The sequence below is a fragment of the Bos taurus genome, chromosome 4 (genome assembly GCF_002263795.3).
Source record: "Bos taurus isolate L1 Dominette 01449 registration number 42190680 breed Hereford chromosome 4, ARS-UCD2.0, whole genome shotgun sequence".
Classification (NCBI taxonomy): domain Eukaryota; kingdom Metazoa; phylum Chordata; class Mammalia; order Artiodactyla; family Bovidae; genus Bos; species Bos taurus.
In genome coordinates, this window is record NC_037331.1 from 54,550,660 (window position 1) to 54,622,748 (window position 72,089).

Genomic DNA, 72,089 nt, shown 5'->3' on the forward strand with positions numbered 1-72,089 from the left:
AGAAGTGATTTTGGTTGTCTTTCCACATCCACACATAAATTGGTACTTTATCCTTTTTAATGACTGTAAAATATTCTATTGAATGGGTGTAACATTATTTGTCAATTTCCCTGTTGATGGATATTTAGATAGCTTCTAAAATAATCAGTCCTATTATGAACATATATTTACATTCATCTTTGCAGACTTATCCCTTACTGATAGGGCAAATTTGTAGCTGGAGCATTTTCTAGGTCAAAGCATATGTATGTTTACATTTTTATAGGTATTTCCCAATTGTTATCTACAAAATAGATTTTACATTAATACAAAAATATGAGAGTCTAAACAGGCTGCTCACACTCTAAAATTCACATAGAACCCCAACATGTCATGGTATTAACTTCTGCTTTGTGAGCATAAAATGGCATCTTGCCAAACATTTTATTCAACATAAATATTTTATTCCTGGACCAGGTTTATCACTGCCTACTTATATTTCAAGTCATTAACATATTACTTGTTTATATTTTTCTGTGACTTAATTAAAAGAAACTTGCTAATGTTTGAAACAACAGATTTGACTAATTGTTTGTCTTACACCTTAACTTACACTATTTCTTCCACCTGGAAAATCTACCTCATTCTAACCCTACATGTCTATGTCCTACCTACCCTTCATGATTTCTTTCAAATGATACCTTCTCCATCTAAATCTTGTTTCTTTCCTCAGAACTCCCAGCATCTTATTTAACCATTTAGAGTTACATTATACATAAGTCCATGATCAATGGTGGCTATCATTATTATTAAATACTGGATCTTTCGAATTCTATAAATGCTCTTATTCTCTCCTGCCTTCCTTTGCCTTCTTCAATGGATGGATCGAACTCAAACTACATATTTAGTATTGTGATACTATTTTTATTCTCTTTTAAAATAAATGGTTCAATTTTTAATTTTTAATATCAACAGGTTAAAGTAATATTTTATTCTAAAGTTTCAGATTTTTGAACACAGCAGAAAATGATTTAAGATGTCTCTTTAGAACTCATAAACACACTCAATTTTAAAAATTAAGAGTTAAATCTGAAACATGCTGCCGAGAGTTAATGTGGATGCTATCATATTAAAGGCCTTTGGAGGCAAGCAAGCATAGTTTACACGCCATCAGACCTATTTATAGAGCTGACTCCTTTTTGCAATGTCAACTGTAACCTTATACTTATTTTAAGCCTCAGTGTCTCAAATATCAGCCTCTACTAGTTATACAGTTCTCCCTTATTTGATATCAGAGAGCCTAATGGAGCCTTCTGAAGAACCTAGTCAGATTAGCAAAGATAACTTTTTAGAAGTTCCTAGTTTATCTGATTCTCTTTCTGAAGATGAAGAAGTTAAAGCTACCTTCAGACCTGGATTCTCCCCACAACCTAGCAGACGAGGTTCTGAATCATCTGAAGACCTTTACCTGGACTCTCCACCATCAGGTGCAAGAAGAGTTTCATTTGCTGATACCTTTGGACTCAATCTTGTGTCTGTTAAAGAATTTGATTCCTGGGAATTACCGAGTGGTTCAGCTGATTTTGACTTAAGGCAGGACGTTTTCCACACAGAAGAATATGTTTTATCTCCACAATTTGGCTTGCCTTCTTCAAAAGAAGATCTTATGCAACAACTTCAAGTACAGAAAGCAATACTGGAATCAACCGAGTATCCTCCTGGATCTACAAGTATGAAGGGCATTATTCGAGTTTTGAATGTTTCTTTTGAGAAGTTAGTATATGTGAGAATGTCCTTAGATGACTGGCAGTCATATTATGATATATTAGCAGAATATATTCCAAATTCATGTGATGGTGAAACTGACCAGTTCTCCTTTAAGATATCATTGGTTCCTCCTTACCAAAAAGATGGCAGTAAAGTTGAGTTTTGTATACGTTATGAAACTTCTGTTGGTACATTTTGGTCAAATAATAATGGCACAAATTATGTATTGATTTGTCAAAAGAAAGAACAAGAGCCGGAGCCTGAAAAACTACAGGAAGATGTTCCTAATAGACAAATAAAAGGCTGCTTAAAGGTAAAATCAAGGTGAGGCTATATCTTACATCATTACTTTTCATAATTTTAAAGTTTTTAAAAGTCATTCTTTATTTCACTACCAAGAAATAGCCATACTGTTTAAAAATATAGTCTTGTTATGTATAAAGCAATGGTGCTGGGCTTTAACAAGGTCAGTGATGTTTGGATAATAGTACTGTGTCATCTCTCCTCCAGATATAAGGAAAATATGGGTATAATGTAACAGATAGCACGGGGAGTGCAATATGTATATTTCCTACCTAATGAGCTATAAATTGCTTAAATTCAAACAATGGAATCTAGATTCTTAACATGTAAAACTGTTTATTTGCCATTTAAAGTATATTTATGTTTAATATTTTAAATACTATTGCCGTACTTAAAAACATTTCTGATGAGCATAAAACTGTGTTTCAATATGTACCTAGTGCTCAGAAATTCATAGACTTCCCCTCAAACTTTTCAATGACATTTAGTTGTATAGGGATGTCTGGAGTAACACATATTTAGTTACATTTTAAGAGCTATGATGACTTTAGTGATAAGCTAAGAGAAAGTAGTATATGAGTGGTATATGAATTATCCATAAAAATTTATAATTATAACCAAATGTAACATTATAGAACACAAAGTAGTATAATTTAGTAAAAGTAAATGGAGCAGAATAAAAAAAAATGACCCAAGTAGAAATAAGGATATTAGCTTTATAGATTAGAGATTTGGGATATGACCCTTCATTAGTAACCTTGCTCTCCTGTTAATGTAATAAAATAAAATAAAAATAAATGGGTATTCAGTTCGTTCTCTCTATTGTAGAGTTGGCTCATTTCCATGACAGTAGGTGAGTAGATAAAACATCCAGGAGGAGATGGATGTCTCCTGCTCCTCAGAGTGTCCCAAAGGAAAATCACATTGCTCTACCAGCCACAGGCAAAAGCTTGATTATTTTCTGGATGGTCCATCCTAACTGTCATTAGACCCAAAGATTCTAGTAACTGCACCAGAAATAGTGTAATATGATGAAAAGGGAACTGTTTTAGGAATCAAGACATCCAGATTCTAAGTGGAAATAAATAAAAACATAAAGAATTACACTGGAAAATTTTTAATCTTTCATGCTCTAATGCCTTGATCTATTATATGATAATAAATAATAACCACTAAATGTGCTATTCTAATGCATTAATGAACTAAATATAATGTAAGTGAAACAATTCAATCATATAAAATATTTCTGTTTTCATTATCCTTTAAAGTAATTTAAAGATTGGTTTACCTGACTTTGTGAGTTGTGCTGTCTTTCTCAGTCCAAATAAACTTTCTTAGGTTTTAACTGATGCTATTGAGAAATAATAAAATCATAATCTGTGTGCTAAAATAATTTATGTTTATGAGATCACTCAGCAACATGTTAGCTATGTAGACAAAATATGTTCAACACTATTTAATAAACTAATTTGTATACATAAACATACACATATTAAATACAAATAAAATCATCATCAGTGAATAATGTACAGGCTGCAACTTGGTCTATATATTAGAGAAAAGCAAAATTTAAAAAAGGCACAGCCGTATTGTCAAAGCTCTCATAAAAGAAGGAGTGTTTAACTCTGGATTTTTCTGCAAGTTAGAAATGCAGTTTAAAATTATAAGCATTACAAGCTGAACTATGGTAAAGATAGAGGATTCCTTTGATAGACCAAATTTGACTTGAAAATAAGGACAAAAATGGATAACTGCTAGGCCTAATCTACCCCAGTCTTGATATTATTGAAACTTCTCCTAGTCTAAGATATGTATAACTGGATATATATCCATACCCACATTTATATTCAGAACAGTAATTGTTAGGTTCATAGCGGACACCATTCAAGTTTTAATATTGCTTTGGGGAAAAACTTGAGAAGAACTAAACCACAAAATGGTCTAAAGGCCTGTAAAGTTTCCTAATGAGTTATAAAAATGGAAAAAATCTCTCTCCTTCAAAACCACAAATACATTTTCTGCACTTCTATAACTTAAAAATGACCAACATAATTCAAACCACATTTTGAAAAAAAAAAAATGCATTTGCCTCTGGAGAAGGCCTTTTGTGCTAAGTTTCAGTCCAACATGAATTTTTACATCTGATTTATATACCACTCAAAATGGAGTGTATAAAGGAAATCCTGACAGATCCTTAGAACAGCATGTGCCATAATAGAATATTTATACAGCTTTTCCATGATATAATTTATATGCAATGGGGTTTCAAATATTCCTAAAACTCACACAAGAGAGCATTATCGAATTTCTAAATGAATATTGCAGTTGGATTTCATTGTGAAGAATTTGGTTAAGGAAAAATAGCACATCTTATTAGTGTTTCTTTACGAAATGTGTACTCGGCTAAAGCAAAAATTCACTAACACTTATTTGATCAAAAAAGTTACAGCTTCTAAAATATCTTCCTCCCTTCAAAAGTTACAGAATTTTGTAATTTAATTTGTAATTTAATTTAGCGGTCAGTTGTTTGAGAAGACAAATGCAGAAGAGAAATATATGTCAATTTTTACTTCATATATGCAGGTAGATTAATAATAGTATGTAATATAAGTCAGAGTTAGACTGAAAATAAGTCTGTCTTAACGTAGAGAGTAGCAACTAAAGTGAATTCCTCTTGATCCCAAAGTTAATTTGCTTTCAGGATCTCAGAGATTGTATCTTCTAAAAGCATCAAGAATCTCTTCTAAACAGTACAGAATGAACTGTGGGAACACATTTAGTGAGGTAGGATTTCTGTTATGTCAGTCACCCTAGGCATGATGTCTTCTCTATGGAAGATTTTTTCAGGTCAGAGTTTGCAAACCTCCACATTGATGTGGTTGTCTGATTTTTTTGTTTTTGGTTTTTCTTTATTCTTATTAATCTATCCCCTTTGGATCAAAAGAAATATCTAGTGGGGGAGGAAAAGAGAATTTGTAACTCATAGGCATGTGACCGAGAGTGACCCAGAGGTATTTAATTGCACTGAAAGGCATGCATCATGAGATACTTGATAAGTGTCACCACATATGTAGTACTGGAGTATGTGTTAGCAAACAAACTAAGCACACTGCTGATCTATGTCCCATGAACATTATTTCAAAATAAGTGACCAAAAGAATTAAATAAAATTGACATAAGTAATATTAGATATATTAGATAAATAAACTAAAAATAACATGCAGAAGCAATATACCTCCAAAGTTAAAATTTGGGTTTCAGAGATAAACATATCTGGGTTTGAGTCTAAGCTGCACTGCATGCTAGCTGTGTGACCTTCTGCAAGTTAAACTCAATATCCCTTCTGTTAATTGTGAATAACAATTAGAATCTAATAGAGATTGTTAGAGATGTCCGTAAAATAATACATACAAAGTTTTGGCCTAGTGTATGGCACATAGTAAGTTATCAGAAAATAATAACTCCTGTAAAAAGCCAAGGCTAACTCTAGCTTTAGGTGGATCTAAAAAACCCTAGGGAGGCCCAAACTATCCAAAAGTTTCTCTTTTCTTTCTTTTCAAAGTTTCTGAAATTTCTGTTTTGGAGAGCAGTTTTCTTTGTTTTTTTTTCAGGATTTTAATCAACAAGGGAAACCCACTGAATTGTCAGTTTTCTTGAGATGTATGTTACCTGATATCTGGAATATCTTAAAGTTGGAAAAGATCTTAATGACTATTAAAATTTTCATGCTTAATAAATTAAAAAAATAAGGACTAGATCAAAAGGGTTAAAAAAGGCTTAATTGAGGCATTGAACAAATGTTATTTATCCCAGTTCATATTTATAATATTCATAATACATAATACATATTTATAATATTCATAATACATATTTATCCCAGTTAATATTCACTTAATAACTATGTGGCTATGGACATATTATTTTACTTCTTAAAGCCGCTATTTATTCATATGTAAAATAGGGGCAATGGTGCTTGTCCAGTCTTGTGATGATTAAGTTAACATAAAATGAGATTATATTTTTAAAGCTTCTAGTAAAGTGTTGGGCATATATATAGCTATCAAAACTCAAATATAATTGCCATCATTATTATCAAATTGTGTTCAGCTAATTTCTTGGTTCTTGGACTTGTGTTATTTCTTCTGACATCATAGTCTTCTTGTTAGGGTTTCAAAATTCATTCCCTAAGTGTTTATTAAGGGCCTGTGTTTCAGGTACTGTGTTGTTAGGCACAAGGTTGGAAACATGACTCAGTGAAGACCAGAGGCCCCAAGGAAACAGTCCTCACAGGGGCTGAGAGCAGAGGGGGTGAGGGGAGAGAACATTAAAGCCAAGCTCAGATTCTTCAGGTAAACAAGGGAAGCCACAGATGAAAAATAAGAACCACTTACATTACATTTTGAGTTTTCTCAAATCTGTGATCAATAACTGGTCTTGAGTACTGGCCAGGGGACTGACCTTTTCAGCATATCCTTTTCCCTACCAACAGCTGCTAAATGTTCCCAACTGTTGGGTACACAGACTGACTTCATATGGTCTTGTATTTTATTAAGTGAAACCAATTTATTATTTTAAGTAATGAAATGGCATGATATAGGTGTTGGATGGTATTTATAACTTGGCCAGGTGAATGCAAATAAATTCCTGAAAGATTTCAAGGCCAAAGGAAAAAAAAAGATCACTCTTCAGTACCTGAAGAATAATAGAAACAGGCACATTCAAGAATAGGAATGAGAGAGAGGCTTTCTAAAGTATGACTTGAAGATTACAGAGAGTTTATCTTTCAGGGTGGTAAACTGTTAAAATGAGGCCAAGAAAAACACTGGAAAATGGTGCCTAATATATGCTCACATTGCATGTTCCAGTCAGAGCTATAGCATTGTGAGACTTCCTTAATTTACACTTACAGTATAATCTGGAGTCCTGGAAATAGTCCAAAGAAGTGTAAATAGCCCCATGAAGCCTTTAGGACTTAATATATTCCATAACCAACCTGTTTTGAGTCCTAACTAATTGTGGAACCCTGGTCTGTTTAAGGGAGGGACCTCTGGCAAGGCCACATGGAAACATAAAACACAGCTGCACAGGACCCGTCAAGAGGACTGTTTGGAAACTGCCGGCTGGTTGACAACAAGGAGCCAACTAGCTTAGAGTTTCCTTGGAGATCTACCAGGGCTTTGTGGCTTCCTGGTCTTATGGGAAATCCATACTCCTATAAGCCTTGACTTTCCCTAGAGTAGTTTTGAACCTTTTCTGAGAGAAGAAGAGGGTCTCATCACTCAAGAGTTTCTCTCAAGCCCTAGCTAAAGGGGATCACTATAGATGCCAGGCCTCAAATGGATCCTCTGGGATCTCTACGAGCCTAATTTCCCACCTGAAGCCCATCTGCAGCCTGTAAAAATGGAGCGGGGGCCAAGAACACGGGGCCAATAAAGCTCCAGGCAAAAGATGATTGTGAAGTGGGACACAAGTTTTTCACCTTCTTCCAATTCTGCTGACCATGACTCCTGTCCTTGTTCCAAGGTTTCACCCCAACAGGCCAACAGGAATAGTGTAAGGGCAGTTACCTTAAGGGCAGACACCTGAAGAGGGCCTGACTGCCCACTGTGTTGTCAGACTTAAAAGATCATACAGATATAGGTATGTGTGTGTTTATATGCGTATGCACACATTTACATGATACACACACACAAAACTCCTCTTCTTGAATACAGACACCTCCAGGACAGAAGGGACTATACCTACCTTATACCCAATTAAAGTCAACTGCACAAATGGGCTTTGAGTTTGGATTGAGACAATGGAAATGGATAATTTTAGAGAAGAGAGCACTATGGGCAGAGTTGAGTACAGAGTTCTGGTAAGAGCTCCACAGAAGCAGGAGGGCCCAGGGGGTCTGGAGTATGTGTGTATATTTGGGAGGGAAGGAGGATTCCAAAAGCAATAAGGCATATTGGAAACAGTGTAAGCAGTAAAGTAGGGCATATTTGGGCTTTCATTCTTACTAATTAGTAGCTGTATGAACTTGGATAAATTACACTTTGTATCCATTTTATTCAGATGTAAAAAAGGGATATAATTTCTACTTGGCAGAGCTGCTATGAGAAATTCATTAGCTAACATATATAAACATCTATCCCAGTTGCTGACACTTTGTAGATACTCAAAATGGCATTGGTGATAAATTCCATATTTTAAAATCTTGTATATGGCTAGTCCTTTGACCAAAATTAATGGAGAAATGTTTTTTTTTCCCCTCAATATCATTCCTGCTACCTAGACCCAGGTTAGTATAAATCCATAGTTTTGTAGCTCAGTTGGTAAAGAATCTGCCTGCAATGCAGGAGACTCAGGTTCAATCCCTGGGTGGGAAAGTTCCCCTGGAGAAGGAAATGGCCACCCACTCCGGTAATCTTGCCAGGAGAACCTCATCGACAGAGGAGCCTGGTGGGCTACAGTTCATGAGGTCACAAAGAGTCAGGCACGACAGAGTGACTAACACACACACACGTTTTAGAATTATGGATTTTTCAACAAGTTTGGGGGCACTAACTAGGGAAACTATATTCTATAGTATTGCTACTATGGGGGAAAAATGATTCCCAAATTCCAGAAACTTCTGGGCTACAAAAAATTTTTGGAACATCAGTCAGAAACTAGGTATTTTTTTTAATGAACTACAACATGTTTTTTCCTTAAGGTAGTTCTTAAGATGGTTCTTTTGGACTAAAAACTGAGTTGGCTATACAGTTTCATTTTATCATCTCTGTATATAAACATGAATAGAGAGTGAAATTTAATTTGATATAGTTTTTTCCTCTAAGAAGATATATTATACACCTTTGAATTTTAATCATTTCTCTGCTTTTAAAGCATTTTCTGTACACCACCACTGTATAAAAAGAAAAGGGTCCTCAGGACATAGCTCTCAAATCTTTTCAGGTTTTTATTCTGCTTCTCTAATAACTTTTCTTGGGTAACTGGCACGGTAGTATTATTATCTATTATATAAATAATGCTGCAATTTCCTGTTAGTATAGTGGTGAGTATCCCCACCTGTCAATCTGGAGACCAGGGTTCGATTCCCCAGTGGGAAAACACTGGAAACCTTTGGGCTTCCCTGGTGGCTCAGACACTTAAGAACCTGCCTGCAATTGGGAGACTCAGGTTCAGTCCCTGGGTTGGGAAGATCCCGTGGAGAAGGACATGGCAACCCACTCCCAGTATTATTCCCCGGAGAATTCCATGAATGGAGGGGTCTGGAGGGCTATGGTTCATGGGGTCGCAAAGAGTCAGACACGACTGAGCAACTAACACTTTCACTCTCATATAAATAGTAACTGGTTTGGAAACCTTAATCAGACCATCCTGCTGTTTAAAGATTTTATGATAAATAGAAATAAATTGCCACATTGGACTGTTACACAGCACTGTTTAGTAACAGAGACCAACTGTTCATTAAAAAAACCTGTCTTAGGAAATTTCATTGTTCCCTCCCCTTATAGTTAACCCTGAAAACAGTCTGTCTGTATTGCATACCAGTGCTATTCAAATTACAACTAGAAATGGGATTCAAACATCGTAAGACAATGATTTGCCCTGTGTGCAGCTGTGGATTTGAATTTCATTCACTCCTTTTGAAATTTGCAAAGTAAAAAAGATCAAAATATCCCCAAGGTTTAAATCTATAAAGCATGCCAAACTGTAGATGCTTTTACTAATTATGTGAAACAGATTTTATAGCCCATTTAACACTGATGGTACTTTGCTTATTTTACAGAATTAAACCATAATACAAAGCTAACCTATTGATGATGAAATTATAAGAAAAATCCCAAACTGGTTTCACTTTTAAAAATTATTATAGATGTCTTCACACAATTACAGATTACATAGAACTGCTTGGGTAACTTTCAGCTTCATAAGCCATATAGGAAATAAAACAGTATTTTTTCATTTTAATAAGATCTTCTCCTGGTGATTAATCTTAAAATAATATATTGTAACTACTTAAATATCTTGAATATTTTACCAATTGAAAAATCTCACCAAATTTTAAAATTACATTCAGGTACAAGCAGAAAAAAAAAATATGATCCTCAGATGTAATCTTGAGTATGTATATAAGACTATTGTGTTTTAGTGTAAATGAAATTATAATCATTTTTACCAATGCTAATACAGCACTTGATCTGAACAGTCTTCCTTGAATTGTATTGTAGGAGAGGCCATCTAATTCTATCCTTTTCTTTCAGGCAAAATTATTCTGAAAACTACCCAAACCAAATGCTTATAATATTCTCTTATTAAACATCTCCTGGAGAGATTGTATTCTTTAGTAAAGTATTATTTCAGGAAATTCTATATCTTTCATGTAGTCATTCCTGTTGTTCTATGTCTTTAATCTTGTCATTTTTAATGCTGATTCTCAATTGAAATAAATGTTGGAGTTCCTATCCTTTTACTTAAAGTTAGAATTACACTGTTTATGTGACTGATTTCTATTTGCTATGTCAAATAAGCTCAATAAACTTAGATCTCCCCTCGAGTTCCTAACTATTAAACTAATAAGCTAGTTTGTAGTATTTCAATGCAAAAGTCAAAGAAGAAAAAGATCATCACCAAGCAGTGAATGACAGCACTATTATAAGGACTGTGCACTGCCAGAACCATGGTTATTAGGGAAGCTGAATGGATGAGTAGGCTAGCTAAGAAGCGCTCCCAATCCTACCTCCTTTACCTTTGAGTCCTGATTATTGAACTCCTGTTGAAGTCAGAGAAGGGAATAGACTTTATTTTACTAAATTACAAAATTAAAAGTACTTCAGAAGATCATTCCATTTATTCCTCAATCCTACATGTAAAGTTAGCTGTATTAGATTTGTTGAAGCTCTCTTAGACAAATAATGAATAATTTTGAATAATCATTACTATTTTCTAGAAATCTAATTTTTAATTCAATTTCATTCAATAATATAATTTTATGAGTACACTGAAAAGAAAGTTTGAATAGATTTATAAAACTCAAATGTAATACTTCCAACTGAAATTTAAGCTATCTTAAATTTCAATGATTAAATTTAAGTATCATTTTGTAGAAAGGTTAATACTGTGTCTACAAACAGAAGTCATTTGAATATGTTAAAATTATTGATTGTGTCTATGTGTGTTTACAATTTTTTCCCATATATGATTTTTAATTGGAGGATAATTGCTTTACAATGTGTATTGGTTTCTGCCATACATTAACATGAATCAGCTATAGGTATCCGTATGTCCCCTCCGTCTTGAACTTCCCTCTTACCTCCCACCACATTCCACCCCTCTAGGTTGTCACAGAGCTCCAGTTTGAGTTCCCTGAGTCATACAGCAAATTCCCACTGGTTTTCTGTTTTACATATGGTAGTGTATATGTTTCCATGCTACTCTCTCCAATGTGTTACAATTTTAAAGGTATTGTTTGAAGGAATTAATATGTACAGAGTATTGGTATAGTCAATCTAGTTGATAATGTATTTATTAAATTAAACATGTGGGTGCTAAGTCATTTCAGTCATGTCAGACTCTTTGTGATCCTATGGACTATCCCTCAGGCTCCACTGTCCATGGGATTCTCCAGGCAAGAATACTGGAGTGGGTTGCCATGCCTTCCTCCAGGGGATCTTCCCAACCCAAGGATCGAATCTGCGTCTCTTATGTCTCCTGCATTGGCAGGAGGATTCTTTACCACCAGCACCACCTGGGTTTCAAAAGTTCTAAACACGTCAATATATACATAAAATGAATGAATAAAATAATCACTTCAGCATGATATTCTTGCTGCTGCTAAGTCACTTCAGTCGTGTCCAACTCTGTGCGACCCCATAGATGGCAGCCCACCAGGCTCCCCTGTCCCTGGGATTCTCCAGGCAAGAACACTGGAGTGGGTTGCCATTTCCTTCTCCAATGCATGAAAGTGAAAAGTGAAAGGGAAGTCGCTCAGTTGTGTCCAACCCTCAGCAACCCCATGGACTGCAGCCTTCCAGGCTCCTCCGTCCATGGGATTTTCCAGGCAAGAGTACTGCAGTGGGGTGCCATTGCCTTCTCCTGATATTCTTGAGCTTCCTTCATATTTGTTTATACATTCAATATCTGTGCTGAGCTTCTAACATGGGAGAAAGAATAAGTAATTTTGCCCACCTGTGTTCAAGTCATCCTTGATGCATTGCTTTTTTGGTGGAAAGTACACATATATGTATACATGAGCTTTTCACTTTTCACAAAGATAGTAATTTTCCAGTATTTTATACTGTTTGTATTAGTAATAATACCTCATTCAAAGCTAACTTTGGTAAATCAAGTTAGGTTTGAGACCATGGCAGTTATACAAATATTCAAGGCATTTATTTACAAATATCATAAAACTCATGCAGTTCAGGGCTACTCCTGTGGCTGATTTATTCATGTTAGGCAACTTGCTTTTGCCCTTTCATGGCTTTGACAAGCTTCCTTAAAATACCTACATTTCTGGCAATATTTTCCCATAGAGTAGCTACCCCCATGATGCAAAATAAAACAACTCCTTAAATAAAAGTGTTGATGTTTGCCATGTTTGCATCTGATGTAACTTACAGGCAAAGAAATTACATTCAGTGAAACTTTACTGTTTATCAGATATCTTTATTTAAGGAAGAAGACTTTTGTCTTATACCCCTTTATATATGTTTAGTCACAGTGTTGTCAATACTACCTTTCCAACAGTGGCCTTTCCCTGCACTTTCAAAAGTTTCAGAAACTTTTATGTGTGTACCATCTTCCCGATTGGACTGCAAGGTCCTTGAGGTCAGTGATAATATATTAGTTTAAGCATTATTCCCCACTGTAACTAACAAAGGGTTTCATGTGGAAAAGCTCTAAGAAAAATACTGATTAAACCTGATAACCATAAAGTCTGGTAAAATCCTAAAGTATTCATTCTAAATAATTAAGGAATGAATTATGCTTATTATAACATTAATGATGAGTTGTTTTATTGGTTTCACAATCTTTAAAACTCAGGGACCTTCTGGTTATCTCCATCTGGATACCCAGGTGGCAAATTAACTCCGTTATGTCCAAAACCAAAGTTAAATTTCCCCTTCAATCCTAATCCCTCTTCCTTTATTCTATATTTTGTTTAAAATCATAGACATCATTCCAGTCATGCAAATAAGAATTATCAACATAAGAAATGATGATGCGATTTCTCTTTTGCAAACTCATATTAATTCTGCACTCATATTCTATTCCGTTGCCACAGAAGTAATGACTGTGCATTTGATTATAAATAAACATTATTTTAAAAATAAAGAATAAAGTATACAAAAACCATATTTACATATTATAAAAACAACAGATAAGAGGGAACTTTATCTCTGAATATTTGCATATTTGTTGCCTAAATTGACTCAAAATTGAATTTAGAATTGAACATATCATCCATATTAACATCTTGTAGTCAGTCTAAATTTACTTTCAGGTACCAGGATATCAAAGAAAGATCAAATTGAAAAATAAGTTAATACAGTCAATGGCACCCCACTCCAGTATTCTTGCCTGGAAAATCCGACAGATGAGCCTGGTAGGCTGTGGTCCATGGGGTCACTAAGAGTTGGACACGACTGAGCAACTTCACTTTCACTTTTCACTTTCATGCATTGGAGAAGGAAATAGCAACCCACTCCAGTGTTCTTGCCTGGAGAATCCCTGGGACAGGGGAGCCTGGTGGATTGCCGTCTATGGGGTCACACAGAGTCGGACACGACTGAAGTGACTTAGCAGCATATGATACTAAAGGATCATTCAGTCTTCCCTTCTTTCTTGTCTTCTAAAGAACTGACTCATTTTCTTTGGGACCCTTTGGACTGTAGTCTGCCTGGACCCTCAGTCTGTGGGATTCTCCAGGCAAGATCACTGGAGTGGGTTGCTATGCCCTCCTCTAAGGGATCTTCCCAACCCAGGGATCAAACCTGTCTCCCGTGCCTCCTGCAATGCAGGCAGATTCTTTACCCGCTGAGTCATCGGGGAAGCCCACTGAGTCACTACAATGTTACTATTCTGTAATGTCATGCAATCTTAATATCCCAAATAAATATCCATTAGTCAGCTTTTGGCTTCCTTCATACCATAGGGTTGCAAAAACTCAGACACGACTGAAGCAACTTAAAATACACACACACATGCCACGATCCAGACCAGTGGGAAAATAGAAAAATCCAACAGGTTGAGTAACAAAAGACCAAAAACAGATACTGTATGTCCACTGATCAGAACTGAGTCATTCATTCTTTCTTTTTGCCAGGACCATGGCCAATACTGATTATTCATGTTAGTTCTACCGCTGCTGCTTGCTGCACTCACTGATTCTGACACCTGTGGATTCCGATCTGGCTGTTGTTCTGTCTCCTTTTCTTTACCTGAATGACTTCCTTTGACTGGGTCTTTTGCCTCTACCAGATTCCTCCTGTGTACCTAAACCTAAACACCTAAACCATGTCCTCCCTGTCTTGAGACTGCAGATTCTTTGTCTTTGTTTATTTGAAACCATAAAAACAAAAGCAATTAAAGAGAAATAATGCAGTGTATGTAAATGGTTAACCTTAAAACCTACCTAAAGATAAAATAATGAATCTGCTACATTCTGTTGAGTACTTTAAACAATTACTTTATATATTTTACACTTAAAGAAAAGTTATAGGAATAATATGAAGATGTCCCATATTCTTGTAAAGTATATAATAGTCCAGTTGCATTGATTCTTGTAGGTAAAAGCATTTATCATTGAAAACCATAAGCAATGGTAACTTTCTGATGTGTAGCTAATTACTGATTTTTGCACAATATAAAGTAAATTTAAAATTTTTTGTGAAAATAACAAGCTCAGATGGAAATAGTAGTTATCACTATATTATAATGCTTTCAATTTTTAATTATAGTATTTTTCTCTTTATGATATAAGAATTAGGAAACATATTTTTAGGAAATTAGCATAAATAATTACATATTTTATATGGCAAAATAATAGTAAACCCCATGTATAATGATATATTAATAATCTTTGAAATCACTATCCTCAACTGTCATCTCATAGTTTTCCTAAGAGTCTTACTATAATTTTCCTAATATTCTAAAGAGCTTTACTATATTAAACCTGAAGTTTCCATCCAAAGTATAAATGTATTATTGAAGTAGGTAATGCATGGTATTTTTAAGTAGTTATATTTCATTTTCTCATAAGAAGTGTTTTAATGAAATGCTGAAAATTAAAGTTTTATTATCTACATTTGTTGTCCAATTAACTTTCAGTATGCAAGTATGGATGGGTTCCTACTGAAAATGACATTTGTGAGACTGAATTGAAGAATTCTTGGGGATAGCTTAGCTATTGATGGAGCAGTCTGGAGGGGTAGTCTTTCTTAGTACAATAGAATATACTTGTCTGTGACTAATTGTAACCTCTGAGGACATTAATTTTTCAAAAACCCTCAAAATTATGTTGGTGTGATTATAAGAGTTTTTTTTTTTTCTGTGTTATTCTTCAGTTTCTGGAGAATCTCTTGACTACTTATGGTAATTTTGGACCAATTTGCTTTCATTCTTTCAGTTTTTACCTGAGCATCTATAACATTTATTAGAACTTGTCTACAAAACCAAGTGGGACTCTCATCTTATTCATGGACTGTAGCCCATCAACAGCTTTAAATTTATGATATTTTACTACTTTAACATGTGAGCTTGTTCTTTTATTCAGAAATATCTAATTATATAAACTTAAGGAATGCATGTTTCAAATATCTCTCTTATTATTTCTTAAGTGATATAAAATTATCTTCCACTAGAACCCTTTTATACATTGTAATCAATAAGGCCCACTCCATTTACATAAGAAGAAATTTAGGCAACAAGGGATTTGTTTGATCAAGTTCAGGAAATATATAAGATGAAAAGTTGTTTTGTGATTTAAGTTATTTTGTGATTAAGGTCTCTAATTCCCTGTGCTCCATTAAGCCGATTAATCATAAAGAAATTATGGAGCCCTTGTTTTCTTCTAGTTAGCTTCTATTTTCAAGCATTAATTTGGTTAACAGATAATATTTATGAACATGAGAAGACCGTATGTGCCAAATGGAATAAAACAGACAGAGGAGATCATAGGAGATATGAACATAGATGTTAGAGAAATGATATACTGCAGGCTGCCCTGATTAGAAACAGTATCACAGAGGAATTGAACTTAATCTTGAAATGGGTAGGTAGAGAAGAGTTAAGAGACTGTTTATACAGAATAAAAAATATTTGTGGACACAGGAGCAAATAGATAAGTAGGTGATTTTGTTAATCAATTTGACTGCCTGGAATAGAAAGAATTATGAGAGTCAAACTTGAAGAACAAGGTTGAGAAAGAACTGCACAGTCTTGTTAGACCAAGGATTTTGAATTTAGTTCCTATGCTCAGGGACAAAGTATTATTTTAGCTATATCAATTCAGAAAGTGCATGCAGGATAAATCAGAGAAAAGTGGAGAGAAAAGCATGAACTAGGTCACTGTTCATAAGAAGGGACATAGATTTTCTACATTCATAACTGTTTATTACTGTTTTATATGTATGGAATGTTTAAAATGTAGAGTTTATCCTTTCTCATTTTTAATATCAATAATTGAATTCTGCTATAGGTCATCTTTAATGCAAATAAACATATACATATTATGCTACTAATTATTTTTTATTTAGACACTTCTATACTATTTCATGGCTGATTTATTTTACTATTCTGGTGATACTTAGGGGAAATTTACTGCTATAATTGTTTTTTCACCCAAATTCTTCCTTCAAAATCTAACGTGTATGTTTTAATTTTGTTAAAAAGGTTAGTCCAGGTATTTCAGTCTTTATCCTCTTGGATGGATACGTGGAAATCACACCAGTATGGTTTTTCTATAATACCAAGATTGAGAGGGTATTGATCCTGGTTCAGATGAAAAGAAATGGTCAAAGTATTACTAGCAAAGTTCTAACTTTGCTTTTCAGCTTGCATATTAAAAGGGTGTAGAAAAAAGATTAGTAACTAGAATAAATGATCTTCATACATTCGACAAATATTTATTAAACACCTACTATGTGCCAGGTACTGTTCTGAGTACTAGAGATACATCAATGGAAAAAAAAAAATGATAATCCCTGTCCTCATGTAGCTTACATTCTAATGGAAGGAAAACTAATAGGTAATAAACATAAATATTAAGCAAATTATCTTGAAAGATGATATATGCAATTGAGAATATAAAGAGCAGAGCAGAACAAGAAGAATAAGAAATAAAGACTACTTCATGATAAGTGATCAGAGACTTGAAGAGAGACAGTCATGAAGAAATCTGGGGGGAGAGAGCTCCATGCTGAACAAAGCAACCACTGCAAATATTCTAAGGATATCCAAGATCTCCCCTTCTGTTTGCATTAGGTTTTCATGCTTTTCAGGTCTCCAGCACATTCTTGGGTTTATTTCCCACAGGATCCATCACTACTCACAAGGTCTCTGAGAGAAGGAGGGAGTACAGCATAGGTACAGATGAAAACACATCATTGGCAGTTTATCTTTGGCATCAACTCTTTTAGGGTCCCTTTTCTGCTTTCTCTGGCTGTCCAAATCTCTGTATCCTATCTTTTAGATCCATCTTTGCTACTGAAGGACTGAGTTGCAATTTTGTCTTGGTGAAGGTGCAGTTGTGTTATTGTATCTATCATGATTTTATTTTCAAAATGTTCCAGTTATCCTAACAATTGACTGCTGTGCTGTGCTTAATCACTCAGTCATGTCCAACTCTTTGCAACCCCAGGGACTGTAGCTGCCAGGCTTCTCTAGGCAAGAATACTGGAGTGGGTTGCCATGCCCTCCTTCAGGGGATCTTCCCAACCTAGGTATCGAACCCAGGTCTCCCACATTGCAGGCAGATATTTTACCTCCTAAGCCACCAGGGAAGCCCAAGAATACTGGAGTGGGTAGGCTATCCCTTCTCCAGGGAAACTTCCTGACCCAGGAATTGAACCAGGGTCTCCTGCATTGCAGGTGGATTCTTTACCAGCTGAGCTACGAGGGAAGCTCCAACAATAGATAATGAGTATTGTAATATTGAATAAGTTTATGTAAATTGATATCTGTGAGAAGAAAATATTCTTCATAAAATCAATGCCCTATACATATAAATTAAGCAAATCATTTCACATTGATGATTTGGAAAGACAGTAAAAGTAATCTTGCAGGTTACTTCACTTTTGTAGCAAATAAGGAAAAAAGGCCTGAATGTATGCAGTTTTGATCTTTCTTTATAAAACATTATTTTACATATTATAAACTCCAAACACATTAAACTATCAGTATTATCCACAGATATATTTAAGTCATTACATTGCATATTCTGTTTTTTTCCATAACTGTCACCTCATCACTACCATTGTCATCTCAAGACTAATTGTCTCTTTTGTGGGATCTAACCAACTGGTGTCCTTGGCAATGCAGTTTATTGTCCTTCCATTTACAATAATTGTTGGGGTAATTTGACACATAGTGCAAATGGAAAACATTTTACCATCCCAGGTTTAAGTCTTAATAAACACCATCAATTTTATAATCAACAATACAGCTGTTAAGGTAGAGAAGATTAATGTTTCTTATCCTAAATAGCATCTAGATTTCCTTTCAGTTAAAAAAAAATCAGTAAATTTAAATTCATTGATGTATGAATTGGTAATATCTGTGATAAATACAAATTAATTGTTTTATAGACCTAACAGGAGCAGAAGTAAAATCTTTATAAAATTTACATTAATGCTAACCTACTTGATTATGTATACCCTCTCCTCCTCCCACCCTACAGAAAATCTTCAGTTCAGTTCAGTTGCTCACTCGTGTCCAACTCTTTGCGACCCCATGCACTGCAGCATGCCAGGCCTCCCCTTCCATCTTAATAGCAGAGTATTGTTACTGAAGGATATATTTTCTCACTATCCATACTTTGATATAGTAAAAGCCAGTAGTGTAAAGCAGTGTTTCTTAAGCTTGGGTGCACATCGGAAGGGGAAAACTAAGGCATTCCTGCCCAGATCCTCCTATAAGACCACACTTTCATTGGTAGGGGTTGGGTTGCAGGCACAGATTTTTAAAAATCTCCTCAGCTGATTCTGATATGCAATGAGTTGTGAACAGTATAAACAAAAGATGAAACACAGATATTTTGAGTTGTAACTTTTAAAAAATTTTTGAAAATCACTTAGTCTCAATATCCACCGAAAGAATAACACTATTAAACAAAGAAAAAATTAGCAAATAAAGTAATTCTGTTGCAAATGTGGCATGAGGGATTTTTAAGCATTAATAGCAACATTAAGGACTGTGGGAATTAAGATACCAAATGTAAGCTTTACAAACAGGGCATTTATTAAAGAAATTTTGTCCTATCATTTGTGATGACTTGGGAAAGAAAAAAGACTCATTAAATAGCATGGTAAAGTTTTCCATTTAGAATGAAATAGGCTTTCAGAAAGTATTTACTTTTTGAAAAGTGTATATTTTACAATTCAGAAAAAAATCAAACTTTTAAATATGGTGTGTAATCTTATTAAAGGATATGATCTTCTTTCAGTCTGATCTCTTTGCAAGCCTATGCACATGCGCAGTTGCTATTGTCTTCCCTGAGTTTGAATTATGGATCTTATTACAGTTGACCCTGTATGGATCCTGTATGGACCCTGTTATGGATCTTAATACAATGAGGATACCAGGGGTGCTGACCCTCTTTGTAGTTGAAAATCTGAGTATAACTTATAGTTGGCCTTACATACACTCAGTTCCTCTGTATCCATAGTTCTGCATCATCAGAGTTAACCAACTGCAGTTCAGGCAGTACTATAGTATTTACTATTGAAAAAACAATTGGCATATAAATGGACTCATGCAGTTCAAGCCTGTGTTGTTCAATGGTTAACTGTATTTTCTTCTATAGGATTCCATACTTCCCCAATCCTGAAAGGTATGGCTGTGATTTTAAATGGCCAGTTTTCATTTATCATTCTTCAGACAGTAAGCTCTATGAAGGCAGTTGATTCAATCGCAGCTTGTGCTAGTGGTTTAATTTCTAGCATGATCTAGCATGATGCCTAGCACAAGTTAACTATTTGTTGAATGAATAAACATTAAATTTTGTCCAACATTATTCTAACTTAGCCTGATTTCCAATCTAAGTTATAATAATGTAGAAGGACAGAATCCTTTTAAAGCCACTTGATAGCTGTATTCTTCAGAACATTAAGTATAAAGTCCTGTGCCATCATGTTACAAGTGTGGCAGAGATCCCCATCTTTGGAAGCATAACTGCATCCCTGCAGGATTTAGCTCTTGTGTCTGACACCTTCAGCAATCCCAGCCTGTGTCCCAACTTCTTCAGTCATCTGTTCTTTGTCTTTTAGTTCATATTGGTTCTCATCTTGTGCTTCCCAAACATCATACTGCTCTTCTAATCATAGTAGTCTATCTTAGTGAGCCCTTCACACTTCATCTTAGGATTCCCTGGTAATGTATATCGCTTTACTTAATCAGGGATCCAAAAGCTTTCAACTGGGAGAGTCATCTTGGCACAGATGAGCTCCTCCTGCCTACTCCATCTCCTCTAGTGAAAGGCACCAGAGGAATAATACAGTGTTTGTGCTCTAAGCTTCTTAAATCAGTTGTATTTCTTTTCTTGAATCTGTAGATTTGTTTGCATCATCTCTGAATCTGCTTACATCTACTCCAGTCTAGAAATTAGCTAGGACCAATAACTGGTATATGTTTTCTAGCATCACAGTATTGAAATTAACATGAACAAGAATATGAGATGTAGATAATTGCATGTGATAACTACACTTATAGAGACTATTTATTTTAAAAATAATATTGCTTCCTATTTAAAGAATTTTAATCAAATAGATTCTATGTAGTGTATCGGCAAGTTAGCGAAGATCTTAAAGCTAATTTAAAAATTCTACTGCTTGGACATTATCAAAGTTAAGCACTCTGCACTCCAAAAGACACAGTCAGGACAGTGAAAATGGGAGAAAAGACTTACAAATCATGTATCTAATAAGTGTCTTACCCAAAAGAACTCTCACAGATCGATAATAAAAGACAGCCTAATCTGAAAATGAGCAAAGATTTAAATAGACATTTCTCTGGAGAAGATATAGTAATGATCAATAAGCTGCAGTCTATGGGGTAGCAAAAGAGTTGAACACAACTTAGCAACTGAACAGCAACACAAAGAGCATGAAAAAGAACTCAACATAATTAGCTACTATAAAGTAAGTGAAGTGAAAGTCACTCAGTCATGTCCAACTCTTTGCGACGCTATGGACTGTACTCCATGGAATTCTCCAGGCCAGAATACTGGAGTGGGTAACCTTTCCCTTCTCCAGGGAATCTTCCCAACCCAGGGATCAAACCCAAGTCTCCCACATTGTAGGTGGATTCTTTACCAGCTGAGCCACAGGGGAAACCCAGTTACTATGAAAATGCAAATCAAAACCACAATGAGATGCCACTTTACGCCCACTATAATGACAACAATCAATAAGAGAGATAATAATAAGTGTTGGTGAGAATGTGGAGAAACTGAAATTATAGGATTATCATAAACCCAGCCATTTCACTTCTAGGTATCTAACCAGGGGAAATGAAGACACATGTCCATCCAAACACTATGCAAATTGTTCACAGAAGCACTGTCTACCAGAGCCAAAAGGTGGAAACAACTCAAATACCTATCAACTGGTGAATGCGTAAATAAAGTCAGTGTATCTATACAATGGAATACTATTCACCAATACAAAATGAAGTATTGATACATCCTACAACACTGATGAACCTCAAAAACATTTTCCTCCATAAAACAGGGAAGAAGCAAAAAACACATATTGCATGATTCTCTTTAGTGTGAAAAGTGCAGAACAGGCAAATATATTAAGACAGAAATAAGATTAGTGGTTGCCTAGGACTGGGGAGAGGAGTAAAGAGTGATTCTAACAGTCACATCCTTTTGGGGGGTTCTGGAAATGTACTAAAATTAGATTTGGGTGGTAACTGCACAATTCTGTAAATTGAACAAATCTGAATTAAACATTTAAAATGGGTGGATTTTGTGGTATGTAAATTTTATTTCAATAAAGCTGTTACCTTAAAAAAATATATTACTAATTTTGTGTAGAGATACAAATATATTATGATAAACAGATCTTGATTTCTGAGCTGCACTGCAGAATTTAGGGTTTATAAGTTTAGAAATAAGGGTCTGTTTCTCCTAAAATTTAGTAGAGGAACAGTAGTAAAAGCTTGTTTTGTTTTTTAGATAAGGCTAGAATAAAATGAGAAGAAAATGAATATAGGTTAGCATATAAAGTCCCAGAAAAAAATTGTATTTCCATACATGGTGTGTGTATAAGCTTTAAAAGATACTTGAATACCTTTCCATGACTTCTATAGCTAATTCTATTGTGGGAATAGGAATATAAGTTTGATTCCCTTCTTCATAGTATGTTAATTCAAGAACTGAACAGCTTTCACTCTATAACATTTTTCTTATTGTTTCAACAGGGAATGCAGATATTAATTTCATCTTTTTTGCAAAGTGTAAAGTGTTGATGTAATAATAATAGCTAATACTTATTGATTGCTTGCTGTATGCCAGACACTGAGCAATTCAAATCCATTTCTTCACTCATGTGTTACATTGGCACAAACACTTACTTGGCTTACTTAATTGCACTATTCTTTCTTGTGTCCTCTTTCATGGCCTTTCTCTGCTCTCTTTTTCTTTTTTCTACTCCACTACTCTTTCCCCACCCACCTTTAGAGCAAATTATTCAACTGTTGGCTACACTCTTTGTTTCAGAGTTTCACATTTTAAAAGCAAGTGTTTTGTTCACATTGTTCTGCCTTTGGCCAAAGACCAATTTGATATTACAGAAAAATATCAAATCAGATTTTATGCTGAATTTTGATTGATTTAGTCAAAATGTTCAACTGGTTTGTTTATATAAACCTGCCTTAAATCAAAGAAAGGTGGGCTGAAGGGGAGGAGGTCTTTGAAAGTGAAGTGGTAGATTCCACAGGAGAGCAGAATCTTTTGTGAAAAAATCTGCAACAGAGGACAAAAGAAAGAAAATACTAGTTCACAAAAGGTGTGGGTGAAGGACTGGCAAAGCAAACCTATAACAGAAGATGTGGACATTTGTGAGTATGCCTCAGTGCATTGCATTAATAATTTGCATATTAAGAAGTCACGAGTCTTCATGTTAATGAATCCCTAACTAGTCTCTGACACAATAGACTGAGCGTCCCTGGAGGAGTCATTATGGCCCATCATGTCAATGATCCGCATATTAATGACTCCCTTACAGGCTCATCAACAGGTAGCCTCATAGGCTTCCATTGAGTTCTTTTTCATTTGCTTTTTAAATGTACCTTCTCCTCCCTTCCTTTTGTAATCTATTGTGAAGAATTGACAAAAAGGTGCATTAAGATGATTTTAATGTGATGTAAGTTCACAAAAGCATTAAATTTAGAAATAATACATTAAGACTTTCTGAGTCTGCCTACAAAACTTTTCAAAAGCAGTTACATACAAATCCAGTTTGATAATAGCATTATTATTTGGATTTCAACACAAACCATCCAATCTAATTTATCATATTTCTCTTTTCACTGATATATCAATTTATGCTATGATTAGCATAAGTAGAACAGCTAGTTTAAAAATGTTTGTGAAATTGAATTTCTTGAAAATGGAAATGAATTTCAGTGGATTTCATATCATAAAGATTACTAAACACTTACTAAAACTATAAAACTAAAAAGCAGAAACTGCTAAGATATAGAATTTTAAAATATAAATGAATTTTAAATTAAGAGAAAAAACAAGACAATAAATAAATGGTCCTAGGATCTAAAAAAAGTATTTCATAACTTATAAATTTAACATTTAGTTAAAAGCAATCACATGAAGGCAGTACTTTAATATTTCTAACTTGATTTGGCTTGCTCTGACTTTTGTTGGTCCTAATTATTGTATTATTATATATGAAATGCCTGGCCGGATGAAGCACAAGCTGGAATCAAGACTACCAGGAGAAATATCAATAACCTCATATACGCAGATGACACCACTCTTGTGGCAGAAAGCAAAGAGGAACTAAGGGCCTCCTGATGAAAGTGTAAGAGGAGAGTGAAAAAGTAAAACTCAACGTACAAAAAACTAAGATCATGGCATCTGGTCCCATCACTTCATGGCAAACAGATGGAGAAACAATGGAAACAGTGACAGAATTTACTTTCTTGGGCTCCAAAATCACTGCAGATGGTGATTGCAGCCATGAAATTAAAAGACACTTGCTCCTTGGAAGAAAAGCTATGACCAACCTAGACAGTATATTAAAAAAACAGAGACATTACTTTGCTGACAAAAGTCTGTCTAGTGAAAGCTATGGTTTTTCTGCTGGTCATGTATGGATGTGAGAGTTGGACCATAAATAAAGCTGAGTGCTGAAGAATTGATGCTTTTGAACTGTGCTATTGGAGAAGACTCTCGAAAGTCCCTCAGACTGCAAGGAGATCAAACCAGTCAATCCTAAAGGAAATCAGTCCTGAATATTCATTGGAAGGATTGATACTGAAGCTGAAGCTCCAATAGTTTGGCCTGATGCAAAGAATTGACTCATAGGAAAAGACCCTGATGCTGGGAAAGATTGAAGGCAGGAGGAGAAGGGGATGAAAGAAGATGAGATGGTTGGATGGCATCACCAACTCAATGGACATGAGTTTCAGCACGCTCTGGTAGTTGGTGATGGACACGGAAGCCTGGCGTGCTGGAGTCTATGAGGTCGCAAAGAGTCATACATGACTGAGTGACTGAACTGAACTGAATTATATTTATGATATCTGGTGATTTTTTACAAACATAAAAGGTATAATCTCCTATATGAAATACTGTAGAACTGCTCTACTAGTACTTATATTGAATTACACATCATTTCCCCTGATTTACTCTACAGATAAAGGGAAAGGTATTGATATATGCTTGAAACTCTCAAGAGACAGGAATGGGAAAAGGCTGGGGGAAGAGTTGTAGAAGATTGCCACTTTGCCCCCACTAAAAAGAAAAGAACAATCACATGCAAACTATACTGTCTTGGGAAACAATACAGGGCACAGATGCTCAGGGGAGTGGCTGCCACCCTAAGTTGGGCAACAGATCCTTTTGGGAGGTGAGGTTCCGAAAGATTTGATTTCACAGCCTGGAAGTCTCATGCTCCTTTGTTTTCCTTCCTGCTCTCAGCCCTTCCAAATACAACCTTTTCACATACACACTGGGAATATCAATTTACATTTTAAATTGCCTTTTTCTTAAAACAGTTTTCAAAACAATATGTAACACAAGTTCTGTAGAGCTTGGATGTCAAAGCTCAGTATTGAACAAACCAAGTATCTTAGTGATACTTATATGTAGATTTCACAGAGAAAACAGGTTTAATCAAGAGTTCCTTAATTGCAATTAGTTGGCTCACAGTCATGACCCTGTGATAATGACATTTTACACAACCACAAACAAATCAGTAATAAATAAAGCCTGAGAATTAGTATCCTTAGGAAAAAACAGATATTAATAATTCTCTGATAATATTTGAAAGGAAGATGAAGTATAAAATCCTTAGAAATTGCTTTGTAGGGGAACATGGAGAATCAGAATGTCAGAATTTTAAAGTAGTAAGAATCTCAGCTGGACAACCATTAATTTTTTGTCATCCATGGATGACAATTACTTCCATTAAGAGCTGAGGTAAAATAAGGACTTTAGACCAAATAAAGTTAAGAATTTTTTCTGGTATCTCTCTGATATACATTCTTTAGTTTTTCCTCCATCACTTAAAAACATTTACATTTCTCTCTTGCTAGAATATAATTGGCAGATTGTGGCAGAATAGTCCCTTGGACCAGGTTTACCTATAAGTTTTTTTTTTTTTCCATTTAAAATTCATGGATTCTGGTTGTAATTGCATTGCTCCCAAAGCAATCTACAATATTTTTGTTGTTCACATGTGAACTTCCAAGATTTGACTTCATTACAGACTAGATTCTCACATTTTGGTATTCCTTTAGAAGACACTCTAAGGAGATCTCATCTCTATAAAATTGCACATGATGCCCAGATTTGATCACAGAATTAAATCCAAATAATTTTTTCACTCTAATTCATGTGGGATGGGGTGAGCAAGAAAAAAATAGTACCCACTACTTTGACATGACAAAGCAGATTTGAAAATAGCAATCCTTGGCAGAAGACAGAATTAGGAAATGAAGCAACTTTGGAAAAGAAACTTACCAAAGAATTCTTCAACAGGTTATGTTTTTCAGTTGCTTCTTTCTCTGCTATTGAAATTTCTTGCATCAAGAAGGCATGGCACCATCATCGTCAGTATGTTTTCAAGATCAAGGACTGAAGCAATAGGCAGTGTGCTAAATTTAGAAATGCAGAAGATTTTTGGGAATGTAGCAATTCGGCTTTATGGAAAACAGGAAAGTGACTCAATAAAAACATCTTGTCACTAATGTGGTAGTATATACTCAGTTACCTGAATACTTAAGTCACTAGAGTTTACTCAAGGGTCTTATGTTGCCATGGTTTATGCTTACATTTTAAGAGTAATAAATTAACTTATATCATATGTGTTACACAATATATTTGCTCATCCCAATCACTTGTAGATATTGGTAATGTTTTTTCATTATTAAAAAGTTTTATCTGGACATAGTAAAATAATGGGGGAACAAATTATTGTATAATCTGCATTATAAATTGTACAAGACTAGTTGACAAATTGTAGTGGTAGGATTTCTGTAGGTATTAAATTTGAAATGCTAACTATAATATTTAATTGAGAATGTATCTTTGTATTGCAATGTTAATAGTTACTTCTATTGATTCTTCTAGCATTTATATGTCTTTTGACAATAAATTTTAAAAATTTCCAAATCATATTTCAAAATTATATTTATGGGATGCTATTAGTCATATAAATATGGAATTTTAAAGCAGAAGGCCTACTATTTAATATCAAAACTGAGAAAGGCAAATTTTTTCTATTTTGAACAATAAAGGAGTTGATAGGTAGTGGCTGCCAGGCTGCATAGAGAATGGTCAGCAGGCTCAATCTGGACTCAGCAAGGAAACCCCTTGATCTGTTATCAGTGCTTGACATGGATGCTAGAGAGGGAGGCCAGTGTGAGAGTATTGTATTTGATATCCCTAATCTAATCCGGAGCTTTCACTTTGAAGATAAGGAATGTGACACCCACAAAAACCATGTTCTTCAGCATATTAATTATTAGTCCCCAGATTCAGCATCTTAAGGAAATACAAAGTCATTTAAAAATGTTTATGTTTTATCTTTGAGATTATTTTTGCTTCATTCAATCCAGCATTATCATCAAGGAACTGAATTTTATTGCATGTTTTCATCCTGAACTCCTTCTGGCATTGTGCCTTTAAACTTTTTTTCCTTAGACACTTTTGTTCACAATTAGACATTTATTGCTCTAATTGTCTTTCTTTTGATCAAATATTTCTTTTCTGTTTTCAGTTTTATTCCTGATCAAAAGAAGACTACTGGTGTTTTAACACCAAAGGATTAGATACTGAGCCCTTGTAGTTGGTTAATGTATTACGAACTTCACTTCTCATTAAGTACAAGTTTCTGCTCTCCTCCCTCCTCCAAATCATAAATGGCTGTAAAATGTCAGAACACAAGAAAGTCCATTTTAGCGAAATGTCACAATGAGATTATGAAAATAAACAACATATAATGCATAATTATTTATTTCAGGAAAACCTTTTCAGTATAAGTATCCACTTAGCAATGCCAATTCTAATACTGAAATATTCTTCTTAAGTGTCCCTTAAAAACTCTTAAACAAGGCACATATTATTTCTAACTTAAAAGCTCTCTGTTCATTTATTTTCCTTTGTTCCTTTAGGGAAGGAAGGTAAAGGAAATCAAATGAGAGCACCAGCTTTGAACAAAGAGGGCAGACTTAACATACTTTTTGAGGAGTTCAATATTGACTTTTTAGCTGCTTATCAGAACAAGAGGTGATGCCTAAGAATTCCAAGCTGGTTATCTTTAGTCAGTGCTGAGTACTTTCAAGCAGAGTTGTTATAGAGACACAAATGCAACATTCATGACTCATTTTGGAAATGATCCTTTTTTTATGCCAACTTTTTGATTCCTCTTGGAACAGAGTTACACTTCTACTAACTACAACCTAATCCTGACATTTACCCTGACTGGCTGGGTAATTCCATCACATTAGACAGATTGTGTGGAACAGGTTTCACTCATATTTTAAGAGATATATGAGCTTTTAGCACAATAGCATTACAGAAACTCAGGAAAAATGATATTACTACTTATACTAAAACTACTACATTTTGGCAGTGTTAAAATTAACCATAACTCTAAAAGCCTAAGTGCCACATACCTAGAAACTGCAGGAATATTAACAGGGTGCATAGATTCTGACACTGAATAAATCAATTGGGTAATAACAGAAAGTGTGAATTAGCATTCCCATGCAAACTGTGTTTGGTGAAGACATTTTTAAATAGAAAGGTACATTCACTGATGATCTAGTGATCTTTCTTTGGAGGGTGGCCTTCTGATAGTAAAGGTATGTTTTTAAAAAAACTAAGCAAGTATGTTATCATGGGCTGCCAGTTTTACACTTGAAAGTAACTTGTGGGAAAAATGGTAACTTGTGAATTAAAGACATGAGAGAATGGAGTAAACCTTAAAAAATATATAGATAATTGAAAGTAAAAGGAGAAGCATGGGAATTGGTTACTGCAGCAGTGGAGAACCGGTGATCAGCATGGTATTTACTACATGTCACTAATAATGATAATAACAATAGTGATAATAATAATAATACATTTATTAAACATTTCCACATATTGAGAATTATGTTAAATAATTTTCTTGTGTATAAGGACTAGGCAATAATTGGAGAAAAATGATACACAGACAGCTTAAATGTTGTGTTGAGATTAAGGCTTGTTGGAGGTTGCATAGCTAGTAAGTGACTTAGTAATTGGTAAGTAACAGGAAAGACAGATTTGAATCCAGGTCTTTCTGCTTTTTTTCACTATGAACTGACTAAAATAAAAGCCAAGAAACGAGGCATAACCTACTGATGCCCTGTTCAGGCACACATACCCTAGAATAGAAAGGAAGGCTGAAAAGTGTCTACATGAGCACCTGAGAAGCAGATTACCCAGCCTGGAAGACATCAGAAGTCAGCCAGCAGACTAATTCAAGAATGCCAATTTACAGAACAGGAGCCGTAGATGGCCACTGACTTAATTCTCCCTTGCTTAGGTCTTGGAAAGGGCAATACTTGGTTTCTAAGAACCAAGTATTCTTGAACTTGTGAACTCAAGAACACAACCAAGGTTAGGTAGAAAGAAGGCATCTTTAAAATCTACATCCAGGCAAGTATGTGTGTATTAGTTGCTTAGCGTGGCCAACTCTGCAATCCTATGAACTGTAGTCAGGCTCCTCTGTCCATGGAATTCTCCAGGCGAGAATACTGGAGTGGGTAGCCATTCCCTTCTCCAGGGGATCTGCTGGCTCAGGGATCGAACGTGGGTCTCCCACACTGAAGGCAGATTTTTCACCCTCTGTGATACCAAGGACACCCCATATCCAAGGAATCGATCAACAAATCACACTGATGCTACCAATTTGATTCCTCTTCACCCTCCTAATTGCCATGACTTTTATCATCATTTGTGCCTGAAATATTGCAGGAGTCTCATGACTTAACCTTCCTGCTTCACTATGGCTTATCCCATTCAGGCTCTCCTAAAGAGAGATCCTTAAGTGTACTTCCAGAGATTGGTCCCTAAATGTAAAACCTACCCTGTCTCTCTCCCATTTAACTCCTCCACTGCCCGCCTTATCACTGCCACCCCTCCTCAAGCATTGATTTAAAAGTAAATAAAGAATTCAGACATTCAGTTCCACTTTTCCTGGCATACTAAGTCCTTTAAACCTGACTTAAACTAACCCCAGTTCTATTCCTTGGCATTAAAGAACAAAACACAAACCACAGCTCAAACCCTCTGAACATCTCTTTGTTTCTGGATGGTTCTCATCTTTTTGTGCTTTCTTACCTTTAATTCTTTGGCCACTTCTTATTTTTTTGCCTGGAATGATCTTATCTTTTTTCTCTAGCTGAGGAAGTCCTACTTCCCATAAACATAAATTTTCCTTTGTGAAAAACTTCCTGATTCCTCCAACTGAGTGCTCTCCTCATTCCTGTTCTTTGTTCTCTGGAAAATATCATATCCCATTATTTATTATAAAATTTATCACATTATAATAATTGCCTGCTGATGTATCTATTTCCATCATTACATTAGAGCTTCCTTGAGGTAATTATATATATACATATATAATTCATCTTGGATTTCTCAGTGTTTATTAGAATGTATGGCATATAGATTTCCCAATGTTTATTAGAACTTAGGGCATAGAGTGGGTGCTCAACAATGACCTGTCTTAAGATTAAATAATACTAATGACTGACTCTAGTATATATTTAAGGTACACTATTAATGAAGTATCCCTCCACAAATGACATATCCTTTTGACTTTTTAATTTCTAAATTTATACTATATTTAAATTTTTTAAAATTATTTAGGCCCATAGTTAAAAACTTTGCCTTTTAACTTTGGAGAGGGAGGTACTTCAAACATTATAAGACAGAAAAATATGCATGCTTTATTAGAATTTTTATGACACTGACTTTTTTTTAAATTTTATTTTATTTTTAAACTTTACATAATTGTATTAGTTTTGACACTGACTTTTAATGAGGAAAGAAAAGAAGAACAATGTTATGATAATGCTGATAAGAGGCAGACAGACAGGAAGAGTAGAAAGGACACTGTGCATTTATTCAGCACAATGACAGACACTTAACCACTAGGAAGACCAGTAAGAAACTCCCCTGCTCAAAAAGGACTCAGGGAAAAGAAAATCTCTTTAACAAGCGCTTCTAGGAAAACTGGTCAACCATGTGTAAAAGATTGAAACTAGAACTCTTTCTAGCACCATACACAAAAATAAACTCAAAATGGATTAAAGATCTAAATATAACACCAGAAACTATAAAACTCTTATAGGAAAACATAGGCAGAACACTCTCTGACATAAATCACAGCAAGAACCTCTATGACCCATTTCCCAGAGTAATGAAAATAAAAACAACAATAAACAAACGGGACCTAGTTAAACTTAAAATCTTTTGCACAATGAAGGAAACTATAAGCAAGGTGAAAGGCAGCCTTCAGAACAGAAAAAAAAAATAGCAAATGAAACTACTGATGAAGAATTAATCTCCAAAATATACAAGCAGCTCATGCAGTTCAATACCAGAAAAATGAACAACCCAATCAAAAGTGGGTCAAAGAACTAAGACATTTCTCCAACGAAGACATACAGATGGCTAATAAACACATGAAAAGATGCTCAACATCTCTCATTAGAGAGTACCAATCAAAACCACAATGAGGTATCATCCCATGCTGCTCAGAATGGCTGCCGTCAAAAAGTCTACAAACAATAAATGCTGGAGAGGGTGTGAAGAAAAGGGGACCCTCTTACACTGTTTGTTGGAATGCAAACTGGTACAGCCACTTGGAGAACAGTGCAGAGATTCCTTAAAAAATGAAATAGAACTGCCATATGATTCAGCAATCCCACTGCTGGGCATACACACCAAGGAAACTAGAATTGAAAGAGACACATGTGCCCCAGTGTTCACTGCACCACTGTTTACAATAGCTAGGACATGGAAGCAACCTAGATGTCCATTGGCAGACAAATGGGTAAGAAAGTTGTGGTACATACACATAACGGAATATTAGTCAACTATAAAAAGGAGCACTTTTGAGTCTATTCTAATGAGGGGGATGAAACTGGAGTCTATTAAACAGAAAGAGACCAGCAATACAGTATATTAATGCATATATATGGAATTTAGAAAGATGGTAATGACGATCCTATATGCAAGGCAGCAAAAGAGACATAGATGTAAAGAACAGACTTTTGGACTATGTGGGAGAAGATGAGGGTGAGATGATTTGAGAGAATAGCATTAAAACATGTATGTTACCATATGTAAAACAGATAACCAGTGTTAAGTTCAATGCATGAAGTAGGGCACTTGAAACTGGTGCTCTGGGACAACCCAGAGGAATGGGGTGGGGAGGGAGGTAGAAGGGGTGTCCAGGATAGGGGGGACAGGTGTACACCCGTGGCTGATTCAAGGTGATGTATGGCAAAAACCACCACAATATTGTAAAGTAATTATCCTCCAATTAAAATAAATTACTTTTTTTTTTTTAAAAAAGGACTCAGAGTATAAAGGGGAGACTAGAAATTTTCTCTAACATATTTCATTTCTACCATGACTGTATATAGTTCTGGGGCCTATCATCATCAACCATAAAGTTCTTTGCCTTTATTTTCAAATTTTCTAAAGTTGTTTTAATTAAACCCCTTAACTGTAATTGGTCATATAACAGATACTTTGGGTTTTGGAGTGGGATTTTATCTATACACACCCTGTAACTTAGACCAGAGAGCAATCCATTTGTCTGAATATATAACCTGAAACTAGAATTTAACAATTTAGATATTTTAAATGATACAATAAACACCTGTAAAACAAAATAACTTATCATTTCCTCATTCCTCTCCTCTGACTCACCCCACTTTTACATAATCATAATCTTGAAAATCAAGCTTTCTTATTTACATGAATGATATCCTATGTATTCCTTGATAAATATATTTAGATTATTTCAATAGCTTTTAGCACAATAAAAAAGAACCTACTCTGATGCAATGTTTTAGCACTGTTCATTTAATATTATATGTTGCTAAGATTTATCCATATCATGGTATGTCTCTGTGTATTTTAAATCAATTTTGAGTGCTATGTATATTTCTCTTGTGGTATACCAAGTTCTGTGTCTACTCTTCCATTGATAAACATTTGGATTGGTTCAATTTTATGTAGTTGATGGCGATCAACTATCAACTGATAAAATTGACAGTCAATTTTATCAGTTGAATAAGTATAAAATTAAATAAGTATAAAATAGCATCTCCTTGTGGTCTTGATTTGCATTTCTCTGTTTTTTAATAACGCTGACCATCCTTTATATGCTTATCAACTATGTGCATTTTCTCTCCTCTCCTCTGATTCTATTGAAATGTTTGTGCTTTCTTATTGCATTGTAGAAGTTCTTTATATTTCTTGACATTTATTTTGTGTTGATGCTGTACAATGTAAGCATCTTCTCCCAGTTTAGTTATATTTTTCTGTTATAAAGAGGTCTTTCAATGAACAGAAGTTTTAAATTTTAATAGAGCTAAACTGATAATCTTTTTTTAATTTTAGTTTATTTTCCTTAATTTTAGTTTTTTTTCCTTCTTTAAGAAAACATTTTCTACTCTGAAGTCTGAAAAATATTCATATATTCTACTAAGAATTTCAAGGTTTTTGACATGTAAAGTCTTAATCCATCTGGAATTGATTATTGAATATTTATTGTGCTAATTTCACTTTTTTCCCATGAGGGTAGTCATTTTCCTTATCTCCGTTTACTGAGAAGTCCCTTATTTCACTGATGTCTGACATGCCACTTTTATCAAATACCAAAGTTCTAGATATGTATGGATCTGTTTCTAAGCTCTCAATACTTTCCTGTCTCAGTGCCAATATAATTGTCTTAATAACTATATCCTCATAGAAGTATTGAAACTACATAGAGGTGCTTCCTCTACTATTTCTTAGAAGTAGACCAGCTATTTTTAGTCCTTTATTCTTCTCTTTAGAATCATATCTTCAAATTTTGTGAAAACATGTTTTGAAATGTTGATTAGAAGTCAATTTGTAGATCAAATTTGGAGATACTATCTTCATAATTTTCCTATCTATGAATATGGTATATCTCTCAATATTTTCTAGGTCTTTAATACTTATTGATGCAATTCTATTCTTTTCCCTGTAGGAGTTTTACACATTTTCTATTAGTTTTTTAAACAAATATTTGATATAATACTTAAATTTCATCTATTTTGAATTCTTTTTCTTGTATTTACCTCTAAATCTAAGATTTCCCCTCTATATTTCTGTCTTTACATGTTTTTGTAAGATATCAAAATAGTAATATCCACTTTGATACCTATTTGTCCTCACAGTGAGTTAAAAGCAAGTTCCTTTCCTTTTGATGAAATTATTTGATTCTGAAAGAAAGAATGGAATATGACTGGTGAGAGTCATATTCCATTCATATTCCATGAAGGCTTCCATATACAGAAGCCTTCAAAAGTATAAGTAATGTTCTAGTTCAGCAGAACCATGTCGGGAATTTGGTAAAAACAAAACCAAACCAGAAAAACCTGAGTTCTATGCTACTTCTAAGAGCTTGACCTCTGTGATCTCTCTATTAGATTTCCAGAGACTTCTGATAGATACCAAGGTTTGAGAACCAAGGTTAACTCTTCAGATAGGTACTGTGTAAACAGAAATTTATTTTGTAATTATCATTTAAGTATATATATACATTAAATATTTTCTTTTACATGTAAAATATATTTCATTAAAATTTTTATGTAGTTCCTTTAAAAAAAAGAAATTATTTTAAAAATTTAAGCATTCTAAAGAATTTAATAAGAAAAATGATTAATAACATTTTGTTTAGGCAAAAACATAAAGCTTTAATGATATTTTCCTCTACAAAGGAGATTTTTCAATATTGTTATCAGATGAAAGATAAAGAAAGAATACTTAAATGCTGTTTAATGGTTTATATATTTTAAAAAGTACATAGATTTTCTGGACATAGAGAAAGAAAAATGTGTCAACTTGCAGTTGGAGTCACAAAAATGAATCTTTGTATAATTATAGGTCTGATTAAACAATATAGATTATAGATTAAAACAGTATCACTTATGGTAATATAATATTTTCTAATGAAATTAGCTATGTAAAAACATTATTTTCATTTCGGGGCCCACTTCAAGGTAGAAAATAGTTTTGGCAAAGCTAAAATTGAGCATCATAAATGTTTACAAAGCTGAGTTACTTCTTACATGGTCAAGATGGAAGAATTTGTAATTTTCTTGTGATTTGTCAAAACAAGATTAGCCCTCTGGGGATTTGGATCAACACTGTCCATGCAATGAAAACTAGGTTCTATTATACAAATTCATCAGTCATTGTGAACTCTCTGGATTTCTTTTATTGCAGAAAAATCATTGAGAAAAGTCAGTAGGAGAAAATTCAGCTGAGATAGTACAAGAAAATGTGAATATTGGTCCAATCATTTCTGACAGACTGACTTGTGACATAACTATACACAAAGTGAGCTTTTCACTAACTATTTTCTTGCTATTGTAGTGGGCAAATTTAAATTCTTATACTTCTACAAATACACCTATAAACAGAATACATTTGAAAGGAAAAAGTATTTATCTTCCTCAACAAGTATGCAGAATATGAGATAAAAGCAAGTATAATCTGAATTATTTTAAAGAAAAAAAAATATGCTCCCATATGAATGACCAGTCTTGGCTGTAAAACTGGCCTTTGGCAATACACACATGAAGTCTTTAAACTGGGTATAAATTTAGCTGCCGTTTAGTTTCTGTTAAATTTGTTTGTTTTCTCCTTTTATGGAGAGAGAGAGTTAATATTATGTCAGTTCAACTGGAAGAATTTTGAGTAAAATGGAACACAAAAAAATTAATAATTGGAACATTAGAAAGTAATTTCAATGACCACAACGGACTGTCAGTTCATAAAACTTCATCATTTAAAACAAGAGAGAAATATTTGGACTTTCAAAGTGAGAATTATGGGATAATCTAGATTTATATATATTTTTCCTTTGGCTGTATGTTTTAATATGAGTAAAATAATTTTATTTAGAATTATGGTATTGTGTAAATAATTTTTACATTTTTCTACAACTAATATACTTTATTGCATCATTCTAAGAGATCATTTTAATGAAAAAAACATACAAAGTACTGCAAGAAAATGTGAAAAGTTAAATAATATTTGTTTAGCTTGTAACTGGTTTGAATTTCCTATGATAAAAATGCTATACATTTATAGTCCCTGAAAAAGTGTAACATTTTGTTGTAAATTTAACAGTAAAGAAGAATCATCGGTAACATCAGATGAGAATAACTTTGAGAATTCAAAGGTTACAGGTAATATTTCTTTAATTTTTAAACAGAATATATTTCTTTTGTTAAAGCCTACAACTAGGACAATCTTACATAGGTACAATTATCTTAACTTTTCAGATACATATATCCCAACAATTGTTTGTTCTCATGAGGACAAGGAAGACTTGGAAACCAGTAATCAAAATGTAAAAGATGTAAACAGGGAACAGGATGAACGTAATGAAAAAGAATTAGAGCCGATGGTAAGTATTCTGGTTGCCAAGGTATTAGAGAAGATGAATCCATTTATGCTTCAAAGATGCTGCAATGTCTGCTTTTCAACAGCTTCAGCTAATATAATTTGCAAATGTGAAAGCATAGCCTATTCTGTCCTTGCGTCTCTGGCTTCATCAACAAGGCTAGTGATTTGATTTCAGTATGTTACTTCAGGTCTCTGCAGTGGCAAATTAATGACATTCATTTCTTATCTCTTTACCAGCGGCTCTGAGTAACAGTTTGTAGGAATTACAGAAGAGGTAGCGCTATCCTGATGTGCATTTCTAATCTTTGTGACAAGTGTACACTTATAAAATCGTCTGTAAAATGAGAGGGCTGGACTGGATGATTGTTAGGGTTCTGTCCAGTTCTACAAGTCTGATTCTTGCATTTAGCAGCTTTTTTTTTTTTTTAACTTACTTCCATCTTCATGAGAATCTCTAAGTTCTATATCATTGGAAAGTATTAAATTACCAAATGAGGATAAAATAGCTTGTGCCACAATTTTTAGACAGGAAACAAATTTAGAACTGTACAATTTAGTATTAAATTTGTTATAAATTTCACGCTTCGTGAACATTCAATCTATTTGGGATTTTTAGGGGGATGGTTTAGATAGCATTTTTATCACAAAGAAAGAAATAGGAGTAAATGAGTCACATAATGCAATTTATCCTTTACTGTATTTGGTTGGAGCTCATATCATTAGGATACATGGATTCATAATCATCAAAGATTAAAATGACATTTGCCTCTTCAAGTGTCATTGCTGAAACAGAAAAGAAATAGAGCTCATCTCTTTCCCCACGACATTCCACCCTTTCTATAGTGATATGGAAGCTGCATCACTAAAGTATGCAATTTACTTTGCTCCAACTTTAAGAAACTACAAAGTTGTCACCCACTGTGTGAATTCTCACCAGCTGAAAGTTAACACAGCCATTTTTTTCAAACCACAGAATATAATGAAAGGACTCTGAAAAATCACATACTTCACCAATACACCTCATTACAATGAGCAGGCGCAAATATAAAGTTTGTTTAGAAGTTACTGAGATTGTACATCCAATAAATGAACAGGGAGTTGTAATTTAGATGCTAATTTGCTCCATGCTGACGTTAATGCATAAAACAATGAAGCTCTATAATAGATGGAAATACAACCAAATCTGTGGAACCCACAGGCATTGGCTTACAAGACAGCTGTGCAGTTGACAAGTAACATGAGCCTTATGTGAGAAGAAGGGGAAAACGTAAGATTTGCATATAATTATTGAGATCATGCAAATGTCAGTTATGAGGAGAAAAAAAAACACAGGCATCTCACTGTTAAATCCTGACAGTTGGCATCACTGAAGAGCTCAAATACATTTGAGTACCAGTTGGCAGAGGGTCATTAAAACAGAATTTGCAGAGACATTAACTCCCTCACTTTTCTTTGAGTGACGTTTTGCTATTAATAGTTTGCAGAGGCTTTGCAGAAAACATATTAATAAGAGAAACTCTAATAGGGGCACCTACAGCAAGTGTAAATGCAGCAAGGGGCATCCAGGAAGCCGCTCTCTAATTGATGAGCATGGAGCTATCAGTGTGTATATCCTAAGTGAGGAGAAAGGGCAATGACAAGCAGGAATGGTTGAATAATACAATGTGATATTTGGAAGCTGGGAAGGAGAGTTATTAATTTTGGCCCCTTTTCTTATTAATCTCATTCCTAAGTCATAGCCTACAAGAATCTCCCCCAAACATTCATCTTTCAGAATTTGTGCAAAATCTACAAGTGAAATGAATCAAGGAAATCTACCAGATAATTATTAGTCAAGTTAATGAAACCTATCTAACTTGCTTTGTATATTTAAAAACAATAAAAATCATTATTTTTGTTGTTTTTATCCCTTAAGATAAACCAACACTTGCTAAGAAGTACTGCTTCTGGAGATGAAAAGAATACAGTCAATTTCCCAAATAACGCTGAGAGGTTAGAGAAGAAGCAAATCCATGATGATGTATACACTGACTTGTTTAAAAGGCCTTCGTCTTCAAGTTCATCAGCAGAAAGATCCTTAAAGGGAGATTTTTACCACAAGGAAAAATATTTCTCAGGAAATGAGCACACTTATCCACCTTCAGAGGAATTTACTTCAGATACAGGAGAAATCAAGCTGTCATTGGGAAATACTAGTAGTGATGAGGTAGTACAATTACATATTGGCAGCAAAGAAGTACTGGATGATAATGCTAATCCAGCCAAAGGGAGAGGCAGAGTGCAAATGTCTTGTCCCTCTGCAGACCAACTAATGGCAGACAACCTTAACAAAAAACTTGAAGGAGAAGCTAAAGAAATTGAAGTAAAAGATTGGGAATGTTTAAGAGGTGACTTCCGCTTGGATTTCCATTCAGAAAAATCGATAGAAAAAGGATCTTCCAAGAAAGATTATGGCAATGGTAAGAATGAGGAGGAGGAGCAAAAGATATATTTAGGTGTAAGTGAAAAACAAAGCAAAAGTTTTCAATCAGTCTTACATGACCAAGAAAGAAAGATGAGCCACTCTGAAATAAGTGTGGAAGGGATGGGAGCCAGTAACAGAGACCTAACTGCTCTGCCGAGTAAAGACACCAAAATTCATGACCAGTCAATCAGAGCAGATACGTTTCATTCACCAAGGACAAATCTAAGCCTGGAGGAAACTGTGTCAGCAACCTCAGACTCTGATCTCTCGGCTAGCAAAGGCACTGCTCTAGGAGGAATGCCTGGTCAAGCTGGTTCACCAAGAAATGCAAATGTTTTGAGGAATAAGTACCTTTTCCAAGCTGAAGAAGAAAAATCAGTTTGGATTAATCCTGAAGATCAGAATAAGAACACACAGCATAAACAAAGTTGGAATGTTCTGGAAAGTCAGGAAAGAGCAAGAGGGAGTAAGACAACTATAACAGAGCAGTCCAAAGAACAAGCAGATTGTGAAGACACGTGGGGGAAAAGAGATGACACAAGGAGCTTGAAAGCTAATCCTACAGAAGAATTGTTTACCTGCCAAGAAACAGCAAGCTGTGAACTGTCTTCTCTAGCTGATCATGGTATTACTGAGAAAGCAGATGCAGGTACAGCTTATATAATTAAGACAACATCGGAAAGTACTCTAGAATGCATGTCTGCTAGAGAAAAAGCAATAATTGCTAAGCTACCTCAAGAGACAGCACAAAGTGACAGGCCCATCGAAGTAAAGGAAACAGCGTTTGATCCACATGAAGGGAGAAATGATGATTCACATAATACCCTTTGTCAACGAGATACAGTAGGTGTAATCTATGACAATGATTTTGAAAAGGAGTCATGTTCAGGTATTTGTAATGTACATGTAGATGAAAAGGAGAAGGAAGAAACCATAGCTATATACAATCCTGGGGAGACACATGACAGGAAGAAATGTGTCATTGGGAATACAACATCTGGAGAAGAATCCTCACAGGTCATTACAGACAATCAAAAAGCAGCCTCAAAACTAGATTTACATTTGGGAATGTTACCAACAGACAAAAAAATATTTCCAGAAAATAGAGATCATGAGCAGGTCCAAGAATTATCAAAGAAAACAATTATAGATGTCATTATTCATTCTTCTTTAAACTCAGACACAAATAGAACTTCTCAGAATGGCTCTCAGGTTTCCAATCACCATGCTAAAAGTTCAGTGTCATCTCACGAACAGGCCACTACTACAGGGCATGCAATTACTACCATGACTCTCCAATCTATTTCTTCTAAATCAGAATATAATTGTAACCCAACAAGTGAAATCCAGGGTACTGAAAAGCACTCTCATCCTGCATCTCCACTGGAAGAAGTTTCCGAAAGTTCAGGAATAGTGACATCAGATAGTACAAAGGAAAGATGTATAGGCCAGATTGTCAAACAAGGAGAATGCAGTGTGGAGAAACCTCTAGGGCCAACGATTTTAATCAGTGAAGCTTCTGAGAACATAGAAGGGGTAAGGCATGAAAATGAAGGATTAATAAACTCTGGACAATCACTGTACTCTTCAGGCGACAAGGAATCTGACAGCCCTGCTTCTGATAGTCTCCCTGCCCAGGAAAGTCAATCTCAAAGTGAATCTCTGCTTTCAAAATACATCAACTCTAAAGTACCTTACTTCCTTTTGTTTCTGATATTTCTTGTAACCATCTATCAGTATGACTTAATGATTGGCTTGGCATTCTACCTTTTTTCATTGTACTGGCTATCCTGGGAAGGGGGAAGACAAAAAGAGTCTGTTAAAAAGAAGTAACCTCAGCACTATTATTACTCTCTCTTAAAAGATAAGCTATTTAGCCCCAAACGTTTGGATTGGTGAAAGAGACTATTCATTGTTCAAAGAGCCAGTGCAGTTTTTCTCTTGAAGGATCATTTAAAAAGGAATGCGTATGAAGTTTGCTCCTTCATATAAGTAATTATTCTATATAGGACCATTATATTTGGATCATTAAATACCTATATGAATATGAGATCTGAAGCACGTCAAGTTGAAATTAGGTACAGCTGTTGCTCCTTAGCAGGCTATGAAGTTTCAATGCTTCATGTCTCTTCACTACTTAAAGTGCCATTTCTTGCATTCATTTCTTTTGCAGTAAAGCTTCATTTTTTTCCCTGAGCGTATTTTTCCCTCTGTGGTTTTTAAAAATAGATAGAACATGGACAATGACAGAGGACTTTTTTTGGTCTTTGAATATTGACTATGAAATTTGCATTTACCACTGTATCATTTATCAGCACACTTTGATAAATCAAATCTTTCAACTTTAAGTTCATATTTTTAAAAACAACATCCAAGCGTGGATTTAAGTTGAAGAAACACATTGTGTACCTGAATAACAATACACATATATACGTACTATCTCCTGCATACCTACAAAATCAGGACATTTGTAAGCCAAATTTGACAAAGATCAAAACAATTAAGAGATGATCTTTCAGTTTTGCAAAATTTGGGGGATGGCCTTTCTATAAGCAATATTTTTTCTCTTTTAAAGGAAGATTGTACAACACAGTTGAACAACTTTGACATCAACTATTATTCAGAGTTATAAATTTAAATTAAAAGTTCCACAAACATTGCTTCAGAATGAATTTGTACCTATAAAGCATAAAGCATTAAATGATAATAATTAAAAAAAGATTTACAAATGGACTACTCGGTTTTTTTTTTTTTTTTTGTCTTCAAGCAAATTTTTTAACTTTCCTTACTATAAAACAATAAATTATTCCCCAAGGTGCTTTAAGAGAATAAACAACTAATCGTTGGTAATAGTCATTATATAGTTACCAAGTTGTTAAATGATATCTCAAATTTTAAAAAGTCAAATAGGCAGACAAGGAGATCTTCTGATAGAGAAATGAATATCCAATATACCAGTGACTGGTTGCTGCTATTAGCTATGGCTAAGTATGTGAAATAATGGAATTAATCATTTTAGTCACATAGGTATAATAAAAATATTACTATACAATCAGTTTCAACAACTATTTATTAAATGACTAAAATATGCAAAATCTTGTGCTTTGTTCTACAGTAGAGCACTTCCTTTGATACCCCAAACAGCTAATCCTCAGGAAGGAGGCATTAATAAGTAATTTGATGCTTTTGACTTGGTCAGAAATATGGGACAGAGTCACACTGAGGGAGCCCATTTGGGTGATTTCTTTTTAACAGGAACTTCTTTCATAGAGAATGTAACATTGATCTTCAGAGAGAAAAGGTAATCTGTTTATTAACCTATGAAGGTAATTCAATGACTAACACTTGTATATACCACCCCACACTCCTAAGAAACATGCATGTATGGGAAGACAACACGAGAATGAAGCATTTAAACTGACTTTCATATGGTAGTAGATAATTTCCTTAATTTTCTTAGGTTTAAGATAATATTCTTAATTTCTTAATTAGGTACACAACTATTTCCAAATCCCCTAATTGCATGCTTGACTCAAGTCCCATTGAAATTGAATGCTTGACTTTAACTTTTTAGTTGAACAAATACAAACATCCTGAAGTAGAACTGAGGGCAAATATTTGATTGTTTGAGAAAGCATATTTTCATTAAATACAAGTGGGATACTGTAGGCTGTACTTAGAATATTATCTCTAAAATTGCTCTCTTGATAATTTTGTTGACAGGTCTATATTACAACAAAGTTAAGGTTAGCATTTCTTCAGTTCTGAATGACTTGGTTTTTGCATTCTACCTATAAGAGTTTCAGTCAATATGCAGTGTCTTATTAATGCAAAGAACACTATATTACTTATGAACACAGGTGTCTGAACTGTAACTATTTTCTTATACATAAAAGAATGTAACGTCTTTATTGACTCTTTTATTTGACTTTAACATTAACTTACTAAACCTTGTCATGCATATTTGCAATACTACAAAGAAGTTTCCAAGGACTTAAAATATGTCATGTGTACTTCAGTGCAGGCAAAAAAGAAATAATCGGTGGTTTAACTGATTTTCCAATGACCACTTGTGAAGAACTGGAAATAAAATCATAAGAACCATGAAACTATTGCTAGGTGGAGGGGAGGTAGATTTTTGCAACCCATTTTGGTCACATCACTATGTTGAACAAGAAAAGTGGATCTCAGGAAGAACCGGCAGCCTCTGGTTAATAAAGATTTTACTCTGAACTATCATAACAAGGGTCACCTTTATAAGCTTAGCTGCCTTCATCATGTCCCCTCAAGTATTGGTTAAGAGCCAAAAGAGGATGTGGCATGAGAATAAACAAAAAGAAGTGTATTATTGCACGTCTGTTTCTTTAGTGGGTACGAAATGTGATATAATAACCATCACCTTTTATCTTGCTGGGCTGCTGTCTATTAGGGGCAAAGTTCTAAAAATTAATTGATGAGTCAAGCAGGTATAGGTAGTACAATTAAATACCTTTAAAAAGTCACATCTACATAAGCCACCAACATCTCAACAAACTTTTCAATGTAAGAATAAATGAGCCAATGAGATGACATTCATCTCTCAACCTTCAAGAATATTGGCTTAATACTATATATATATATATATACTATCATCATTTTGTAAGAGAGATAGGATCATTTTTTGTATGTTATCATAAACCAATCTTCTGGTTAAATGGAAAACATAAAAGTATCTGGAGTAGATACAGGGAAATACATAAATTTTTTCCCAGATAGCACTCAGCATACTTTCTTAGTAATTTTTTAGTCATGGAATATTATTTTATATTGCCAGGCCTGCTGTCTTTATTAGGCTCAATTTTTGCATATAAATTTTGGCAAAAAAGCAAACAAAACAAAACAAAAAACTAGCAGGAGAACTAGTGAAGATGCAGGCAGGAGAGCAGCCACCCCAGAGTCAGGTCATCTGCTGAACTCTGAAACCTTTAAAATTTTCAGAGTGAATACAGAAATTGAACTAGGCAATAAAGATGGTGGTTTGCTAATTAAGTTCTGTCTTAGCTGATTCTGTGGAACTGAGGAATAGGATCTACCGTGATTCTGCAACAAGGTAAGAAAGAATAGGGAAGCACATGTTCTTCCAACATCTACACAGCTGTACTCCTACATAATAGAACAGCTTAAAAAGTTACTTTTATTTATTTAATTAATTTGCTTAATTTTTTTCTATTTCAGAAATAATTCATAATAAAACTCAGAGATGTAAGTTACTTTTCATCTTTTAAAAATGGATTCAGTCACTAATAAAATGTATTTCCATAATTTTACCCAAACCTCTTTAAGAGCTAATCAAATTTTCACTAGCTTTGAACATGTTTTACAAGGAATGTCATTACTATACTGTGCTAAAACCTTATTAAGCAAAAAACTCTTTAAGAAGTTCAGTATTGTTATTTGTGTCAATTCTATATTTGTTAGATACCTACATACTACCTTCATTTGTCAGACATGAAACAATGTATTATATGAAAATTTAAGAAAAAATGAGCTAAGTCTTTTCCTAATATATTCAATTCTTTTGTTCAAGATAATAAAGAGTAGCATGGGTAAGTCAAAAGTGAATTACAGAGAAATCATTTTTGTTTGGCTGAGATGACACCAAGACCAATTTTGCAGCATACTTCAATGTCTAGTTAAGTTACTGGTCTTGGTTGGAATCAGTGCATTGTCCTTATTACCTCATCTGAACCATGCAGCCCTAATATCCATCGCTCTTTGCCTCAAGTCTTCTGTCAGTCAAGCAGCTCACACTGTCCCAAGGACATGCTGTGTTCATCTGTTCTTCTGTGTCTGCTCATGTACACCCCTTTGTCTAGAAGATTTCAGTTAGCTTTCCTCCTCTCCTCCTTCCCAACTCTGTACATTTTTCTATGTACTACTTTAATCCTTTTGAAGTCTTCTACTATTTCAGTTGGTGGTATCTCTTCATTTTCAGGTCTCTTATGACACTAGTTGTTGTGCATGCACTAGTAATTTGACTAATTATCCTAACTGACCGCCTGTTTATTTAGGAGAGGAACATGACTTCTTCCATCCTATCACTTCTCAAGGTCTAGTTTGTAGGAATCCATAGTCAATACTTGTGGATAGAATAGAACTGTAGCAATGTCTTTTTCCTATCCTATCCCTGAAATGCGGACAGGATATTCTGACATCTGATTAGCAAAGCTAAAATGTTTTTGTATTAATAAGCTACCAAATACAATGTAGAAAAAGATAAAGAAAATGTACCTACAAGACAGAGTAGTGCAGTGGATTGGGGATGTGGGAAAGAGAAAAAAAATCTTTTCTCTCATACCTCTTAGCAATTAAATTGTTTTTTATATTAATTCTTCCTGGCACAGGAAACATTCCCTTCATTCTATTTCATGGGAAATATTATATAATTTGCTAAAAGAATAATAATGAATACCGTAATTCACTGGCTAATGTGAAAACTAATAGAACAAGGCGTGTCTTCAAATAAAGAAGCTTAGTAGATTAAAAACCAACAGACATCACAAGGTATAAAGTGTAAGAAACTCAATCTTCCCATCTGCTGCCATGCCCTTCAAAAATGGCTGATCTCTCAATTTCACACCTGTTCTGCATGTCAACTTTTAGGATACGCAAACAGAACAACTAGCAAAGATAGTAAGTGGATTTTTTAAATGGAAACATTTCCCTGATTAGCAATGAGATTATCTATATATAACTCAAACACACACACATATGCATGCACACATACACACACATAAATACACATATTCTAAGATCTAATAAATGACAGTAGTGATAGTAAATGAGTAAACAGTCTACTAATATCATATGGGGTGATATAGTAGTGAATATAATATAATATATAAAAGGTTTATCTTTTCTTTGAACAGACTCATTCTATTATATTTAGATATGAAGTTAATTTTATTGATTGATTGATTGATTGATTTTTGGCCATAGTACTCAGTATATGAAATCTTAGTTTCCCAACCAGGGATTGAATCTGTACCCCTTGTATTGAAGTGTGGAAGTCTTAACACTAGACCATCAGGGAAGTTCCTAAATATGAAATTAAAATAACACAAAGCTATGCCTGTTTAGCAGGTAGAGTCTAAAGGAAAGCAGTATATGGCCTAGAAATGTAGTAGCAAGGCATTTAGCAGCCTAAGACCATTAGACCATTTTTTAAACTCAAGATTTTTTTTAAAAAGCCAGATACATGTCTAGTCTATTGTAGAATTCATCAATATTATGCATCAGTTGACTTGGTTCTGAGTGGAAGCAGATTTAAAATTCCCTAAAGATACACTCTATAAAACATAATATCAAACAACAGAGACAGCGGGTTTAAAAAAATCACTATACAAGGTTAGAAATTCTCTTTGTAAACACTTAACCCATAACCCACTTTTAATAATTCTATGTAGGTAACTTTTATGTACAGTTAACAAAAATTTTTAGCATAGAGTATTTATGAATATATCATACATCTAAACCATTTTTATACATATAGTCTACAAATGATATTTGCTACTACATATTAAGTAATTCTTCAGTTTACCCATAAATCTTTGGGAATTCAGTTGTAATTTTTCATTACACCTGAATTTTCTGTTTAATGAAACAATTCTAAGCCCTACCTAAGAAAGAGAATAAAAGCTTAAGAAAAGATAATTTATTTCCTATCTTCACAGATATGAACACGTATATTTTAAATACATCTTTACTCTTTGAAAATTGGAAATAAAAATAAGAGATTATAAATGTCATTCATATTTATTTCATAGTCTTTAGTGTTTGAGATCAGGCATATTTTAAGCCTTTTTTTCCTACCATTTGAATTCTTTGGCCTACATGATCTTACTCCCATGTTTAAATTAGTATTTAAGTGCAGCATGTTAATGTTTTATTACATGAATAAGTAAAGAAATCAGTTGTAGCCTGAATCTTTGAGTATAACATCTATATTTGTATCTTTATTGATCTATGCATGTGAGGTTCAACTTTTAATGATAATAAGTAGTAATAGTTATAATGACTATTATTATTACCCTATAATAGCCAACTCTTGAGTGTTAAATATAATTGGGCACTGATTTAAGTTCTTTATGTGAAAAACTCATTCATGTTTTACAACTTAATGAGAGAAGTACTATTACTTTTCCATTTTACAGATAGAAATAGATGCACAAAGGCTAGTTTTCCCAAGGTCATATGCTGGCACAGATTAAGACTCCAACAGTCTTTCCCCAGAGTTGATCCTCTTGAACATGGTACCATGTTGTTCCTTCAATTTAGATATACCAAGTTATCTTAAAAACTGTAGTTATATGTTACCATGCTGCATGGTGCCATACTAGTATATAAGTATATTACATACTGCGAGATATGAGTACACCATATCTCTCCCACAGATGATCATATCTTTGTAATGCTCTTATAAAGGAAGTTTCTAGAAATATTCTGTTCTCATCAATTTATTCAAATGACCTAAAAAAATACACATTGACCTTCTTCCAAGCCACAAGCTGGTCCAAAATCTTGCCTAGTTTGAGTATAGTGAAGATAGAGTTCAATAATTAATTGCAATATCTTGTTGCCAGTTCAACAGTAGAGGTAAGATCTAGGAACAGAAGTGGAACAAAGGAAGGACTATTTGGTCCTTTGAGGACTCTGCTTCTTATGCTCAATATTTCATAAATGTGTTATCTTTTCACCACTATAATTTTTGGTATCAAGGAAATCACAATAAAACCTTCCAAATGTCTGACTGTAACTGATGTATTACATAACAACTACAATGAAGATATATATTGATGTGACTGGTATAGTGCTTATTTATGACTGGTGTCTCAGTGTAATTATTACCAGCATTCCTTTCACTTTCAAAAGCAATGTGATTTGGATGAAAAATGAGGTCAGCCTAAAAGTCCAAGAAAATATCCTACTAATAGGTGTATTTCAGTCTGTGTCCAAGAATAAAGGGGGAACTTCCCATATGAATGCCATCTATAACCTACTGGCAGAATTCCTGTCCTTAGGTTTGTATAATATAATTCATATATACTATTCCCTGGTCAGCCGAGGTAAAGAAGAACAACATTTCTGCAGATTCAGTATTGCAGAGGGCAATTAAAAAAAAAAAAAAAAAAAAGTAGGGACGTTTTGTAAAGAATGTGCTGGTCAAAATCCATTAGAGAGAAGTCATTTACATTACTGACACTGGATAATCATAACACTTTGGAATCTGATACTATAGCCTAAAGCCTACTGAGACGGCTCAGGATATGATAATTCCATCATTCAGTATAGTAAAAGTAGGACAAGATGGAGGAGACTTATGCCAAAGTTGTGGAAGCCATTGCATGTTACTCAAAATTATAATGGCATATGTTGCTGGAAACTGTATTATGAGTATATGTATTGTTCAAAATTTGTAAAAGGAATAAAATTTTTGTGCATAAACTACATATTACTGACATTTAATAACCATGAAGCAAGACAGTAGTATTTTAACAGCAAAATAATTAAAATATAAACAAATAATCACAAATATCCAATAAGAGACAAAGACATTTTAAGGCAAAATGAGTGTCAGTCCACCTACTTTTGGCCTTTACAATAACCTTCACTTTTGGCCTCACTTCACATAGGTGTGCTGTGCTAACACTGCGAATGATATTGGATCAGCATTTCTTTCACTTCTGCTTAAAGGGTGTGCATTGGAACCTTATCCAAAGAACAACTATCATAATTAAAGCTGCAAAATATATTCATAATGAATGAATGGCAAAAAGCTAGCATAGTTGTCCTTGTTATTTAGTCACTATTTTGTGTCTAACTCTTTGCAACCCCATGGACTGGAGCCCACCACGTTCTCTGTTCATGAGATTTCCCAGGCAAGAATACTGAAGTGGGTTGTCATTTCCTCCTCCAGGGGGGATCATCCTAATCCAGGGACTGAACCCACATCTCCTGTGTCCCCTGCATTGGCAGGTGGATTCTTTATCACCAAGACAGCTAGCAAGATGCATGGTGCCTAAAATAGAATTCTCCAAAGGTAGTCTTGCATCCTGAATGAATATATCCAAAAGTTAACTGTTAGAGTTCCCTGGATCTCAGTTCTTAACTCCTAGAAGAGAGAAATTTATTCAGATGTCCGTTCTAGATGCAATCCATTGTTTCCCAGTAACTGGAGGCAGAGGGTGATAGAGGGACTCACTGTAAAGGAAATGTTTGTGGGTTCTTGAAGGCAGGTAGGAATATGGAATTTGTAATGTGTGTTTCTAAAGTGCCAATTTTTATATTTTATAGATATATTTCTGCCTCTCTTTTTCATTTTGTAGATTTACATGGCCCAAATTTCTATAGATTTATAGTAGATATTGATACCAGGTAAGGCAAGTTCCTATACATTGTTCTTTAAAACTCTGTAACTCTTGCCCTTTGCTGTTCTTCCACATAAATTGTAGGATCAGCTTATCAATGTTTCATTAAAAACTTAAATTTTGATGGAATTTTACTGAATGTACGTATTAATATGGGCTTCCCTGGTGACTCAGATGGTAAAGAATCTGCCTGCCATGTGGTTCGATCACTGGGTTGGGAAGATCCGCTGGAGGAGGGCATGGCAACCCACTCCAGTATTCTTGCCTGGAGCATCCCCAGAGACAGAGGAGCCTGGTGGACTACAGTCCATGGGGTCACAAAGAGTTGGACATGACTGAGCGACTAAGCACAGCACATACATTAATTTGAGGAGAACTGACATTAAAAATATTTTTTAAATGAAAATATTGTTTTTCCATCCAAAAGAATAATATATTTCTATGCATTTCTGTTCCTTCAATTATGATTTCAAAATATTCTCCATAAATGCATTGCAGGTTTACTATTAGATATACTCCTAAATCTTAGAGGAAGAAATGGCAACCCATTCCAGTATTCTTGTCCAGAAAATCCCATGGAGAGAGAAGTCTGGAGGGCTACAGTCCATAGGGTCACAAAGAGACAGACCATGACTGAGTGACTGACCACCACACTCCATAAATACCTTATGGATTTTTTTTTTTTTACTATTTTGAATGAACCATTTTTCCTATAAGATCTTCCCTGGGGAAATTATTGATATTTTGTAACACTTGATTTTTATTTGTCACTTATTCAACTACTTTGCCAAAGTTTCTCACTAGTTCTACTAGTTATTAGTTTAATATTTTGGTCATTATGGCAATAATGCATAAAACACTATTGAGTTTTATATGTCCATTTATGTTATGCATCTTGTCAAATTCTATCATTAGTACAACTAGTTTGTGTTATTTTTAATTCACTTCTATTTTCTTTCTCTTGTCTTCTTGAGATAAATGTATATCCTATTTATTTTTAATCCTTTCTCTTAAAAAAAAGTTCATATAAACCAAATATTTTTAACCATGTTCAGTTGTTTTTGAGATAATTACCTATATCTTAAAAACATATATATGTGTATATACATATATACAATATTTAAACATTTTAATTCCCTTTTATTTCCTGTTTCCCATAATTTCCAGTGTAATTTAACACCTTAGTTATTTAACAAGACACTTAATTTTTTATGATTTTTTTAATTGGTATAAATTACGTTACACTATGCTAAAGCCTTTGACTGTGTGGATCACAAGAAACTGTGGGAAATTCTGAAAGAGATGGGAATACCAGACCACCTGACCTGCCTCTTGAGAAATCTGTATGCAGGTCAGGAAGCAACAGTTAGAACTGCACATGGAACAACAGACTGGTTCCAAATAGGAAAAGGAGTATGTCAAGGCTGTATATTGTCACCCTGCTTATTTAACTTCTATGCAGAGTACATCATGAGAAACGCTGGACTGGAAGAAACACAAGCTGGAATCAAGATTGCCAGGAGAAATCTCAATAACCTCAGATATGCAGATGACACCACCCTTATGGCAGAAAGTGAAGAGGAACTCAAAAGCCTCTTGATGAAAGTGAATGAGGAGAGTGAAAAAGTTGGCTTAAAGCTCAACATTCAGAAAACGAAGATCATGGCATCTGGTCCCACCACTTCATGGGAAATAGATGGGGAAACAGTGGAAACAGTGTCAGACTTTATTTTTCTGGGCTTCAAAATCACTACAGATGGTGACTGCAGCCATGAAATTAAAAGATGCTTACTCCTTGGAAGGAAAGTTATGACCAACCTAGATAGCATATTCAAAAGCAGAGACATTACTTTGTCAACAAAGGTCCGTCTAGTCAAGGCTATGGTTTTTCCTGTGGTCATGTATGGATATGAGAGTTGGACTGTGAAGAAGGCTGAGCACCGAAGAATTGATGCTTTTGAACTGTGGTGTTGGAGAAAGCTCTTGAGAGTCCCTTGGACTGCAAGGAGATCCAACCAGTCCATTCTGAAGGAGATCAGCCCTGGGATTTCTTTGGAAGGAATGATGCTAAAGCTGAAACCCCAGTACTTTGGCCACCTCATGCGAAGAGTTGACTTATTGGAAAAGACTCTGATGCTGGGAGGGATTGGGGGCAGGAGAAGGAGAAGACAGAGGATGAGATGGCTGGATGGCATCACTGACCTGATGGACGTGAGTCTGAGTGAACTCCGGGAGTTGGTGATGGACAGGGAGGTCTGGCGTGCTGCGATTCATAGCGTTGCAAAGAGTTGGACACGACTGAGCGACTGATCTGACCTGACTGTCATAGAACGTGGTTGACAGCCATTGTTTGAAGTGATATTTCCTTTGTGATCTACTGCATTGTCAGTGTAATTAGTCTATGTACACATTCTTTTTTGGGTAGAGTTCTCTATGTATTTATTAGATCATGTTTCATAAATCTGTTGTTCAAAATACATTCAAAGTCCAGAAAATATCTCATGCACCTATGGTCAACTAATTTATGACAGAGGAGGCAAGAATATACAATAGAGAAAAGACAGTCTCTTCAGTAAGTGGTGCTAGGTAAATTGGACAGCTACCTGCAAAAGAATGAAATCAGAACATTCTCTGACACTATACAGAAAATAAACTCAAAATGGATTAAAGACCTAAATGCAAGATGGGACACTTTAAAACTCTTACAGGAAAACAGAACACTATGACATACATTGCAGAAAGGCCTTTTTTGACCCATCTCCTAGAGTAATGAAAATAAAAACAAAAATAAACAAATAGGATTTAATTAAAATTAAAAGCTTTTGCACAGCAAAGAAAGACATAAACAAAATGAAAAGACAACCCACAGAGAGAGAAAATATTTGCAAAGAAAGTGACTGACAAGGGATTAATCTCCAATATATACAAACAGATCATGCAGCTCAACATCAGAAATGCAAACAACCCAATCAAAAAAAAAAAAAAAAAAAGTGTGGAAGATCTAAATAGATATCTATATGTACGTGACATGTTAAAGCAAATTAAACAACAACAACAACAAAAAACCTGTGAACTTACTTTAATTTAAAACTGTATATGGTATTCTCCATTTGCTAAGAATTTGATATTTGGAAAGAAGAAAGTACAGTCAGTCCTTTGTATCTGCATATCCATGGATTCAACCGAAGGATGGAAAATAATTGAAAAAAATTCCATGAAATTCCAAAAAACAAAACTTGAATTTGCCACCCATCTTCAACTACATTATATTTGAGCTTTCCTGGTGGCTCGGACAGTAAAGAATCTGCCTGCGGTGCAGGAGGCCTGGGTTGATCCCTGGGCCAAGAAGATCCCCTGGAGAAGGAAATGGTAACTCAGTCCAGTATTCTTGCCTGGAGAATTCCAGGGACAGAGGAGCCTTGCAGGCAACAGTCCATGGGGTCACAAAGAGTTGGATGTGACTAAGTGACTAACACTACAGTATGTATGTATAGACATCTTCCAAAAAAGACATAAGATGGCTGAGATCTATGAAAGATGCTCAACATCACGAATTATTAGAGAAATGCAAATCAGAAAAACAATGAGATATTACCTCATTCCAGTCAGGAAACATCATTAAAATGTCTACAAACAATAAATACTGGAGAGGGAGTGCAGAAAACGGAACCCTCCTACACTGTTGGTGGAAATATAAATCTCCGTACAGTCAGTATGGAGAACAGTATGGAGGTTCCTTAAAAAAATAAAAGCAGAGCTACCATTTGATCCAGTAATTCCACTCCTGGGCATATATCTGAAGAAAGCCATAATTGAAAAGATACATGCTCATTGCAACTCTATTTACCATAGCTAGGACATGGAAGCTATCTAAACTTCTATCAACAGAGGAATGAATGAGAAAATGTCGGGGCTTTCCTAGTGGCTCAGCAGTAAAGAATCTACCTGCCAATGCAGGAGACACAGGACTGAACCCTCTGGGAAGATCCCACGTGCTGCAGAGCAACTAAGCTCATGTGCCACATCTATTGAGCCTGTGCTCTAGAGTCCAGGAGTCACAACTTCTGAGCCCACATGCTGCAACTACTGAAGCCCACGTGCCCTAGAGCTCATGTTCTGCAACAAGAGAAGCCAGCACAATGAGAAGCCCAAGCACCACAAGTAGAGAGTAGCCCCTGCTTGCTGCAACTAGAGAAAAGCCTACGCAACAACAGAGACCCAGCACAGCCAAAAGTAAATAAATGAATAAAAATTATTTTTAAAAAAAGAATGTGTGGTACATATACACAACGGAACATAGCCATTAAAGAGCAAAATGATGTCATTTGCAATGATATGGATGCACCTAGAGATTGTCATACCGAGTGAAGTAAGACAAAGAAAGATAAATATCATACAATATAGCTTATATGTGGAATCTAGAAAAATGGTACAAATAAGCCTATTTACAAAACAAAAATAGAGGCACACATGTATAAAACAAACCTACAGTTACCAAGGGGTAAGGCGGGAGGAATACATTGGGAAATTGGGATTGAGGTATACACACCTATATATGAATTAGGTAAGTAATAAGAACCTGTTATAGAAGAAAAGTTATGACCAACCTAGATAGCATATTCAAAAGCAGAGACATTACTTTGCCAACAAAGGTCCGTCTAGTCAAGGCTATGGTTTTTCCAGTGGTCATGTATGGATGTGAGAGTTGGACTGTGAAGAAGGCTGAGCGCCGAAGAATTGATGCTTTTGAACTGTGGTGTTGGAGAAGACTCTTGAGAATCCCTTGGACTGCAAGGGGATCCAACCAGTCCATTCTGAAGGAGATCAGCCCTGGGATTTCTTTGGAAGGAATGATGCTAAAGCTGAAACCCCAGTACTTTGGCCACCTCATGCGAAGAGTTGACTCATTGGAAAAGACTCTGATGCTGGGAGGGAATGGGGCAGGAGGAGAAGGGGACGACAGAGGATGAGATGGCTGGATGGCATCACTGACCTGATGGACATGAGTCTGAGTGAACTCTCGGAGTTGGTGATGGACAGGGAGGCCTGGCGTGCTGTGATTCATGGGGTCGCAAAGAGTCGGACACGACTGAGCGACTGAACTGAACTGAACTCTATTCAAGACTCTATAATGACCTATTTGGTAATAGAATCTAAAAAGAATGGTCACGTTTGTCTATTTCATTGTGTTGTACAGCAGAATCTAACATAACACTGTAAATCAACTATTCTTCAATAAAAGTGTAGTTCAATTCTAACTAATATTTAGCCTGCTTTGACAATCATTATTTCAATTTTCCTAATACTATGAAATTATCCATTTTTTCTTGTAATTGTGCTAGTTTTGCTTTAAATATTTAACACTCTTAGCTTTCAGCTGCAAATAAAATGCAAATTTTACCATTTCTTAGTGATTTTTTCCTGTATTATTGTACATGGCATTCTTATTAATAATTGCCTTAAATTATATGCCATCAGATATTAATACTGATGTACTGGGTTTCTTATGACTAGTGCGGTTTTCCTCATCACTTTATATCTCTTGCAGTTATACTTTAAAAATACAACCTATAATCTGTCTTTTAACACAGGAGTTTGAACCATTCATGGTATTTTGATTAGGTAATACATTTGGAATTATCTTTACCATGTTATTTTGAGTTTCTATTTAAAATTTTTCTTTTCCCTCTGTCCTGTACTCTTAAGGAATTTCTTGAATTACCCTTCTAATTCAGTAGTTGTGTCTTCTACTTTGTCTAATAGGAGTTATTTTTCATTTTAATAACAATGATTTTTATTAAATATATAGAATTTGTTCTTTTTCATACTTAGCCATTTTCATTTTTTCTTCTTCAAAGAATAATTCTGTATACCTGAAACTAAATCAATATTGCAAATAGGAAAATATTGTTAAAGAATGTTCAAACTACCGCACAATTGCACTCATCTCACACGCTAGCAAAGTAATGCTCAAAATTCTCCAAGCCAGGCTTCAACAGTACATGAACCATGAACTTTCAGATGTTCAAGCTGGATTTAGAAAAGGCAGAGAAACCAGAGATCAAATTGCCAACGTCTACTGGCTCATTGAAAAAGCAACAGAGTTCCAAAAATATCTGCTTTATTGATTAAACCAAAATCTTTGTGTAGATCACAACAAACTGTGGAAAATTCTTCAAGAGATGGGAATACTAGAGCATCTGATCTGCCTCCTGAGAAGTCTGTATGCAGGTCAAGAAGCAACAGTTAGAACCGGATATGGAAGAACAGACTGGTTCAAATTGGGAAAGGAGTATGTCAAGGCTGTATATTGTCATCCTGCTTATTTAACTTATATGCAGAGTATATCATGTGAAATGCCAGGCAGGATGAAGCACAAGCTAGAATCAAGATTGCCAGGAGAAATATCAATAACCTCAGATGCGCAGATGACACCACTCTTATGGCAGAAAGTGAAGAGGAACTGAAGAGCCCCTTGATGAAAGTGAAAGAGGAGAGTGAAAAAGCTGACTTTAAAGTTAACATTCCAAAAACTATGCTCATGGCATCAGGTCCTATCACTTCAAAGGAAATAGATGGGGAAACAATGGAAACAGTGAGAAACTTTATATTTTGGGACTCCAAAATCACTGCAGATGGTGACTGCAGTAATGAAATTAAAAGCTTACTCCTTGGAGGAAAAGCTGTGACTAACCTAGACAGCATATTAAAAAGCAGACATTACTTTGCCAAAAAAGGGCCTCTTTAGTCAAAGCCATGGTTTTTCCAGTAGTCATGTGTGGATATGAGAGTTGGACTATGAAGAAAACTGAGCACTGAAGAATTGATGCTTTTGAACTGTGGTGTTGGAGAAGACTCTTGAGAGTCCCTTGGACTGCAAGGAGATCCAACCTGTCAATCCTAAAGGAAATCAGTCCTGAATATCCATTTGGAAGGACTAATGCTGAAGCTGAAATTCCAGTACTTTGGCCACCTGAGGGGAAGAACTGACTCATTGGAAAAGACCTTGATGCTGGGAAAGATTGAAGGCAGGAGGAGAAGGGGATGACAGAGGATGAGATCGTTTGATGGCATCACAATTTCGATGGACATGATTGAGCAAGCCCCAGGAGTTGGTGGACAGGGAAGCCTGGCGTGCTGCAGTCCATGGGGTCTCAAACAGTCCGACACGACTGAGTGACTGAACTGAACTGATTGTAAATCAAGTATCCTTTATAAAATATAATTCCTTGATATTTGAAAATAAAAGTATTCCTTTATCACTTTGATTATCTTAAATGGTGATGTTTAAAATCTTTAGTGGAATACTCCATTTGTTTGAAGTGATTGTAACAGGTGTTGATTTGCTGCTGCTCTGCTGTGCTCCCTCATGTCCAACTCTTGGTGGCCTCATGGACTATAGCCTGCCAGGTTCCTCTGCCCGTGGAATTTTCCAGGTAAGAATACCGGAGTGGGGTGTCATTACCTACTCCAAGCGGGGCATCGTCCCGACCAAGGATCGAATCCATTTCTCTTGCATCTTCGGCATTGGCAGGTGGATTTTTTACCACTAGCACCACCTGGGAAGCCCTTTGTTGATTTGCTTTTAGCTACATTTAGTATTTTATTCCTTCATGTGTTTTAGAATTTTGGTTTAATAAATTCATTGTCTCTTTCCTTCTCAGAGTTCATTTCTCCCTATCTCAACACTGTTTGCCATTGTCTTCACCTGGCTTCTTGATCCTCACATATGGAGCATGATAATACCACCAGAATTGGGGACTTCCATACTGTGGAGAAAATAGAAATACCGCAGATTCTGTCAACTTCAAAGTCCCTTGGTTGCTCTGTGCTATTCTTAGTGGGAAAGCTGGAACTTGTTAAAGTTACATTTTAGGTATAATCTGTGTTTTCATGAAAAGGAGAGACCACTTCAATCTGTGGTTTCTAATTGAACATGTCTTTAACCATCATTATCAAATGTTGTTTTCAGTTATTCCAATTTTGTATGTGTCATATCCAGGGATATTGCAGGAGTGGGAGTTAGGAAGGAGAAAAATTCAGCCCTGCATATTAGCTAAAATTGATGTTAAAGGGAGAGGGAAGATATTATGTATATTGGCTGTGTCTGTTTCAATACTATATATTTAGGATTACCATATATCCCAGTTTACTCCAAAGAAATAATTTGTTTAGAAGGCTTAATTGATCAATGCCAATTTTAACATTAGTAAGAGAGAGTTACTGAGTGTATTGTCTTTCATTCTCTTTGATGGGTACTGAGTATCCTAAAATTAATAAGAATTTAGACTTAAATAGACATAAGAAATTTACCTTGATTCATGAACATAACATTCCAGGTTCCTAAGCAAAATTATTCTTTACAGCATCGAACTTTACTTCCATCACCAGACACATCCACAACTGGGCGCTGTTTTTACTTTGATTCCATCTCTTCATTCTTTCTAGGGTTATTTCTCCACTCTTCTCCAGTAGCATGTTGGGCACTTACTGATCTGGGGAGTTCATCTTTCAGTGTTATATCTTTTTCCCTTTTCATACTGTTCATGGGGTTCTCAAGGCAAGAATACTGAAGTGGTTTGCCATTCCCTTCTCCAGTGGACCACATTTTGTCAGAACTCTCCACCATGACCTGTCCATCTTGAGTGGCCCTACATGGCATGGCTCCTAGTTTCATCGAGTTAGACAAAGAGCCTCTTGATGTGAAAAAGGAGAATGAAAAGTGCAAAAGGAGAATGAAAAAGCCAGCTTAAAACTCAACATTCAGAAAACTAAGATCATGGCATCCAGTCCCATCACTTCATGGCAAATAGATGGGAAACAATGGAAATTGTGTGACAGACTTTATTTTTGGGGACTCCAAAATCATTGCAGATGGTGACTGCAGCCATGAAATTAAAAGACACTTGCTCCTTGGAAGAAAAGCTATTACCACCCTAGACAGCATATTTAAAAGCAGAGATATTACTTTGCTGACAAAGATCCAGCTAGTTAAAGCTAATGTTTTCCCAGTAGTCATGTATGGGTGTGAGAGTTGGACTATAAGGAAAACTGAGCAACGAAGAATTGATGCTTTTGAACTGTGGTGTTTGGAGAAGATTCTCGAGAGTCCCTTGGACTGCAAGGAGATCAAACCAGTCAGTTCTAAAGGAAATCAGTCCTGAATATTCATTGGAAGGACTGATGCTGAAGCTGAAATTCCAATACTTTGGCCACCTGATGCGAAGAACTGACTCATTCGGAAAGACCCTGATGCTGGGGAAGATTGAAGGCAAGAGAAAAAGGGGACGACAGAGGATGAGATGGTTGGATGGTATCACCAATTTGATGGCCATGAGTTTGAGCTAGCTCCAGGAGTTGGTGTGCTGCAGTCCATGGGATTGTATAGAGTCGGATATGACTGAGTGACTGAACTGAACTGAAATGTGAAGTTAATTTCTCGAATATTTATGATGGATCCATAAATCACACCATTATATATCCTTTTGTGGATTTCAAAATGTGTAGAGCTTATATTTTAAAATGATCATGTTTGAAAGGGAAGGAAATGATCTATTACTAGAGGGTCTTAGACATTTGATAAAATACTGGTTTCACTATGACCTAAGTATTCTCTAGGGTTTGAAAGGTACCTGGCCAAATTACTGGTGCAGTCACACACCGTTTGTCCTGAAATTCAAGTTCATGCATTTGAATTAGTTGATACTAGTTTTTCTCATATTCCTCCTTCTTGTAGCAGGGAAACTGAACATGGGTTGTGCAAGAGAATATAATGTCATTGAGAAACCTGAGACAGAAAATTCAACTTTTGGATTTTTAGGCTTTCTCTTTGCCACTTTCATATTACATCCCATTCTCCTCTTTTTTGTTTCTATCTTTGCCCCATTGAGTATATTACATATCAAGATGACCTCAGAGATGAAAATATATATACATATAAGTTTAAGGACTACGTCAAGGCAGATTAGTGTTTGCTATGGTTCCACTAAAGTATAATCTCACTGAAATATGAAATATCACTTAATATTATATAGATTATTCTCATTAAATGACTAGAGAAAAGAGATTAAAAAATTATTTCAGTGGCTAAAATCACATTAGCCAAAGACTGATTTAGACTACTCTCATGTTTTAGTTTCAAAAGACATGACCAAATTGAACAACATCAAAATACTTCATTGCAATCTCACTCTTGGATATTTATGCCGCTCTACTGAACCACACCATACAGTATGGAAGAGCGAACAAGTTACCCAGTCCTGACAATTATAAAATTGCTTTCATCTTATTCAGAGAAGGCCTGGTATGTATTTATTTTTCATTACAGGAAAATACATTTTTATGGATTAGCTCATCAAAAACATGCTGTAATATTACCTAGAAAAATGAGTATGGTTCCTCAGATAACAAAACAATTCTTGTATGGGGAAAGACTGGATTAAGTTGGGATTTTACTAGAATATTGAGTAAATACTTGACTTACAGTCAAGGCTACCTGGGGACCTTCAGAGAATTTTTTCCTTCCAACTTATAAATTAAAATTCTACTGTAGATGTGACCAAGTAGATTCCCTGAGAATATTCCTGAGTATATTCCCACTCAGGTCTTTCAAAGTATCCTTCTTACCACAAGAATAGTTTTTAGAATAATTTAGATAAAGTCAGTAGAAAGATTGAGTTCAAAACACAAAAGTTTAGACAACCATATGTTTTATTATGAGAAAAAGTTAGTAATTCTATAGCTATTTCTCACATTATTGCAACTATAACTGACCACAACTATTTCCTAAAGTAATAGATGTTAGTTAATTGATGTGTAAGTTTACAAGTACACAACTCTGTGAAAATGATAATCTGGGAGGCATTGGGAATGATTTTACAGAGAAGCTGGCTCATAAAGTTCTTAAAACTAGAATAGGATTTTGATAGGAGGTGAGAAAGTAAGAAGTGTTTTACCCAAGAAGGTTGAATTAATTTAACTCAACAAATAATTAGAACAAACTATAATATATAGGGTTAACTTCTAATCAGCACTGCTATGTGCTTGGCACTACTCTAAATATTTAACACGAATTATCTAGTTTAATCTATTAAAAAATACATATGTTAGGCACTATTAATATTTTCATTTTATAGATAGAGCCCTAAGGCACAGAGAGATCACTCAGCTATTAAGTGGTACTGCTGCTGCTGCTAAGTCACTTCAGTCATGTCCGACTCTGTGCGACCCCATAGATGGCAGCCCACCAGGCTCCCCGTCCCTGGGATTCTCCAGGCAAGAACACTGGAGTGGGTTGCCATTTCCTTCTCCAATGCAGGAAAGTGAAATGTGAAAGTCAAGTCGCTCAGTTGTGTCCGACCTTCAGCGACCCCATGGACTGCAGCCTACCAGGCTCCTCCATCTATGGGATTTTCCAGGCAAGAGTACTGAAGTGGGGTGCCATTGCCTTCTCCCTTAAGTGGTACTATCAGGATTCAATTCAGAGCAGCCAACTCCAGAGCCCACACTGTTAAAAATGAGGATCCTGGAGTCAACAGCCTGGCTTCACATTCTGGCTTCATGTACAACACTGAGGCTAGTTCCTGGCCCCCCTGGGTAAGTGCCTGGATTGTCATTGTTTAGTTGCTCAGTCATGTTAGACTCTTTGCGACCCCATGTATTACTGTAGCCCACCAGGCTCCACTGTTCATGGGATATTAAAGGTAAGAATATTGAAGTGGGTTGCCATTTCCTACTCCAGGGGACCTCCCTGACTCAGGGATTGAACCTGCATCTCCTGCTTGGCAGGCAGATTCTTTGCCACTGAGCCACCTGGGAAGCCTGGATAAATATTAACTATTTTAATTATGTTAACTATTAACTATTATAATAATTAACTATTATTAATTATGTTAACTACTTTGACTATTTTAATTATGTTTATTGTTATTAATAATGAACTGCTCTGTCATTGCTACTTCTCTATGGCTATATGAAAGTTATTCAATGTACTGTAGATGATGCAAACATGCCAGATTGAAGGTCTTAGTCTTCAACGAACTTTCAGTTTTCTGGGAGCAACAGATATAAACCCAGCAGTATAATAGGCTAAGTATAAGGGAGATTAATTTCAACTGGGAGAGATTAAGGAAGACCCCAGAGGTGGTTTCTGATCAGAACATAGGATGGTTATGCTTACAGTTGAAGACACAAGAGGGAAGGCTCACAGGATGAGAGGACCCTGTGCACAAAGGCACAGTGTTTTAGAAATGTTCAGAATGTGTTTGGAGAATAGCTTAACTCATATTTACTTTACGGGAGGGGAGAGCAGTGAGTGCAAAGGCAGGAAAGCAAGCCTTAAGTTCATGTCTCCTGGAGCCCTGAAGAGGTCTTTAAACAAAGCAGTGGCAGTTCAAAGGCATTTCTGGAACACATTTTAGTAACAAGACACAGAGTAGATAAAAAGAGGGCAGGGTTACTAATATAGACATGAAAACTAATTCAGGCTTGCTGCCACCATTTTATTCCACCTTCATAATTCTAACTAAAATTAGATTAATTTTGTGTGTGTGCTGGACAAGTTGCTTACTATTTTGGTCCTCAGTTTCTCACCTACAGAACTAGGGAGTAAAAATTGATAAATATACGATCATCAGCTTCTAGAAGTCATGGACTCCCTATGCTTGACTTTGTGCCTAAATACTTTCACATGTAATTTTTGTTCATGATATGTGCCGTGCTTAGTCGCTAGGTTATATCCAACTCTTTGCAACCCCATGGACTGGGGCCTGCCAGGCTCCTCTGTCCATGGGGATTCTCCAGGCAAAAATACAGGAGTGGATTGCCATGTCCTCCTCTAGGGGGTCTTCCCAACCCAGGGATCGAACCCAGGGATCAAACCCAGGTCTGCCACATTGCAGGTGGATTCTTTACCATCTAAGCCACCAGGGAAGCCCAAGAATACTGGAGTGGGTAGCCTATCCCTTCTCCAGGAGATCTTCCTGACTCATGAATTGAACCAGGGTCTCCTGCATTACAGGTGGATTCTTTTATCTGCAGAGCTATCAGGGTTTATGATAGTGGTCACAAATATGAATATCTTCCCTTTCTAAGTAAATACTGATTTTATTTAATATTTCTATCCATTTAGCACATAACCCTATATTATTATTATTATTACCTTATTTTCATTTCTTCTCAACTAAAGTTCATTAAAGACCATATTTTATACTTTTATATATGAACACATTGATATAAGCTCAAATAAGTTTTACTTAGTTGATTAACAGCAATATGATATTCTATGTTTTGATTATATTCCTTTACCAGTGAGTCAAAAAATTTACCAAATTAAGCTTTTAGAACAAATTCTGTATGTGAAATGAAAAGGTTAATTTATTTTACTATCACTGCTTATGTAAACTAAAAATTTGCCATTATTTCTGTTGTGTGTATTTTTATATCTCATCTTCAAAACTGGGAGAGGTACCACAAAAAAGAGTGGAAGAGGATTTTTTTCCCTCAAAATAAATATACAAATCCACAGAGTAAGAAACAATCACACAAAGGTTACTTTTAAGATTCTGCAAAGTCTAAATATTTTATCTATTCCAAGTAAGGAGAACTGACCTCAAGTTAAATGGCTTCTATTTGGGAACTTTTGTTGTGATTTTTACATTGACCATATAGTCGCATTGCTCTTTGGACTAGAGTAAAACATAGTATTCCTTGACATTTGAAGTCTGAATGTCCCCTAGATACTTTAAGATGCTACAGCAAACAAAGTCCTGTTGGTCTGAAAAGCCACAAGAAGTAAATCTTAAAACTAATTATGGTTCTTCTGCTGAGAGTTTCTTCAAGAGTCACTTTCCAATTTCTGTCAAACATTTGCAGTTCTAGTACAAATACATTTATACTTTTTCAGAATCAACGCATATCAACCTCAGGATAGTGTTTGCCTTTCACTGTGAAACAGAGAGAGGTTGTGAAGAAATTTCCAAGGAATTAAAATATTAACTCTTAATATCCTATTTTAATTTTGCAAAAACTTAATGGACCCACTCTTAACCATCATACAGTTACAAAATTATCTGAAAGATTTAGAATGATCTCATTGCCAATTTGGGCTTTGAAGAAAACAAAATCAGGTTCATTAAAATGTTTCATAAAAACTCTCTGAACTGATTGTATTGCCAATCTAAACTTTAGTGGATCATCACTGACCATTCTTTATTCTGGTTACTTTTATTACTTTTCCCCACAGAAAGAGCAGCAATATGTTCCCTGTATTATTTTCCGACCATCACAGCTGAGGCAGAAGTGGCTGTAAATGACGCATCTCCCTCAGGAGTTGTATGGACTTTCAACATTTAAGGTGTCTCTGCTGACACCATTTTTTTGTTGTTGTTGTTCTAGAAAAGGAAGAAAATTGAATTCAGTCCAGTTTGTCTGTAATGCTCATGTCTTAATATTTGTTCAAAGAGAAGAAGCAAAATCAATAAAATGTCTAATTGAGCCATTTTCACAAATTATCAATAGAAACTTATTATTTAAAAATCAACATTTGGAAAAAAAATCAACATTTGGTACTTAGGCAAATGCCATATATTATAAGAATTATATGAATAAAAAAATTGAATTTGTGTTAGATTGTGAAAGGCAAAGGTTTATTGTCACCATCTCAACTAAATAATTCATAGAAAACATCTCTTGTGGCCTCTAATATATTAACCACCTGAATGAATGAAGGCTACTATTTAGAATTCACTAACATATCCAATAAAATGTGTGAGGTAAGCTCTATTGACTAGGTTTACATAATGCATTTTTCTTTTGACAATCATACCTCTTATGATATTCAAGGATATATCTGCTTTATACAATGTAAATGAATGACTCACTTATTTTGTTCTTGCTTCATTGTCATTTGACTGAACCCCACAGTTATATCCAATAAGAAGTAAGTTAAAAATTTAGTTTCTGTCAACTATTTTCCACTAGCAAACATAGTGACTCACCTTCCAAATAAAAGCATATCAACATGAAAGTTTCCCAAGGGTATATTCTAGGTCATAATCTTTATGTTAATGAATTCCCTACTGAATAGTAAATGGTAAGAATATATTAACTTATTCCTCTAACACATTACCTGTCAGCAGGTAATTATCCATCAAAACCTAAACAGAGAGAGATTGCCCTGTGACACCAGTGACCCCTGCAGGTAAAATTAAGGAAAAAACGTACACTGTAATTGGACAAAAGATACCACTGCATATCTCAGTGTAGCTAGATAATGCCAAAGCATAACATTTACCAGTAACTCCCCATAAGGCTTGTTATTATTATTTTCTAGCTGCCATTGGAGATTTTTAAATCTGTGGAATAAACCAAGCATACATTTTTGTATTTTATTAGCTATTATTTAACTCATTTAACTCATTTACATTTTGCATATCACGACAGTTTCTAGAGAACCTTGTCCAAATACAGAAAAGCTATTTAGAGTTACTTGATTAAGGATTTGAAAGAGATAACAAATAGTCATCTGGTTTATCCGCAGGCATGATAATTAATTTCAATAACCAGCACATGTATTCTGAAGAATTCCCAATGAGATAAATAATATTCACACATTATAGAAAAAGATGGTTAAGTGGCATTTACATTGCAAAGCTGGAAAACATTCCCAAAGTATCTGTTCCTCGGCATTATACTGTCGGACAGGGTGAAGTCAGCTTCAGGAAAGGTCACACAACCACTATGTATACTTTAAGTCTCAACAGCATACATTCAATGACCACTCACTTATTTAACATGTAGGAAATGCTTACATATGTCATGGGCTGCAGCCTGAAGAGATATGAAAAATAGCCAACAATAAGCATGGGGGATTTTTTAAAAGAATAAACCATCACATTCATAGTTTAAATAAGTGCCATTTGATACTGATTGTAATAGACACCAATTCAAACATTTCATATATATAATTGAGTCATTATTTGTAGTACTTATATCAACATTAAAATTCCCCAACAACCTATGAAAGGTATGAACAATTTTTAGAGCTACACTTTTTTTTTCGCCTTAAGAGTTATCTTTTTTTAAAATGTGCTTTGGAATTTACTATTGTGTAGTTTTGTCTTTTATATTCTCCATTGCCTCATGTAAAATGCAGAAGAATGATGATCTTTGTTACTCTTAGAATATAATGAAGGAGGAGTATGGTCAAATATTGTTTTTAAAAGAGCTATCAGTCAACTATAGAACTCCAAAATCTTAATGTTGTTCCTTAGCCACATAAAAAACAAAAGCAGAACATTCAATATCTTGCTAGTTCCTTGACTTCTGTCACGTGCTAGCAAGCAGACTGACAACAACATAAGTAGTACTAAAAATGCACCAGGAGTTCACAAGGAAACCAAGTATTAAGTGCTTATTAATTTTTCCCACAAACAGTTAATAAACATCTTATATATATAGGCAATGAGATGGAACCTGGGTGTATTGTGGTCAACAAAACAGATATATTCTCTTTATTCACAGGGCTTACAGTCTAAAGGGGGAACTGATAATAACAGGTAAATGAATAAATAATAAAAGGTGTAAAGTCTTCTTAAGGAAATAGTGCAGAAGGTTAGAGAATGACATGGATGGAATCTATATTAAAAGAGTAAGCAAGGAAGGCATCCCTCCAAATTTGAGATGAGGCCAATACACAGAAGGAATAGCCCTGGAAGAGCAGAGGGAAGACCATGAGTGGAGGACCCAGGAAGGGAAAAAACTTGCTCTTGTTGAGGGACTGTTGATAACTACAAGGTAGCCGGTGTGGCAGTAAGGCATGTGCCGGACAGCAGGACAAAAGAACTGAATCAAGACGAGGCAGCTTCTCATGAACCATGATGAGGAGTCTGAATCTCATTTAATGTGTAATGGACGTCAGGTAGAGATCAACAGAACCTTCCCTTGCTGCTGTGTAATGATAATTCATGGATGGAAATAATAGGAACAAGGAGAGAACAAAGAGGATAGTACAGTAGATAAAAGCTAAATCTTACCATTAGAACAAATTATTTCCTCAGGTTCCTGTAAATGGATCAGGCATAGGGATATTGTCTTAAAAATACCAGGTTGTCATATTAATTCTAAAATTCAAGGTTTGTATAGCTTGAATTCAGTTTTGGTTATAACAGATAAACACATTGTCATTATTATAATGGTTTATTGTATATGGTTTCAAATGCTGAGTGTGAGCTCTAAAACTAAGTAAAATGATATCCCTTTTAATTAAAAAAAGCAGAAAAAGAATGTATTAATCTTCCAAAAGACTAGGAGAGAAATAATCTTCCAAAAGACAAATTAAGGATGAATTTTTCCCTTTATAATAAGCATAGCCCAAGCATAAAACAGTGATTAGTCAGTCTGTACATAATGCCAAACAGCCAGTCTAGTCACTGAGGAAAAATTAAGAAAGCCAGTTATTTAGCTTCAAGGAGAATTCAAAAGGGTGGGTTTTCTGTATTTAACATGTTATAATAAGCAATTGGCCTCATGTAACTACAAGTACTTCATTCACTTATATGTAAGATGGATAGAAAATGCCAACATAATGGGACTTCTGGGAGAGTTGTATGAAAAGCTTCTTGCCCAGAGCCTGGCACGTAGTAGGCATTTCATTTATAACCAGAGCTGCAGGACCATCTAAAGAGAATCTAAATGACAGATAGAATTAGAGATTATGAGGCCTATGCTAATTCATTAGTACCCAGATATAAATAAACATTTAAAATAAATTTTAAAAATAAAATTAAAAATATACTTTGTATGACATTAATATAACTACTAGCTTACTTTTGGCTAATGTTATATCTATTTAGAGCCTTTTATATCCAATCTTTGTGTCTTTATCTCATTTATGCAGCATAGAATCAAGTCTGTATGCTTACTTGGTTTTGTTCTTTCACTGAAGTATAATTGACAGACAGATGGGCTTCCCTGACGGTTCAGTGCATCAAGAATCTGTCTGCAATGCAGGAGACACAGGAAACATGGGTTTGAATCCTGGGTTGAGAAGATCCCCTGGAGTAGGAAATGGCAACCTGCCCTGGTATTCTTGTCTGGAAAATTCCATGGACAGAGGAGCCTCGTGGTCTACAGTCCAAAGGATCACAAGGAGTCAGACATAACTGAGCAACTAAGCATGAATGTATAATTAACATATAATGTTAAAAAATTTCAGGTTATTTAAAAAATTTTATCAAACAAATCATAAACTAGGAAACTGTTCTTCAAATATGCTACAATTTTTAAACTATAACAAAGTGAGAAGAATGCTGTAATTGGATTGAGAAGATAAGAAAGGTGGTAAAATTCAAACAAGCTTCAAGTATTCTTACAGTTTTTTTTCCCTTAGTGAAATGTGCTTTTCATCTATATGTATGATCCAAAATATATCAGGTTTAGGAGAAAAATAATTGAGAATTGTATGGGTTAAACTGGTTCCTTCACAGATAGGCAGAAATCCTGAAGTGAAAGTCAAAGTGTTAGTTGCTTAATTGTGTCTACTCTTTTTGACCCCATGGACTGTAGCCTACCCAGCTCCTCTGTCCATGGAATTCTCTAGGCAAGAATATTGGAGTTGGCAGCCATTCGCTTCTCCAGGGGATCTTCCTGACCTAGGGATTGAACCTGGGTCCCCTGCATTGTAGGCAGATTCTTTGCCATCTGGGCCACCAAGGAAGCCTGTAGAAGTCCAAACCGCTTAGTAAATCAGAAAGTGAACTGATTTGGAAGTAGTCTTTGCAGAAAAGTGGCCATGTGACCACAGAGGCAGAGGTGGGAGTGATGTGTCTAACAAGCCAAGGAATTCCATGGCCCACTGGCAGATATCAATAGTCGGAAGAGGCAAGGATGGATTCTCCCCTACAGATTTCAGGGAAACGATGGCCCTGATGGCACTTTGATTTCAGACTTCTAGCTTCCAGAACTATAGGACAATAACTTTCAGTTATTTTAAGCCTCCTCCTTTGTGGTACTTGTTACCACTGCCCTAGGAAACTAACAAGGGACTAGAGCTACACAGAGACTGAGCTGACTGTAAACTTCAATGACAGGTTTTTACTCCATCAAACAAGGGAAGCTAAAGACCACATAGAATGAGAAGGTACACATTCTTAACTTTGATTTTCATCTGGTCCACAGCATGCTTTAGCAAAAACAAAATGAATCCCACCAAAACAGCAAGCAAACAAACAAGCACCCTCCACATGCAGATTAATTATTGTTATCTTCCCTTTTGAGTCATTTATGCCTCATTTTAAGTGATAAATATTTATCACTGCTGGACTCCCGGAGCCTCACCTGCTGTAGAGAAATAAGGTCTATTCCACTGACTTTATGCATCTTTAACAAAGGTGCCATTGCAGTCGCACCCCAGAAATCTCTTTTATTGGTGATGATATATGCAACTAAAAGAACACAATCTGATTTTTTTTCAGACCTAGATACATGAACTTGAGCATACAGTGCTGCAAGTTAGGAGGATCTTGTTTTCAAGGCTGTAAACTGCATATAACTTTGTGAATGTATTCATATGCATGATATTAAAATAGCTATCTGTGTCTAAAATCCTAGATTATAAAAATAGCATCCAGCTAAGAACTGGAATTTTTTTAGCTGATACTCTTTCTGTGACCATTATAGTTTTCTGTGTCCTGTCTTCCCTGCACAGTTTTATTTGCCATCAGTCTTAATTCATTTTCACAAACAAATTAAGGCAGAGAGCCAGATGAGGTATGCAATTCTACTCTCTATCATCCACTTGCCTACGCCTCTGTCAGAATCAATAAATACTCATTCAAAGGAAGGGGGCCAAACAACTCATTAACCCTCCTGCTCACTGCTTCCAAAATATGGGTGGCTTGTTAGGTGCCCTCTGAAATCCACAGTGCAAAGTGCAGCTCTTGAGTCCCATTAAAGAGCCAGCAATACAGGCATAGAGCATGAGGAAAGGGACTTAGCAGTGACAACTAGATGGGTGTATGTGTGTACTGTCATTTATCCACTCACAGCATTTTCCAAATAATACTTTTTCCCTTCATATAAGATATAGGTTGTCTTTGTTTTCAAAGACTCTTCTGAGCCTGATGTCTCTCATTGTTTAAATCTGTCCTTGAACATAAACAACACCCTGGAAATTTCAAATTTCATATAACACTTTTGAAAAGCACATAAAAAGAAAATTCTTCAAGCTCAGAAGAGTGAATAGTAATTGCTGACTTGTTTGGAGTGAATACTGAAGGAGACATGCTGTGTATAAACTCCTTCAGCAATTTATGTGAGGAATGTGGCTATCGACATCATAGAAAGTTACGTGTAATATCAGGGGTTAAAGGAAAGCAGAAAAGACTTTGACTGGATCTACATGCTTAGGTTTCTCTCTCTCCTTGACTTTAAAGTTAGAAGTGTGATGTCTTGAGTTTACTCTTCTAATTCTTTTGTGTCTCCAGTTTGGGGGATTTTATTGTTATTCCTCAAGAATTTTCTAACTCTAAGAGAAGTAATGTGAATAATAACATCATCCTGAACTCAGTAACCTCTACTTTATTTCTTTGGCTTGACTTGGCTTAAAGCCATTGTAGCTGCTGTTTATTATTTCAAAACACCATTAATATTTACTATGCAATTCACTCCCATGTAAATTTTTCTTTTAGAGAGCTTTGATTTAGAGCAACGTATGCATTAGCTGGAAAATATCATATAATTATTTACTCAGAAAACAAGAAAGAGGAAGGTTGAAGAAAGCATATCCCAGGAGATTTAAGACTGACAGATTAGAAGCAGAAAATCTTTTGTCTGAAAAGTAAGAAAATGAGTGTAAGAACTAAGCACAATATACCCCTCATCTTGTCAAAACCAAAGAAGGTACTTTATATGTGCAAAATGCCCAATTCTCCATTCTCAGTACACAACTAACTTGGAAAATAATCAAGTTGAAAATAAAACCTGCAATCATAAAAAAAAAATTATAGATTAAAAACCACTGGATTTTTTCAGAAGTAGGATTTTGTTGCTGCACACATTTAAATATTTATTCTAGTATATTAAATAATTATAACAAGGTTATAATTATATTAAATAATTATAGCAAAGTATAACACGGTGATAATTTACAATCAGAGAATATAAAGCACCAAAATTTTAAGGATAGTGAAAATAATCGTTTCCACCTTCTAATCGTTTATAAAATTCCAAGCTTAATGCTAAATCTTCATTTAAAAATTTCCCTCTAATCCCCACAGTACACACAGAGTAACACACAAAAGTGGTGGAGACAGAGGACTTGAGTAAATATGTTCAGGAGAATTGTAAAGGTTCCGCAGGAAAGTGAGCATCTCAAGGGGTCGTAAAGAATCGGAAAAGACTTTCCAGGAGACAAGAAACAGGTCTTCCTAGAAAAGGATGAGTGAAGGCTTAACTAGCTCTGCAGCTAAAACATGTGCTTATTGCCAGGGAAATGGTAAGATGCAAGGTAAGATACAAAACGGAAATTTCATGAATTCCACACTAAGCAACTTGAATGTTTACTAGGCTTTGTATAATTTTAAAATATACAATTGGAAACAATCTCTTACCAAAAAACACAAGTATAGAACAAAAAAGCCTCTTTTTCCCCTTGAACCACGCGAGAGTATGGTGCTGATCCGATATACCCTTTCCCTGAATTATTCACAGTGTGTCTTCTAAAACATGGATATTCTCCTAAATAGCCATAACACAATTTTGAAATCAGAAAATCAACATCGATACACTACTGTCATGTAATTTTTAGACTCTATTTGAGTTTTCTCGTGGTCTTGTTGATGCTCTTTACAGCAAACACATCCAGTTCAAAATCACCTGTTTCATTTAGCCCTTTCAGTCATTTCCAGTCTGGAATAGTTCTTCAGTCTTTTACTTCAATGAGTTGGCATTATTAAAGATTACAGGCCAGATATTTTGTCACTGTCCCTCAATTTGGTGTCTGATGCTTCCTCATGATTTGTTCCAAGTCATGCATCTTCTGCAAGGACATCGAAGAAGAGGGCTGTGCTTTTCTCACTGCATTCTGTCCGGTGATGTGCAATTTTAATTTGTCCTATCAGTGATGATGTTCACTTTGATCACTTGACTAAGATAGTGTCATCTAGGATTCCTGACTGTGAAGTTCCTTTTCTACTTTTGTAAATAATAAATATTTGCATGAGGAGGTAATTTGAAAGTGTGTATATATCCCCTTCCTCACTAATGGTTTTATTTGTTTACTTAATTCAATGGATTATAAGCAGTTACTTTCCTTATTTTGATGCTCAGATAGTTCCTGAGTTGGCCAATAGAGCCCCTTTAAGCTTTCCACTGTATCCTTTTGGCATCTCTCATTATTCTTTATTTTCTGTCACGAGTGGTTCTAAAATCATCCTGCTTTTTCCCTAGTTCTTGAATCAGCCATCTCTCAAAGGAGCCCTGGTTCCTTCTAATGAAGAGTGGCATGTGCCCAAATCAAGATCTGGGCACCAGGTTTGCTCACTGCTGTTGGAGTTGAGTG

General features: G+C 35.2%; 1 protein-coding gene across 2 annotated transcripts; it reads left to right on the plus strand.

Annotated features, from left to right (window-relative positions):
* The first annotated feature begins 1,272 nt into the window (after window positions 1-1,272).
* PPP1R3A (protein phosphatase 1 regulatory subunit 3A) lies at window positions 1,273-43,032 on the plus strand. 2 transcript variants are annotated; one of them, XM_024990932.2, is made up of 5 exons: window positions 1,273-1,709; window positions 1,988-2,070; window positions 36,383-36,441; window positions 36,538-36,662; window positions 38,577-43,032. In XM_024990932.2, exons 1-5 carry the CDS (start codon window positions 1,599-1,601, stop codon window positions 40,956-40,958), a joined length of 2,760 nt encoding a protein of 919 aa, XP_024846700.1. In that variant the 5' UTR covers window positions 1,273-1,598; the 3' UTR covers window positions 40,959-43,032. The 2 variants fall into 2 exon arrangements, with proteins under 2 accessions (XP_024846700.1, NP_001192369.1); NM_001205440.2 differs by having other exon boundaries at window positions 1,283-2,070; window positions 38,577-41,350.
* The last annotated feature ends 29,057 nt before the right edge of the window (window positions 43,033-72,089 follow it).

Coding starts and splice junctions, on each gene's coding strand:
- PPP1R3A (NM_001205440.2), top strand. CDS start 1,283: ATGGAGCCTTCTGAAGAACCTAGTCAGATTAGCAAAGATAACTTTTTA. Junction 2,071..36,382: donor TGCTTAAAGGTAAAATCAAG/GTGAGGCTATAT, acceptor TAAATTTAACAG/TAAAGAAGAATCATCGGTAA. Junction 36,442..36,537: donor TGAGAATTCAAAGGTTACAG/GTAATATTTCTT, acceptor TTAACTTTTCAG/ATACATATATCCCAACAATT.